This window comes from Benincasa hispida, chromosome 11, assembly GCF_027475165.1.
Source record: "Benincasa hispida cultivar pf3 chromosome 11, pf3_genome.v1.1, whole genome shotgun sequence".
Lineage (NCBI taxonomy): Eukaryota > Viridiplantae > Streptophyta > Magnoliopsida > Cucurbitales > Cucurbitaceae > Benincasa > Benincasa hispida.
In genome coordinates, this window is record NC_143488.1 from 49,458,209 (window position 1) to 49,519,156 (window position 60,948).

General features: G+C 33.0%; 2 protein-coding genes and 1 long non-coding RNA gene across 4 annotated transcripts; 2 read left to right on the forward strand and 1 right to left on the reverse strand.

Annotated features, from left to right (window-relative positions):
* Nucleotides 1-29,848: 29,848 nt before the first annotated feature.
* Nucleotides 29,849-33,969, forward strand: MGT2 (magnesium transporter 2). 2 transcript variants are annotated; one of them, XM_039047942.2, is made up of 6 exons: nucleotides 29,849-30,347; nucleotides 30,701-31,315; nucleotides 32,596-32,724; nucleotides 32,822-33,154; nucleotides 33,247-33,294; nucleotides 33,589-33,969. In XM_039047942.2, the coding sequence occupies exons 2-6, from the start codon at nucleotides 30,713-30,715 to the stop codon at nucleotides 33,817-33,819; spliced, it is 1,344 nt and encodes a 447-aa protein (XP_038903870.1). In that variant the 5' UTR covers nucleotides 29,849-30,347; nucleotides 30,701-30,712; the 3' UTR covers nucleotides 33,820-33,969. The 2 variants fall into 2 exon arrangements, with proteins under 2 accessions (XP_038903870.1, XP_038903872.1); XM_039047944.2 differs by having other exon boundaries at nucleotides 29,910-30,347; nucleotides 33,575-33,969.
* A 1,112-nt stretch (nucleotides 33,970-35,081) lies between these two features.
* LOC120090348 (early nodulin-like protein 19) lies at nucleotides 35,082-37,142 on the reverse strand. The gene is made up of 2 exons (XM_039047945.2): nucleotides 36,705-37,142; nucleotides 35,082-35,697 (listed from the first exon to the last, which is right to left on the reverse strand). Exons 1-2 carry the CDS (start codon nucleotides 36,877-36,879, stop codon nucleotides 35,354-35,356), a joined length of 519 nt encoding a protein of 172 aa, XP_038903873.1. The 5' UTR covers nucleotides 36,880-37,142; the 3' UTR covers nucleotides 35,082-35,353.
* Nucleotides 36,886-37,366, forward strand: LOC120090349 (uncharacterized). The gene is made up of 2 exons (XR_005485523.2): nucleotides 36,886-37,023; nucleotides 37,137-37,366. It is a non-coding gene; the product is annotated as an uncharacterized LOC120090349 (long non-coding RNA).
* Nucleotides 37,367-60,948: the final 23,582 nt, after the last annotated feature.

Genomic DNA, 60,948 nt, shown 5'->3' on the forward strand with positions numbered 1-60,948 from the left:
CCTAGTAACATTATTGGCTGTGGCTCACTTTGTAGTTGTTACAAGAAGTTGTAAAGTACTACGAATGATGTAATCCAAATATCATTCATGTTGAAACATGTGAGTGGGGGCATCCTATGCAATGAGTTTGCATATAGACTAGACCACAAAAATAATTACTTTTCTCTATAATTATAGTTTACTATTAAAACTGAATATTTTATTATTAAGTAACCTAAGTTAACTCGATCTTAATCCTGAGTTAGCCATGAACTTCTGTTTGTTCGAGATTATCCTTTGATCTGCATAGGTGAGAGTAGTCCAACGACACTACTCAATAAGCCTTCCATTTTGGGGATAAGTCCGGTTGAATAGCTAGAGACATAGTCCTGCAAGATGGAATTCACTCCTACCTGATTTAGGGTTAACATATAGGTTGCTCTCTTAAGTACTGATTCCAGGTCTTGAATAATCGGGGCTTGCCTTCTGATGATAGAGAAATGACTTGATTCATAGGTATTATGAATAAAAATTGTTCATTAGAGGGTTAGTGGGAACTTAAGAAACAAGACGTATTCACAGGGGTAAAATGATTATCTTGACCCAGCTGTGATTACGAACAACCTGTGAAGGATTGACTTACTGATTATGGTTATATCAAGTGGACATAAGATATCTACAGTGAGAGGAGTTCAACTATGGGCTATAGTGGAGTGACCCATTAGTTAACGAATGAGGATTAATTTGGTATAGTGAGTTTAGCTGATTAGTTTTATATCATTGGAACCATGATCTGTAGGTCTGCGAGGTCCCCCTACTAGCTCGTAAATGGATAAGCTTTAGAGTAGCTTGATAAATTAATTTGAAACGTTCAAATTAGAATTAAACGGAATAAGAGAATTTATATTTAAATATATGAAGGTGGATTTGTGTAAAAATTATATTAAAGTAATTAGAATTATTTAAATGATTATTTAAATAATTATTTATTAATTTTATTAAAAAATTAATTTGTGAAATTAATTTTATAAAATTAATAATATTTTCAGTTTTAAAATCAAATTTGATTTATTGGAATCATTTGATGAAAATAGAAAAGTTGGGAAACTGCAAAAAATGGAGAAATTGGTTTTTCCATTACCATCTTCAACTTGCTCACACAAAAATCACTTATCTCGTCTTCAATTACTCCAAGCATGAGCTGCATCTCATGCAACTATCTTCTTTACATGTTCACCTGCAATAAGTAAAGAAGATTGGAGTGGAATTGAGGTATGCATTCAAAGAGATTTTAGAGAAAATTTCGTGTTGAATAAAGTGTTCTTCAAACAAACTGGTGCAATGACTTCTCCTTAGTTTTCCGTTGGTTCAAGTTGTTCTTGAGTCCCGCAACTCATTCTAAAGCTCCAAGAGGATAGTAGGGAAGATCTTGAGGTGGTTCACGGTGAGTTTTGGAGAAGACAACTGCTGAGGATCAAGATCTTGAAGAGTTCTACAAAGGTATGACTTTAAACCCTCTTATATTAGACGAGCATGCTTTAGTTTCTACCAAAATTAATGAATTAGAATGCTTATTGATCCTTGTTGCTTCCGCTGCATGTTGATATACTCTGGCATTTTAATAGACATTATACAAAGTGTCTTCAATACCACTAAGTATATAATTACTACATAGGAGATCTGAATGCATCCATACTTACTTTGCAGCTTCCGTTTCAGGAGTTACAATTTTTGGTGGAGTAATTGGGTAATCTTCCTTCAAAATATGAGCAAAATTCAATGCGGTGAGGTATAAGATCATCTTCTATTGACATATCTTGAATTTATCTCCTTTGGACTTCTCTGGTTCTTCAGCATGGGGTTTGACAATGGGTGATCCCATCATGGCAAAAATGGAAACATTGGTGGAAGAGTTTACAGCCATTAGTTTAGATAATACTAATTGTCTTCAGATTGTTGGAGAAATGATATGTATGAACTGAATACACTAGCAACCTGATTACAACTCAACTAGAAATAGTATACTTAATGTATAGTATTCAAACTCAAACTTAATCCAGATGACGTAACAAGGGTTAGATATGGAAATAATCAAAGATTTGAAAGAACCTTAAAACCTTTGGAGACTCAAAAGGTAGTCGAGACACAATTCTGAGAAGCATTGTTCTGAAGACAATTATTCGCTCTGCAAGGGTTGCAAGTAAACTATAGCGATCGTTTCAACAAGATACAACGATTAACTACGATAGAATTACAACCTCGACCTACTCGAATCTGGCAGAACTCTTGGATACTTCCTCTCAACTCAACCCAAGAAAAAAGGAAAGAAAGAAAGAAACAAGAAATCTCTTCAATTTAGAATGGGATACTATGAGGAAACAAGTTGCTATTTATATGCTAGCAACTTAGTAACTCTCCAAAATATAAAATAAATCAAATAAAAGGGGATTTTCAAAAATAGAAAAATGAGAAAAAAAAATATTTACACAAAATAGAAAAATTTTAGTCTTATTTAATAGAGGCTGATAGAAGACTATCAATATCTATCAGTGATAGAAACTGATAGAAGCCTATCATCGATAGCCACTGATAAAAGTCTATTAGGAGGTGTTTGTTTCAAGGATTAGACTTGGGATGGGTTAGGCATCCTAAGCCCAACCCTTGTTTGGAACAAAGGCTTAGAAAGCCAAGCTTCCTACCCTCTTCCCATAGGTTTGAATAGTAAACACTATTCAAACCCATGGGTTACACTTTTTTTTTTTTTTTTTCTAATTTAATAAGTTTGTTGCCCAACTTCCAGAAACCACCTTCGACAGCCGCTATAGGCCAACACCGACCACCACCTCTGACGACCATCGCCAGCCACCTTCAGTCACCACTTTCGGTGACCCTGCTAGCGGACTTCCAACAACCCTGTCGATGGACTTCCGGTCGTTAACTCTAGCCAAACTTTGGCCGCCATCAACCAACTTTGACCACCACCTCTGATGATCGCTGTTGGCCAACTTCGACGTCCACCGTCGGAGACCCCTACTGGAAAACTTTCGACCACTAATTCTGGCCAAACTTTGGCTACCATCGATCAACTTTTGAAAACATTAATAAAAATATTTTTAGTATATAACAAACTAAACAAACTTGTATATAAAAATACTTCTAAGAAAGAGTTGTCAAACACATGTTTTTTTATTTTAAATCAAAGAGTGTTTAAATAAAAAAATTTCTAATTCATTCCAAACAGACCCTTAGTTTAATGATAATAATATTTTTTAAATAAACTCTTTTTCTTCTATTTTTTCTTTTTAATTATTATTATTTATTAGATAATCTTTTTTTAATTCACTTTCTTCCCTTTGTTTATATGTTTTTTTTTTTTATTTCAGGAAATTTCCTTTACTTTATTTTTCTATTTCTCCTAGCTGTAAATCGATCACTACAAGAAGCATCCCTTATATGTTTTTCTTCTTTTTTTTCTTCTTATTATTATATACACATTTTTAATAAAAAAATTGAATAGTAAGGAGGGGTAAAAAGTAAGTTGAACTAGATTTTTGGGTAATTAAGTATATTTATTTAAATATATGTGTAGAAAACCCAAATTTAAATTAGTAAAAGAGACAAATGTATGTATAATATTTTATTTTAAAACCTAATAAAATCAAAATATCAAATTATAAAATAATAAATTAAATAAAATTATATTTTAGTCAAATCTATATTTCAAAATTGAAAAAGAAAAAATCTTCTAAGTTTTTTAGATTATTTTAAACTTAACTATTAAAATAATTAAGATGACAAGTTTGAACTAATCTAAAATGTAACCACGGATTAAATAGAAGAAAATGTTTCACAAGCTCAAAATTTATAGATCTGCACTTCATTCCTAGACTTTCTAAGCCTGCACTCCAAACACAGGTTTTTTAAACCCAGACTTCCAAAACCTACATTCCAAACACAATTTTCTTAAACCCAGACTACCTAAACCTCCCAGCCTAATCCACAGACTTAACATTCCCAGGCTTAGCATTCCAAACATGTGCACCAAATGTCCCATTAGTGTCTATCAATATTTTTTTTTTGCTATTTGTGTAAATAGTTTGACATTTTTTCTATCTGTGAAAATTTTCTTCAAATAAATATAAAAATTGATACAATTTTGAAATTTAACTCAATTGAGTTGTTACTTGACAAGAAATCATACAGAACTCATTCAAATTGAATAAACTACAAATTTAACTTCCATACATGTTAAATTTGTACATGAAATTTCATCTTAATTTGATGTTTCGCAATCCAATTTGAAAGTTTCTAACTTTGAATTTAGTCTACATAATTAAATTCATTTGTTTATATTTCACTTTTGATTAGTCGAGTTGTATAACTTACACTTGCTACAATTTCTTTGGAGAATGAATTGAGAATCTAGACAATAACGATGCTATTACAAATCCTCAAAGAATTGTTCAAATGGTCTTCAGGACATGAGAGACTTCCATCGATAAAGACAAGTTTATTCTTAACTTTGAGATAAAAAAATCAGTGGGTGATGCCAAGAAGTATAAATGGATTCAGCAAGTAATTCAAAAATGAGGACAAGATTTGTACTATTAGAATGATGGAGATAGTCACAACAATGAAATATAACAATCATAGCTTTTTGTTATGGCTTTTTTTTAAAAAAAAAAGTTGTGGAAAAAACAGTACTGGATTGAAATTTTTATTTCCCTCTCACTAAAAAATTTAAAATTCACTTTTTCTCGATTAAGTGTGCATCCACAATTCTCTCCCTCCCTAAATTACCACCAAACTCCTCCTTGTTGGAAGAAACATTTTGATGTGTTTGTGTTTTTTTTTTCCATTATTTTTTGGTACTCGTATACAGCATTGGACATTCTTATGTTGGCTTATGAATGATATTTTTTATGCTAGGGTTACTTTGTCTTTTTTTTTTTTTTTTTTGTTGGATGGAGTTTGAATGAGATGAATAGTAACTCACATGAAGATTGTGCATTGGTGTGTAAACAATAGGTGGATTAGCTTGTGAATGAAATTGATGCCGACTTACTTGAAGTGTGCAGTCATGCTCTTGAAAATTTGGTCATTTCGTAGTTTTTTTTTTTTTGAAGGTTTGGTTTTGCCTCGAAAGAGTTATGTATCTATGTGTCATTTGGGTACTTTTTAGGAACTTTTTATAAAGTTTTCATGGTCAAAATGACGCTCTATGTCACTTTTTAAGAATATTTTAGATGGTCTTATTCATGGCTTTCTTTCATTGTTTATACAGTAATTAAATGTACATATATAATTTGTGTCTAAAGGTGAGCGAGAAATAGAGTGATAAATGCCTTGGGTGCTAATGCATTTTATGGAGGTCAAACTCAGAAATAAAGATGCAATTGATAGTACAATTTCATGACCTAAGAAAGTTGTAATCCAATGTATATTTATTTATTATTTTATTTTTTTATTTCAATAATTTTAATTAACTTTTATTAGTTGATGACTTTTTGTAGGTTGATGAAGGATACATAATGCTTGTAACATCTAGATCACAAACACAACTAAGTTGGAGTTAGGATTTTTTATATCAACATATTTTGTAATTTATAATCCTGTATGAATGCTTGTTTAAATATATACATTTTGATAATGTGGATTATAAATACTTTTTATTTGACTTTGAATGTGTATCAAGGTATAAAACAGCAATAATATTATATATATATATACACATATTAGATAAGCTATAAATGCATTCATTAAAGCTATAAAAAGTTGTTTATTGCTTTTATTAAATAAATACTTATAGCTATAAATAAATGCTATAATAAACAAATAGCCACATATTTTGGCTATAAAAATATTTTACAATTTTTTTAAAATGTTATCTTTCATTTAAAAAAAAATAAAAAAGGTTGAGAATTTCATAGCATTTACCACGTACTATAAAAGAAGAATTTTTTATAGCATGTAACTAAATATTATAAAATAAAAGTTTACTTTTCATAGTATTTTAAAAACACACAAACTTTTTATAGCATAGACTGTCACGACTTTGCATAATATGCTATAAAAGATTTATTATAGTGTTTTTTTTAAGATATTGTAGGTTTTTTTCCTATAATGGGTAAGGATTGACATAGTTATCAACCAGAGATTGATTCGTAGGCCGATTCGTCAAGGAAGAAGATAAATTCGAAGGATCGTCAGACTAGGGCTGTGAACTTGGCCAGCCATTGGGAAGCTCTCGAATGAACGTTAATTTTCATCTAATACCATATTAAGATCAAGAATAAATAAATCGCGTGTGTTATTAACGAAGACAATGAATCTTTGTTTAGAAAATAGAATACATATGATAAGAATATGAATAATTAACATCTTCATAACAGACTAACACACTGTTCTTTAATACATTATGTAATTTTATTGATATATTTGAAATTCTATTATAAATCTAACATAAAATTAATATGTAGGACACTATTGTTTAGATCCCATTTAGTGACCATTTAGTTTTTAAAAAATCGAATCTATAAATACTTCTCTTCTAATTTTTTTTATTTTGTTATCTATTTTTTACCAATATTTTTAAAAATCAAGCCAAAATTTTTAAAACTAAAAAAAGAAACAAATTTCAAAATCTTGTTTTTGAAATTTGGACTAAACCTCCTTATTGAACTAAAAAAAGCACAAAAAACAAAAATGTAAACGATTAAGGTGTTTAAAGTAGTTTGTTTTTCTATTTCAAAAAATAAAAATATTTCTTTAAACAAGAACGTCTTTTAATTTAATATATGAACCGTATTACAATAATTTTAGCTTTAGATGTTAGTTTTGAACTGACATCATATATGTCTAAAGAAATATTACAAACGACATTGTATCGTGTCATTGTAGGGTACATGACAAATTATCTTCAATGGCAATTTGGAACTGCTATCAAATCTTCTATTATCATAAATTTGCGATAACGATTTTTTACGATGGTGATTCCTAATTGATATTATATCCTATGTCATCATAGATATACAATGACGGTTGTTTAGGATGTCAGTTAGGAACTCACATCGTACCCATACCATCGTACATATACGATATCAGTTTGTAACCGATATTATATGGATAATGGACGATAGTTGTGAACTGACATTGATTCCAATCCAAGCTACTTTGTTAGATGGTGTTTAATACATATTATTGTTGTATATTACAATGTCAGTTTAGAACTAACATCATATCTACTATAACGTGCAAAGCATTTATTAGTAAAATATGGAACTCAAATCCTCTATAAAACGATTTTTACAATAATAATATTTTTGAGCCCCTGGCTTAACGTATATACTAAAAGTATTTAACACAGTAATTTTGTTGTTATAAAATATGAGTATTTTGTGTACCTCAAGTACAAAAGTTACATGTACAAAATTGTAAAATATGTATGGAGTTTTTAAGTTGGTAGATCTGTGTTGAAAACTTAGGAAAATAATATATGTGTATAATTTAATGGTTGTACAAAAGTTGAGTAAATAAAAATAGTCATTAGAAAATCAAAGTTCTTTAAAGTACAAAAAAAACTTCACAGATATCTTTGATCCAACTCAACTCAACTCTACAACCCAAATACAAATTTATTAATTCCACATATAATTTAACTCTACAGACATTACCTAATTAGCTCAATTCAGCTCTACGTGTCAAACATTCCTTTAGAGCATCAAAATTGGAAAGAATATTATTTTCAACTCAACATTAATTTTTTGTTACAATTCATTAGAAATGAAAAGGGTATTACATGAAACATTTTTTAGTACATGTAAGATCATTTACCATGTCAATTTTAATAGATAAGTTGTCATATCAATTTACATTATGTCAGGAATGATATCACATATGCATTTCAATATTCACACATTAATTATCATCTCAATATTTAATTATCATTGTAACAATTACAACAACGACGGCGACGACAATAATAATAACTCCTCAAGATATATATTTTTTAATTCAAGTATTAAAATGAAGCCTTTTCGTTTTAAATATTTAAGTAACGTGATTAATATACTATAGAGTTGAAAGGTGTTTTTGTATAATTCATTCAAAAAGAAAAACTATAGAACACTCCTATTGAGGCAAAATAAAGGGGAGAATATGGAATCAGTATAACACATTTGACAATTGTTCAATGAAATTTGATCTACCCTTCTTAAAACTTAAGTTATGACCATATGCCCAAGTGAAATTACAAAATCACTCGCGCACATCGATAGTGCTCTTGATTATCACTATTCGTTGTTCGCTCTCGTTACTCATTGAATTTTTTTATTCAATTATATATATATATAGAGAGCTGTCATTCATCTCAACATATGGAATAGTGAGTAATGAGAATCAAATAGTGAGTATTTCAATTTTTTTCAAAAAAAGAGAAATGAGAATTACATAAATGAATCAAAAAGAGAGGAAAAAAAACAGAAGCAAGTTGCAAGAATCAAAATAAGAATTGAGTATATTAGCATGCGAAAGGTTATAAAAGTTACATAACGGGGTTGATTTTGTAAATTGTGCTTCTTGATGACACAAGCAAAAAGATTATAAAACTCAGGTCTATAAAAAGTAGGTTGAATTTAATACCAACAATAAGTCTATACTATGGGAGCTTAGGCAGGGAAACTTTTGATTTCCTTATTTGCCCATTTTAATTGATTATTAGGATGTATTAGGTAATATGATTAATAAAGCTTAAAAAAATGTTAAAGATTGGTGGTTGGCAATATTTGTTTAAACGTCTCAGATGTAATGAGATGTGTCTTTGCATCGGTGGTTTAAGGAAAAGGAATGTCTACGGCAATGTTGATCCTGCAAAATACTTTCCTTATTGGTGGTTTCCTTTACTGTCTTATTCTACCGATATTTTTTCTTCTTTAGTTTGCGATTGCTATTAAAGTTAGGGTTGCTTGTTGTGTTTCCATTGTACATAGTTAAAAGGTTGTTAGCCTTTTGGAATGATGATAGGCATATTATTTTATGTGAAGCTCATATCTAAAAAATCAACTTAATGTGTATCTGGTCAGTAGTGTAGTGTATTGACAAAGTTGTGTTTCGTGAAGACGCATTTCGTGTTCCTCACATCGAGGGTAAAAAGATTCTTTTGAGAAGGGATTCTCAAGCTTAGGTGGAACCTAAGACATTCGAACAAAAGGGACTTTGTTCTTAGAAGGAAAGATACAATTCGAGTGAAAAGGAGCCTCACGATTTGAAAGGAGCTCAAGTCTTATAGAGAGGGAGTCTTAATCTTAAGAAGAGCCTAAGATTTGCTTCATTGATAATTCAACTTATGGGGAGCCTAAGATACCGTTAGAAGGAGTTTCATACCTAGGGGAAGCCTAGGTTATTAATCGAGCGATAAAGCCGTACAAGAGTTATTGTAATTGTATGTCCATTACTGATAAGTACTACATTGTAATTGTTTATCATTGATATTAGGGAAGTTATCTTTCCTAGGCACACTGCCCCCCAGACGTAGGTAATTTACACTAAACTAGGTTACCAATCTTTGATATTATTTTATCCATCCTGCATATTTGATTAGTGTCTTGTGGAATGCTATAACATTGATCATAATATTGTTAACGTACAGTAGATACCTTCTTATTGTTTTCTCAATTGGTATCAGAGCAGGTCACCATTATCTCTGGTATTGTGATCCTTTCTTACTCTCATGGAAGGAGCAAAAGAATGAGGCTCTACCTCTCGTCCACATATACTGAATGAAACCAATTATGCATATTGGAAAACGATGATGACTACCTTCCTGAAGTCTTTAGACAGTAAATCCTGGAAGTCTATTATCGTCAGATGGTCACATCCTCAAGTTTCCAATGAGAATGGTGAACTGAAGCTCAAGCCTGGAGTTGAGTGAATTGAGGAGGAAGATGAAGCTTCCCTTGGAAACTCTAAGTCCTTAAATGCCATATTCAATGGTGTTAACATAAACATCTTTTGCTTGATCAATAATTGTGTGTCTACAAAAGAAACCTGAAATATTCTTACTGTTGCTCATGAAGGAACATCCAAAGTTAAAATGTCTAGGTTGCAGCTGCTGGCTAAAAAATTCGAATATCTGAAAATGGAAGATGATGAGATTATTGCAGAGTTCAATTTAGATTACTTGACATTGCAAATAAATCATTTGCTCTGCGAGAGAAGATTCTTGAAGAAAAGCTTGTACGAAAAATTCTCAAATCTCTGCCAAAGAGTTTTAACATGAAGGTCACTGCTATAAAAGAAGTGTAGGATATTTCCATTATGAAAGTTGATGACCTTTTTGAATCATTACTCACCTTTGAAATGTCTCTTAGTGACAAGCTTGAGAAGAGGGATAAAGGAATTGCTTTGCAATCTTCAATTGACAAACATTCTCTTGAATCAGTAGAGGAATCTTAAGAAAATCTTGCTGATGCAATCTCCTTATTATCAAAACAATCCTCTCGTGTGTTGAAGAAAATTTAGAAGCAGTTTGGCTTCTATTCTCCAAGAATAGCTAAAAATGGTAATAGTTCGGGGTCAACTATTAAAAAATCTCAACGTTTTAAGAAGGACTCTGACAAACTAGGGGAGACGATACAAATAAAGATAAGATGTTTTAATGTAAAGAATGTGAAGGATTTGGTCATTATCAGTCAGAATGCCAAATATTTCTGAAGAGATAAAACAAGAGTTATGTTATGACCTTGTCAGATTAAGAGTCTGACGACAGTAATGATCCAGAAGAAGATGCTAAGGCCTTTTTCAATTGCATCTCATCTGATAGTTCTAAAGATAAATAGCTTATAGATGAGTTCATTACAATAGGTGGAGATGATGAAACTCAAGATTCATCAATTGCATCTGCCTATCATGATCTTTACACGAGGATGCTAAGGCTCTCGATGTTCAGAAGTGAGGATGCTAACACTCGCCTTATGTCTGCTATCTCTAACTTAAAACGTGAACTCAATAAAGTTAAAGTTGAGAAAGGGTCAATATGTAAATCTGTAAGGATGTTAAATTCAGGAACTGATCACCTTGAACAAATCCTCTCTAAAAGTAAACCGTTTAGGGATGTTCGTGGCATTAGGTTCACTGGTTCCTACTCTTCAAAAGGAAGACCGTATACAGATAGAAAGAAACAAAAAACTGTTTTTGTTATAGAGTAAGAGCCTTGAAAAACCACGTAACCTGAATGTCTTACCCAAGTCAATTTCGAAACAAGAATTATCTGAATAGAATGCAGTGGATCTATCATTTTTATGGAAAAAGAGGTCATATAAAACCTATTACTACAAGTTACATGGGTATCATAATCGTGAGATTCGTTCAAGACTTCTTGAGTTTTTCTACAATAAAATATCAAATTCTGTAACGACCAGATCCTTACATATTATGGTCCGACCGCTACAATATGCATACTTAGACTTTTCTATCATGAGATGAGTTTTGGTAAAAATTTCAAAAGAACATATCTAAAATTTTATTAATTAGGTAGAAAACTGTATAAAAAGTTTATTTTATAAAACACCAGGATCCATAAAACATTAGCGTAGTGATACAAAATGCATATATGCCCATAATAGTGAGTTTGATATTTGGCCCTTTTAGCGACGTCCAATTCTGCCACCTACGTTGTGTCCTTACCTACAAAGTCTGTAAAATAGGATGAGTATATAATATACCCAGTAAGTAGTTCTCACATAAAGTAGTGACCAAATGCACAATCACATGCAACATGTCATGAAAACATATGATTGGGATCGAAAACATATAATAACATGTGGTGGTCGGTTATGCTTCCAACGTAAATTTCTTTGCCCTAGTAGGAAGATGAGGACTTAAGCGGAAACTAACCCATCTGATGATTAGCGGGTCATGCAGTCAGTAGGGCCAGAGTCGCATCCAACATCAACCATTAGCATAAACGTAAGATTAGACTAGAGGGGTGTAACCATACATACCCTGTTAGTCCCTAGCATAAACTTGACATAGAATTGAGTCTAGAGGGGTGCAACCATACATGCCCTACTAGCTCTAGAAGCATAACCTTTATCTAATTAAATTTTAATCTTATTTTTATCATCGTGAACAAACATAATGCATAGGGTCCCTTGTCGAGAAACACGTTTTAAACATGTAATGCAACATAACAATGACATAATTATGCAACATAATAAAGGTACACTACCATAAAACACTTAAAGAGAGGGTGAGATAAACTACTTACCTTAACTGCGATCTTAGTTATTACTTATTATTCCTAATGGTTTGATCCTATAAAATTTGTAAAGCACTTATAATTATAACTAATTTTAGGACTATTATGTTAAAGAACTTGATGAATGTAGCTTATTTATCTTGAGAATTATAATCATTAGGTCTTGAGAGTATTAATGTAATTATGCTTAATTCAACTAATACCGATGATGATGATAATAATAGTAGTAGTATAATAATAGTAGTAGTATTAATAGTTGTAAACTAATAATAATAATAGCAATAATCATATTATTATTAATAATATTAGTATTAGTAATAATAATAGTACCAGAATAATAATAATAATAACAAAAATAATAGAAATAATAAGAATAATAATAATAACAACAATAATAGTAATAATTACAGTAATAGTAAAATGATAATAACAATAATAGTAGTAGTCGTAGTAGTAGTAGTAATAACAATCATAATAATAATAAGAATAAGAATAAGAAGAAGAAGAAGAGACTGGTGGAGAATAATTAAAAAATAATAATATTTAACATTGTATTAGTAGTAATAGGAGGTGTAGTAAAAGGAATAGTAGTAATAATAGCAATATCGTAGTATATAATAGTAGTAATAAAACTCCAAACTTTTGTAAAAAGGAATAATATTAAGTACGCACGTTATAAATCAAAAGATTGTTTATCATTAAATTTTAAATTTTAATTTAGCTTACAAATAATAATGTACTACAACTTACGAAACTTGTATGCATATATTACTACCATCACACTATTTATTATTTTTATTTTTATTAATTTTTTTAATTCTTTAATCTTCCACCAATTTATTCAAGTTGCCGACATAATGAATTTCATTTATTATTATGATTTTTATTATTTTTACTCTAGTTGACTTGTATATATATATTGTATTGTTTTTCTTTTTGTTTAATTAAGTTACTTAATATTTTTATTTCTCCATCTTTAGGTTTTTCTTCTTTAAAATATATTATTTTATTTCTTAAATAACTTCTTGCTTAGATATTTATTTCTTTGCTTAGTTAATATTTTGTTTGCTACTTATTTAATAGCCAATAAGATTTATGAAACAATGTAACTTTAGTATCTTCACTCAATATCTAGTACTTGGAACATGTTAATATAGAATCCTAATATATAATTTCCTAAAACATTTTCATACAAACTTAGGATGTTACATTCTCTCCCCCTTAAGAGCTTTCGTCCTCGAAAGTTTCTTGGTTCCTAAATAGATAAGGGTATTTGGCTCTCATTTCTTCTTCTCTTTCCTATGTAGCTTCTTCTACTTGCTGATTTCTCCAGAGAACTTTCATTAAACTTATTTTTCGATTACGAAGTAACTTCTTCTCTCTTGCTAGGATGCAAACTGGAGTCTCTTCATATTCCAAGTTTTCACTTATGTGTAGAGGTTCATAATTTACTACATGTGATGGATCAAACATGTATTTTCGAAGCATCGATACATGAAAGACATTATGTATTGTAGAAAGGATGAGTGGTAATGCCAATCGATAAGCTACTTGGCCAACACGTTCTAATATTTCAAAAGGTCCAATAAAGCGGGGGCTAAGTTTGCCTTTTCGTCCGAAACGCATAATGCCTTTCATTGGTGCTACCTTTAGAAATACATGATCTCCTACTTTGAATTCCAATCTTTTCGACGGTTATCAGCATAACTCTTTTGTCTGCTTTGAGTTGTTCGCATTCTTTTCCGAATTAGCTTAATTGACTCCGATGTTTGCTACACCAATTCAGGCCCTAGTAGTGTTCGCTCCCCGACTTCATCCCAGTGTACAAGGGATCAACATTTCTTTCCGTATAAGGCTTTGAAGGGAGCCATACCAATTGTCGCCTGATAACTATTATTATAAGCAAATTCTATAAGGTGTATTTGCGAATCCCATACTCCAGTAAAATCCAAAGAACATGTCCTCAACATGTCTTCTAGGATCTGATTAACTCGTTCTGTTTGGCCATCAGTTTGTGGATGGAAAGCTGTGCTGAAATTTAGTTGTGTGCCCATTGCTTTCTGCAAAATTTTCCAGAACTTGGAGACGAAACGAGGGTCTCGATCTGAAACAATTGATACTGGGACTCTATGTAACTGGATGATCTCTTTTGAGTACATTTGAGCTAGTGCTTCCGTAGTGTGAGTAGTCTTGCAGGGTAAGAAGTGAGTCGACTTAGTGAGTCGATCCACAATCACCCAAATCATGTTGTGGCCTTTAATAATTCTCAGGAGTCCTGAGATGAAGTCCATGGAAATATGCTCCCATTTCCATTCTGGAACATTTAGAGGCTGGAGGAGTCCTTGTGGTCGTTGCCATAGAGCTTTCACCTTTTGACAAACCAAACATTTACTTACATAGTCGGCTATATCTTTTTTCATGTTACTTCACCAATAATGTGCTTTTAAGTCTTGATATATTTTGGTACTCCCAGGTGTATTGAAAAGTATGATTCGTTAGCTTCCTTTAGTAGTTATTTCTTGATTTCTTTATCATCTGGTACACATAGACGTCCACGGTAGAGGAATGCAGAGTCTGAGGCTGTAGAGAATTCACTGGTTTCTCCATTCTTTGACTGCAGTTGTTTGTTTAGGTATTTATCTGTTTGTTGCGCATCAATTATCCTTTGCCTTAATGCAGGACTTGCAATTAACTGTGCTATTCGAGTTGTGAAGGTTTCTGATATTAGTGAGATCTCAGCTCTTTCAAGGTCATTCATTATGTGTTTGGAGATGGTACCTAGAGTTGTTGTGTGAGTTGACTTTCTGTTAAGAGCATCAGCCACAATGTTAGCCTTTCCTAGATGATAGAGGATCTCGCAGTCGTAGTCTTTGACCAATTCTAACCATCTTCGCTGCCTCGTATTTAATTCTTTTTGGGTAAAGAAGTACTTAAGGCTTTTATGATCTGTATAGATTTGGATCTTTTCCCCATATAAGTAATGTTTCCATATCTTTAAAGCAAAAACTATGGCAGCTAACTCATAGTCATGAATAGGATAGTTTTGTTCATAAGGTTTTAGTTGTCTTGAAGCATACGCTATTACTTTTCAGTGTTGCATCAATACACAACCAAGCCCCTTCTTCGATGCATCACTGTACACAGTTAAACCCCCTGATCCATCAGGTATAGTGAGAATAGGGGTTGTGGTCAATTTTTCTTTTCGTTTCTAGAAGCTTTACTCACATGCTTGGTTCCAAACAAAAAGATTATTCTTCTGGGTGAGGTTAGTTAAGGGTAATGCTATACTTGAGAAATTCTTCACAAATCGTCTATAATATCCTGCTAATCCAATAAAGCTTCGCACCTCGCTGACAGTTGTTAGGCGAGGCCACTTGCTAACTGTATCAGTCTTAGCAGGGTCCACTGAGATTCCTTCTTGTTTTACAATATGCCCTAGGTAGGCAACTTGTCGCGCCCAAAACTCGCACTTGGAGAATTTGGCATACAACTTTTTATTTCTTAATATGGAAATGACGTCCCTAAAATGTTTTTCATGTTCTGCCTCAGACTTGAAATAGACCAGAATATCATCTATAAATATGATCACGAAGTTATCAAGATAGTCCTTAAAAATTCTATTTAGCAAGTCATGAAGGCTGCTGGGGCATTAGTTAATCCAAAGGGTATCACAACGAATTCATAATAACCATATCTTGTTCGAAAAACAATCTTGGGTATATCAGACTCCTTGATTTGTAGTTGATGATATCCAGATCATAAGTCTATTTTGGAGAATACTGAGGCTCCTTGTAATTGGTCAAATAGGTCATCAATGCGTGGGAGTGGGTACTTATTCTTTATTGTCAACTTATTCAACTCTCGATAATCTATACGTAAACGCATTGATCCATCATTTTTCTTAACAAATAAGCCAGGTGGTCTCCATGGAGACACGCTAGGGCGTATAAATTCCCTGTCTAACAATTCTTGTAATTGGATTTTGAGTTCTTTTAACTTCGTAGGTGCCATTCTATATGGTGCTTTAGATATTGGTTCAGCTCCGGGAATTCGATCTATACAGAATTCTATTTCTCGACTTGGTGGTAAACCTGGTAACTCTTCTGGGAATACATCTTCAAACTCTCTTATTACAAAAATGGCCTTAATTTCATCCTTTTGGTTTCGTAAATCCACCACGCTTGCTAAATATGCCCAAGCCCCATGGTTGAGCAAATGTTTAGTTTTTAAGGCTGAAATTATTCTTGGGGCTGATTGTATATAAGAACTCTTAAATTTAAACTTGGTTCCTGTTGGAAAGGTGAATATGACCTCTTTATTATGGCAATCTATGCTTGCATAGTTTGCTGCTAACTAGTCCATACCGAGTATTATGTCAAAATCACTTATGTCTAGGATGATAAGAGCTACCTGTTCTTGATAATGTGATGTTGATAGACAGCCTGACAGCAAACCTTATTAGCATAAGTCAATTTTGTGATCAGTGGTTGAATGTGAACTTTACCCAAGATAGTTGTGTTGTCATAGATAATGCTAAGTCTCTTGTTATGATAGGAAAGTGCTCATCAGACAACTATTATTTGTGGACTCCTATTGATTCAAAGTAAAGGTGTCTTGTCTCTAAACTGGATGAATTTTCCTTGTGGCACAAGCGTCTTAGACATGTTAATATTAAAACTATACAAAAGACCATGATGAGAAATGTTGTAATTGGCCTTCCAAACATCAGTAGCTATAAAGAAGTTATATGTGGAGAATGCCAAGCTGGAAAAAAATGAGAGTGCCTCATAAATGGGTACCCGTAATCTTACTAACTGAATTTTTGAGCTAATTCATGTTGATCTCATGGGGCCCATGCAAGTAGAAAGCCTGGGTGAGGAAAGATATGTCATGGTCTATATTGATGATTTTTCTAGATACTCGTGGATTAAATTCATAAAAGAGAAGTTTAAGTCGTTCCAGGTGCTTAAGACACTGTGCCTTCAACTCCAAAGAGAGAAAGTGTTGAAGATCATTCGCATTTGCACTGATCGTGGTAGGGAGTTTGAAACCAGTCAAGTTTCTGAATTTGGTCACTTTGAAGGTATACACCATTTATTCTCTATGCTCATCACACCTCAGCAAAATCGAGTTGTTGAACGAAAAAACCGCACTCTATAGGAGATGGCTTGTGTTATGCTTCATGCTTATGACCTTCCTTATAATTTTTGGGCAGAAGCACTAAGTATTGTTTGCTATATACATAATCGAATTGTGATTCATCCTAGCACTGACTGCAAAAATCATAAAATTTGGAAGGGGAGGAAGCCCAATGTCAAATATATTCATATCTTTGGTCGCACATGTTATATATTAGCTTATCGAGATCCAAAGAAAAAATGGGATTCTTGATAACTTGTAGAAATACAAGTTATTGTCTCTTAAAAGTTGGAACAATTAGGATCTTTATTGATAAAAATGCATTCATACTAAGGAAAAATGCATAAAATTCCTTGCACACTGTTAACTTATTCAAAAATATTATTTTAGTTAAAATCTGCTTCATTAATGCATCTCAACGCAGGAATTGAAGAAATTTCACTAAGTGTTGCAGACTAGGCTGACATAAGGGCTATGTGTCCAAGGATGCTTGATGTAGAAAGGATATATTGGCTCGTGTTTTTTCTATCAAATCACCACTTGCAAGTATGGACATCTAACTGGCAGTGTCTGAATGTCTCAGAGGTGGCAAACAGCTGACTCAGGGTATGAAATTTAATACAAGTTCTGTCAACAAGTTGCTTGGAGTTGCTTATAAAAGGGGAGGTCAGCTGCTGAAGAAGAAGTTAGCCAGTTACATAAATAGATACTTAGACATTTTAGAGAGCAATTATTACTTTAGCTCAATTTTGCTATCTGCAAGAAGGGGATAGGAGGAAAGATCCATCTTCACCATTGATCAAAAGGAGTTGTTGGAGATAAAGCTCGAGAAAGGAGTCTTCATCATATTCTTCACCAAGTTGGTTGAACAAGCTTTAAAATCGAGCAAAAGAGAACAAGAAATTGGACTCTGTGGCTTGACTCCTTCGTTTTACATCTCATTTCAATCTCTCATTTTATTTTGTCAAGCTGAAATTATTGTACAAACATTTGTTATCTTTAATTCAATCATTGATCATTCACCACTTATCCATTTGTTTACATTCAAATTTGCTCATGTTTGCTAGTTTTTTGACTTAATGAATGTTTGAATTCCATGTGTTTATCATCCTGATCAGTCGATTGAAGTTACCAAGTAGTTAAACCACTCGAGAGAGGCATTTAACTATAGAATGCATTAAGTCAGAACGCATAGTGGGTTTAGAGATAAAGTTACTTGCGTCTGTATTCTGTTCTCTGTAATCAACGTATACACCCTAGAGATAGGAATACATGTGGTATTTGCATTGAGAGATGTTGGATTAAATCTGAACTAAGGAACAGAAACACCAACGCATAACACAAACAATTAGTATGTAAACCAACATCCGTACCATCGTCATCTCACTTTCACCGTACTCACGAGCTCGTTACTCCCACTTGAAATCAATGCATATCATTAGTACTTAGAACCATTCATCCATAATTTTCTCTTTTTCCCTCTGAACTCCTACTTCTCCTTGTATGCGTGCATTTAGGTTAGCATACATAATCCACACTTAAGAAAATTTAGGAACCCTCTGCATTAGATTGAAAACAGAATTTGCGTTAGACTACTCTAGAATCCCTGCATTCAACCTTGGACTTACCAGGAAACCTAAATTAGATTTATACTTGGATCTGATTTAGGAAAGCTTGTACCCATTTCACAAGGTGTGCTTACATCCACTCCAATGCATCGCCTACTTTTCTTACTTAGAGAGAAGTTAAGCCATCATCCATCTTCACTCATCTTATCTACTCATTAATATTTTTCATCTTCACTCATAGCACTATTAGACTCAAATCACAAGGCGAACAAATCCAAAAGTGATGAAGGAATCTTTTTAAGATACTCAGCAAACAACAAAGCCTACAGGGTTTATAACAAGCGTACAAAGTGTCGGGAATGTCCTAAAACTCGTAGTTTATAAACATTAAACATATTCTATTCACAATAAAGTTATTATTGAAATTTTCTATCAATAAAGGTATTATTGAATTGCATTCTTTTATAAATCTAATAAACTAACCCATGGCTATAATATGAATACTTAAACTTTATGTAGAGACATAAAGGAGGATCATATTTTAGTATAAAGTCAAAAAGGTTTATAAGTATATGGATAGGGTTGGGTACCTTATCCTTGGGACACTATAGATGTGACCTTCTTTGTATATTGATACAAACGATATGATCCTAAAATCGTTCAGCGAGTGGCATCCTATGCAAAAAAATGTTTGCTTAAAATTGGAACATGAAATAGTCACTTTTCTTTATAACAACTGTTACTGTTAAAAATTGACTATTTCAAATTCGATGACCTAAGATAACTCGATCTTAATCCTGAGCTAACTATGAACTCTCGTCTATTTAGGATTATCCTTTAATCTGCACAGGTGAGAGTGGTTCAACATCATCATTCAATAAGCCTCCCATTTTAGGGATAAGACCGGATAGATAGTTGGAGATGTAGTTTTGCAAGACAAAATTCACTCCTACCCAATTAAGGGTCAGTAGATAGGTTGTTCGTTTAAGTACTGACTTCTAGTCTTGAACAAAGGGGTCCCGCACGCTTGGACTATAAACCAATTGTTCAATAGAGGTTCAGTGGAGTCTTAAGGAACAGGATGTATTATAGGGGTAAAATGGTAATTTTGACATAGCTGTAAATACAAACGACTTGTGAAGGATTGACTTACTAATTATGGTTAAATCAAGTAGACAGAAATATATTCTCATTGAGAAGAGTGCAACTACTCAGCTATAGTGGTATGTCTCGATAGTTAACGAATATTGATTGATTCAGTCTAAAGAGTTTAATAAATTAATCTCAAATCATTGGAGCTCATGATCTATAAGTCCATTAGATCCCTCTATTAGCTCATAAAAGGATTAAACCTTAGAATAATGTGTTGAGAGGATTTGAAATGTTCAAATTCGGTTTAAGGTTTGGACAATTACATTCGATATAATTAATGTTTGATTAACGAATTAAACGAATTTGGAGAATTGAAAATATTTAAATTTGATTTAAATATCATGTACATGAATAGTGATTCATATATAGATTAGGTGTTTTATTAATTTAATATTTGATATTAAATTAATTAATTAAATTTGTTTAATTACTTATTTATTTAAAATAAAGTATTTTAAATAAATTTGAAATTCAAAATTCAAAATTCAAAATTTAATTTTATTTATTTTTTATTTATTTTTATTTGAAAATTAAATTAAATTTGAAAAAGGAAAGTGGGTTTTTACCATTTTTTCATTTTTCTAACACCTAATCCATTTAATTAGTAGATATTTGAGTGTCAAGCTTTCCACTTCATTAAATTTACATGACTAAGTTGAATAAATACCTGGTTATTTGATGAAACTTGGGCATGCAATATTGAAATAAAAGGTGAAAATTCTAAAAAAAATTATACTCTCCACCTCTCAAAACCCACACAAATTCTCTCTCAATTTGAGTTCCACAACTCAATCTAAGGTCTAAGGATAGTAGAGAAGACTTTGGTGGTGGTCTACTACTGAGTATGAAGAAGAAATCGGAAAGGAATTAAGAAATTTGGTGGATTCTACAAAGGTTGTATTCCACAAACCTTTTTTTTTTATTGAACATGTATGCTTTTCCTTCTAAATCGATGTAGTAGAGTGTTTAGATCCTTAATAGCTTCCATATGTTGATTGTCAACTCCGTCACAAAAACTGTTATGGAATCTATCAATATTGTCATAAATGATGGAAATGAAGGAAAAGGTGTTGTTGAGGCAAATGAAGATGGTGATGAATCTATTGTGACAGATGTGTGTAAATCAAAACCTCCCACTCAATTGGTTATTAGAGAAAAAGAGACAATTATCCAATAATTAATATTATTATAAATATATATGATAACCAACTTACCATATTATATTTATAACCTATAGTTTTAATACTTCATCTCATGAAATATATAAAATCATAGTTCTTTTTCTATTTGATGGTACTTAATGTAAATCTCATTTACATTAATCCTCCACTTGATGTATCTAATACACCATATCGATCATATCATATATAATTGAATTACCTCTTGTCAATTTGAACATTTCAAATCAACACCAAGAACTAATTCTTAACTTGAATCCATTGAGCTACCAAGGGGACCGTATGGACCTGTAGCTCGAAGCTCCAACGATACGTGAATAACTTACCAAACTCTTTATTCATGGGATCCACCATCCGTTAACTGCCATGCACTCTACTAAAGACCGACAACTGAACTCTTCTTACTACAGATATATTATGTGTCCATATCAACCAATCAACGGTGCAATAACCCTTCACAGATCGCTCGTAAGTACAGCTAGGCCAATAACCGTTATGCCCCTATAGTTACATCTAACTCTTTAAGTATCACTGATCCCTCTAATGAACATAAGTCATAGTCTTACTACGACTGAGTCCTCTCTTCCAAAGATAAGTCCCCAAAAAGGTAGGCATGTTGAGTTGGCAATCTGGTCACTCTCAACCATACTAATCAAATAACTATCCTCAAAGGCAAGAGTTTCCAAAACACTCAGGATTGAGGTCATGTCACCTATGGTCGTTTAGGTGAGATGTAAGTCTCTAGTATCAACGACATTATATATAGAGACTAGTCTTCTCATGGTCTGGCCTTATACAAACTCTTTGTATAGGATACTCCCGCTCGCGTGTCTCCACATGAATGGTCAGGATCTACCATCTGTAGTAGTTCACAACACTTGCAAACCTCTACAAAACGGGCCATATCCATAGTGTCATCAGGATCAGGTATCTCATCTTAATCCTTATACTACAAACTTATTTAGATTATCACTTAAGGCATGATCTACTTGTATATCTCATATACATGCTTAAGTTTTCATACAATAACCATGGAGCTTTGTTTATTGGATATGAGTAAATGCTAGATAAAACAACTCTTATTTTATTCATAACAATGTGTATATATTACAAATTACGAGACTCTGGGAGAATTAGGACATCAATCCCAACAGTAAAAAAATGGTAAGTAAACAAAGAAGAACTCATACTTCTGAACAAAAAAATGGTGCACTATAAAGAAAAGGCAAACAAAAAAAAGATCGTTGAATCTTCTTATGAAGTTTTTTTGTCGAACGTTGTGGAAGCTGGTTACACTTCAAACCCTGATGTCGAGACTGAGATTCAAGTCGATAGTGTGCTCTCCTTTAATGTGAAACGGAAAAGAATAACTCGGGCCATGAAAGCAAAAGGGAAGAAAAAGAAAGGAAAAACCTCTCTCAAACTTACCATGGAGGATCTAATTGGTCTTGGTATTGAGGTGGATGCATCTCATTTTTCGTCTGACTCTCAGAACCCTTCAGGTAATGTTCTCTTGCATGTCTCCCCTGAAGATAAGAATATTGTTGAAATTGCCAAAGTCATACATAATGATGAGAAAGGTCAATCTTTGAATGCTGAAATTATAGAAAAAAAAGTCTAGGGTTTATGAAATTATTGAACCGTTAAGGGATAGTTTGTCTGATAACAGTCTACATGTGGGTGGTGTTGATTAAACACTGCTATTCTTACTCTAAATACTGATAATATTGAGAATGAAGCGCTAAATATGTTTTTCATTACATCTGGGTGTTGAATGATGTTGAATATGCTAAGAATGAAAATGATCCTAGAGATACTAACATTCAGATTGACAAAAGGAACTCAAGTAAGTCAAGTTCAGAAACTGAATTTGATAATAATGAATCTGATAAGGTTGAAGAGAGTGGAAGTTATTCTAAGGAGAGTGATCAAGGCTCTGAGGATAAGAAATCAAATGAGAGTCCAACCAACCATGTTGATAACTCTTCAGATGACAATGTACCAATCAGTTAGTTGAATCTAAAGAAAAATGGCAAAGGTATTAGTAAAGATGCTGGTACTCAGAAAACAAACTCTCAAAATACTGATGTCTCTAACATTGTCTGGGTTAATGTAGAAGAGCATACTTCTATAGAAGATTCTCAGGGTGTGCAGATTTAGGACACTAAAAAATTTAACATCAAAAGGAGAATGAAAAAGATATCCCTTTCGTGGCTCTAGATGGTATATCCTTCCACACTGAAGACGGTGCTAAGATGTGGAAGTTTATTGTGAACATGAGGATTGTTGTTGAAAGAGACCTTTCAGAACAAGCACAAGATTGTCTAGAAATTATGAGTTTACTTGTGAAGGCTAATATTGTTTACTCTCTGTTGAACCTTGGGTCGTACTAGCCTCATTTGGTTCATGAATTTTATGTAAGTCTCCCCCATCATTTTAATAATGTAGGAAACTTGGACTACAGAAAGGTTCATATGAGAGGTCACTCCTTTGTGTTTTCTGCATCTGTCATTAATAAATTTCTGAATTGCCAAGTCCATAAAGATATTACTGAGCAGCGACCGTCTATGTTTGATTGAGTCTTTAAACTTATAGGGGGTGTCAAACGTGCTTAGGCCATGAAAGGTCAAATGTCTTATTCTGATCTTAGTGTGAAGTATGTGATACTCCTTAAGATAGGAATCAAGAAATAGTGCCCATCTTCTCACAAATCTGGTCTCTCTACTACGTTGGTCAGTCTTTTGTATCAGATTGGCACTGGGGCAAAATTCAAGTATGGTGTCTTTATTCTTACTCAGATTAAACGTCACATTGGTTCTCAAGACACCAAAGTCCTCTTTTGTTTTCCCAGATTTATTTGGAGATTCTACTCACTCAAAAACCCGATCTTCTTAAGAACTCGGATGTTCTTTGACCTCTTCCTTTTACTTTGTCCTTTAGCTACAGATTGTATCAGGGAAAATATATTCCTTACCTGGTTCACACTGACGTCCCTGTGACTGCAAGTGGTCCAATTAGAACGTTTCTTCTGACTCCATGTGGGAAAAAGGTAATGCATGTGCTGACAAATGAATCAAGAGATCTTGGTGTTTTGGCTCAAAATATCTCTACTCGTAAAACTAAGGTGGATGATTTGTTGAATTTATTTTGTAGTGCTTTGGATAGTCCTGATCAGGATGGAACCTATGGTGAACAGGATGACGATATGGATGTTTGATGATGTCTACCTTGATCAAATCTTCTCCTATTTTTTTTAAGCATGACAAAAAAAGGGGGGGGAGAAGTTGTTGTGGTGGTTTTCTGTTTCTTTTCTCTGTTCTATTCCTGTCATTATTATGAATGGTGTGGTTTGCGTTTTTCAGACTATTGATGTTATGTTCTGTTTCTCTGTTATGATTTGTTTCAATGACATTATGCTTCAGTTTGTTTTACTATAATTGATTAATTCTGTTTTTGTTTATGCTTAAAAAATATTGCCAAAAGGGGAGTCTGTTAAAGTTTGTGTAGTTTGCAATATTTGTTTAAGCGTCTCAAATATTATGAGATGTGCTTTTGCACTGGTCGTTTCAGGAAAAGGAATGTCCATGGCAATGTTGATCCTACAAAATACTTTCCTTATTGATGGTTTCCTTTATCATCCTATTTTGTCGATATCATTTCTTTTTTAGCTCGAGATTGCAAATGGAAGTTAGGGTTGCCTGTTGTGTTTTTGCTGTACATATTTAAAGGGTTGTTAGCCTTTTGGAATGATGATGCCCGTATTATTTTATGTGAACCTCATATCTAAAAAATCAACTTAGTGTGTATCTGGTCAACAGTGCATTATATTGACAGAGTTATGTTTCGTGAAAATGAATTTCGTGTTCCTCACATTGAGGGTAAGAAGATTCTTTTGAGAATGGATTCTCAAGCGTAGGGGAAGCCTAACCCATTAAAACAAAGGGGATTTGTTCTTAGGAGGAAAGATACAATTCGAGTGGGAAAGAGTCTCACGATTTGAGGGGAGATCAAGTCTTATAGAGAGGGAGTCTCGATCTTAGGGGGAGCCTAAGATTTGCTTCACTGATAATACAACTTAGGAGGAGTCTAGGATATCATGAGAAGAAGTCTCACATCTAAGGAGGCCTAAGTTATTAGTTGAGTGATAAAGTTGTACGAGAATCATTGTAATTGTGCATCCATTACAGATTAGTATTGCATTGTAATTGCTTATCATTGATATTAGTGAAGTTATCTTTCCTAGGCACACTGCTCCCCAAATGTAGGTGATTTACACCGAACTAGGTTACCAATCTCTAGTGTTATTTTATCTATCATGCATATCTAATTATTGTCTTGTAGAATGCTATAATATTCATCATAGCATTGTTAACATGCAGTAAATACCTCCTTATCATTCTTTAAAAAATTATTTAAACCATTTATTTATTTCAAAAATATCATCATTGGATTTTTAGTATTCTTTTTAACCTCCCCTAATTCTTTTAGCATCATAATATTAATATAATTTAATTAAAAACAAATCAAATTATGAATTGAAATCTAAATATAATTTGATTCAAAATAAAATCAAATTAGGATTTGAAATCAAAATATTTTATAAATAATTAAATCAAACCTCTGATTTTATCATGCTCCTCTCCTTTTTCTTCTTATTATTTATTTATTTTTATTTTTTTTATTTTGCTAACCCGTTCCTTCCAATTTTTTTGCTTTCATTTTGTTTTTTGCAAAAAATTGAAGCATTGATTTTTTTATTTTTTTTTAATATTGTTAATAGCAACGTTGTGTGGTTTTTATTCCTTTTTCTTTAAGCTTAAAGTTTTTTTCCCCTAGCTTTAGAAGTAGACATCACCTTCAATTTTCTACTTCAGGCATCTCTTCTTTCTTAATGTTAATTTTTTTTCCCTATATTCCTTTTTTTTTTAAGGTGTAGAAGGAGCTTTCACATCTCTCTCTCTTTTTAAGGTGTGTCATTTTTTTTTTCAATTTTGTAAAAAGACATGAATGTATAGAGTGATTTAATATAATTTATTTTTTTATATGCTTTTGTAGTTCTTTTTCTATACATATGGATTCACCTGCTAATCCTTATATATTGTGGAAGATGGAGAACAAGACACTCGTTTTTTAGATTCAAGTAATTTTGAGGTTGACAAAGTAATAGAGAAGAGAGTGATTGACTACTTTTATATTTTTCTAGTTTTTTTACTTTTTAATTTTTATAAATGCACATTAATGAGTTTAGGGGTTTATAACAATTTATTATGTTTACATGCTTTTGTACTTCTTAAGTTTTTAAGATTTCTAAAGAAATATTTTGACTTAACTAAAATTTGAAAAAAAAAATGAAATAAGGAGGATAATCGTAATACTTTACTTTAAATTAAAGTTTGATATTGGAAGGACAATCACATCATCTAAATCAAAATTAAAAAGATTTTCTTTAACATGCTTATCACGAAATTAAAGAATAAAAAAGGGTCTTTTTAAATATAAAAATATGTTTAAAAAAATTTATATTTTATAGCAAAAAGTTCCAAAAATGCTTGTACTTTTAGAACATTTTGCTATATAGTGTAAATATTTTTTGAATTTATCTATTTATAATAATTTGCCATAATAATAATACTTTGGATTATCACATAATTTTTTAAAAAAATAGAAAAAATATTTTGGTTTAATTTAAAGTTTAAAATTTAGAATGTAATCAAATTATCCAAATCAAATTTTTTTAAAAAAAATGTTTTTCTTTTAAAAAATAAGAGTGGATGATCACATTTAAAAAAAAATAGGCAATCAAATCATCAAAATAAAAATAAATAATCAAGAGACAATTATCACTAAGAGCCTGTTTAGTAACAATTTTGTTTTTTGTTTTTGTTTTTGAAAATTAAGCCTATAGACACTATCTATACCTCCAAAAATTCACTAATGGTTTTAAAAACTAAGTCAAATTTTGAAAACTAAAAAAAGTAGCTTTTAAAAGTTATTTTTATTTTTTGAATTTTGGTTAAGAATTCAACGAATGAAAATTATTGTAAGAAATGTAGATGAAATAGATTTAATTTTCAAAAACAACAACAAAAAAAATCAAATGGTTACCGAATAGGACCTTAATTATTTACATTTAGTTATATTTAGTTAGTTCTAAATTAAATCATGCACTGACAATTGATTTTCTTTCATATATACTATCTAAATGTTTGCTCTTTAGTGATTGGTTAGGATTATATAAGGTAATTTTACATTAAAATCATTAAATAAAAAAATCTCTATTTAATCTTCACGTTGTTGTTTTTTTTTTTTTTTTAATGATATCAACCATCGAATTAATCAATTCAAATTATTTAATTTAAAATAAATTATGTATCTTTGATTTTAAGATTTTTATTTTTATTATTTTCATTTTAAATGATCCTTTTTATGTCTATATAAGCGCACCCTTTTTCAATATATCAATTCTCAAATCTTCCTCTCGAACATCCTTGAGGTTATGAGGTCTACAAGTAAAGTGATCTGATGTTTCTCTCTTTTCATAATCATTGTAATATGGATTAGGCTACTCATCCTCACATTTGAAAATGGTGGAGAAAAGACCTCTATTGATTATCACTTAATAAAAAAGGTGGAGCAGAAGACTATTGCTCTCGAGGTTCAAGCAATTTAGTGGTTTTATAGGATTTTTTTCCTTTTTTTTTCTTTTCAATTTTGTAATACAAATGCACATCAATCAATTTAGTTGAGTGATTGTACTTCTTTTTATTTTGTTTTTTCTCAATTTTGTTGTAAATACACACGATTGATTCAAAAAATTAGAAAGTTCACAAATTTTTTAAGAAAATAGAAAAAATTGTTTTGATTTAAATTAAAGATTCAATTAAGAAAAATAATAAAATCAAAACAATCTTTTTTCCCTCAATTTTATTTTCTTAATTTGATGTATTTCAAATTTTTAATTTAGATTTAGTTTTGATTATCATATTAGAGTTTTATTATTTGTTGTTTTTAATCTCATCGGTTCTATTTAAAGATTTTCCTACAAACTCACACATTAAATTAAATAAAATTTTTAAAAAATTACGTTATAGATTTTTAAAAAAATCACATTTATTCTCTAGTTTAGGTTAAATAAAAGGAGAAAATTTTGAAAATCAAAATTTGTCACTATTCCATGTTATCTAAAATCTATCTTAAATTCACACGAAAAGAAAATACGTTTTTAACAAAAAAAAAAAAAATCATGTTATCTAAAAACCTGTCATTAAAAAAAAAAAAAAAAAAAACATTTAATTTAGAATTCACGTTAAAAGAATTTTTTTTTTTTAAAAAAAAACACATTCTATCTAAAATTTAGATTAAAAGGAAAAAGTTTTTAAAAAATAAAATCTCATTTTATCTAATATTTTAAAATAATCTTATTACATTCAAATTAAATGCATAATGATTTTTTAAAAAAAGAATGATCCACGTTAAATACAAAATATTTTTTTTGAAAAAAAAAACTCGTTATATCTAATAATTTTGAGATTTGATTTAATGTTCTCCATAAATAAACAAAACTGCTAATAATTTTCTCACTATCTGCTTTTCTTTTCTTTTCTTTTCTTCTCTTTATTGTTTTTATATTTCGTTGTTATTCTTTTTTTCCTTATGTAGCTTCATGTCATTTTTATTCCGTTTGAATATTTACACCAATCCAATCCCATATAACTTTTTTTTCTTTAATATTTCATTAACTATTTTGTTTTCTTCTTTTTCTACTTCTATAGTTAGACCATTTCTCCATTTTTTTTATATTTATGATACATCATCCCCTATATATGTTAGTTTTAACATTTTTTTTGTCATCTTATTAAACTAATTTTTTTCTTATCGTTGAATAAATTTTTTTATCTTATATATTTTTCTTTTCTTTTAACAACTAGCCATAAACTAGTTAAGGAAAAAAGATTTAGATTGAATAGTCTTTTACTTTTTATTAAAAAAATGTAAAATCGAATAGTAGTTATAGTTACAATAGACCATATATTTATTTTAAAGATTTCTTATTATAAATGTAAATAGTATTAGTTTGTTCATATGTTTTAAGGAAGTTCGTTTCTTCTCTTAATATCAAACATTTAAACGGATAAAAAAATTATTTAACACGTACAACACACATGGTTTACAACGCAGTTGGTAGTTTTATTGAATTTTTTCCTCATTAAATATTTAAGTTTACTCTATTACATTTTATATCTATAACACTCTTTATTTCAACTTATACATATATTTAACACGTACAACACACATGGTTCCAACTAGTGGTTCCAACTAGTAGTTTTAAATAACTTTAATATTTATCCATGATTTTATCTAATTGGTTGTCATCTATAAATCAAATAAATTATAATTTGTAAACTTTAATAATATCCTATCGAAAACCTAAAATTGAAATTCAATTTTTTTAAAAAAGGTAAAATTCTAATGGCACAGTAAATTTCAATGATTCTAGAATAAACATTTATATTAAATTAGATTATTCAAATATTTATTTTATTTAACTTTAATAACATACATGCATGTTTGGAATTGGAATTCAACTTTGAAGTGTGTGTATATATATATATATATATATATTTTGGTAAGGACTTTAAGTATATATTTATAAGTAGGAAATAGTATTCAACTAAAAGAACGAAGGAAAAGCTTCTATAAAATTTTATCCTTGAAATTAATTGTTTTTTGGAATAATTGAGAAGTGATGAGTGATAATTGAGAGTTAATTTTGTGTGAAACTATATGGTCAGCATCACTTGAAGGCTGAGATTCCTGAACCTGCTTGGCTTCTTTTCTTGATTCTTCTTCGTCAATCACATCATCGTTCCCAATTTCAATCAATCTCCGATCATCTTTCACGTAACCCAATCGGAATTCTCACCCTTATCGCCTCTGAAATCTAGGTTTTCATTCTTCTTTTCTCGTCCAATCCTTGATTTAATCGTTTTTCGCCAGTGAAATCGGATAAGTTGTTGTATATTTTCATCGCCTGTACGCTCTCTGAGGGACCGCCGCCTTACTTCTCCTTTGGAGGTGATTCTCTTTTTCTTTTGCGTTTTCTATTTTTTTATTACATGATTTGATACCTGCGGTTGCCATTTACATCTACAGAGATAGAGTTATTCCGGTGAGAATTTGATTTGGTTGAGAATTTTTGGTGAGTTACTAATACTTGTAGACTGCACGAACCTTGCGCATGGGTTATTTAATCACTGTTGCATTTTATGTTAGGAAAAATATTTGATTTCATGTTGCTGATTATTGTTTGTTCGAGCTAGAAGTGCGTGATTGGTAGAATCAAAACGGGCGTTTATATATCAACTAATATATGTGGGGTTGATTGGGAATGTGCTTGTTTCCTAATTGTTTTAAGTTGTTCCATTTAGATATCTCTGTAAATGGCGGATCTCAAAGAGCGGTTGCTTCCACCAAAACCTGCTTCTGCTATTAATCTTAGGGAGGCAATTAATAATCGACCATCAGCCTCTGGCAGGGTGCCTTTTCAAGGTGTGGATGTTCTAGGACTGAAGAAGCGAGGACAGGGACTTAGATCTTGGATCCGGGTAGATTCCTCTGGGAACTCCCAGATTATTGAGGTTGATAAGTTCACCATGATGCGTCGTTGTGATCTACCTGCGCGTGATTTGCGGTTGCTTGATCCTTTGTTTGTTTACCCTTCAACAATTCTTGGTAGAGAGAAGGCTATTGTAGTCAATCTAGAGCAGATTCGTTGTATTATAACAGCTGATGAAGTTTTGCTGTTAAATTCCCTTGATAGTTATGTACTGCAGTATGTGGTAGAGCTACAAAGGCGATTGAAAGCTACTGGGGTTGATGAGGTCTGGCAGAATGATGCAAATCATGGTGCTGACTTAAACCGAAGAAGGGGAAGTAGGAATTTTGATAATGTATTTGGAAACACCTCTCCTGATTATTTGCCCTTTGAGTTTAGAGCTTTAGAAGTTGCTTTGGAAGCAGCTTGTACATTTCTTGATTCCCAGGTAAGTAGAAATAGAAGTTTGAGCTGTTTCTTTTAATTTGTTTATCGCATGTTAATTGTATATGTTTTATTTATTTATTTTTTAATTGTATGTGTTTTAATTAAGTAGTGCTTTTTCTTAAAAAAGTAATAATAATATTAATAATTAATTAGAGAGAGAGAGAGAGAGAGAGAGAGGCAATAGAAGTTTAAGTAATGCTTTTCCATAACTGCCATTTGAAATATATTAACAGATAAAGCAAATAAGATTTTGAAGGATCATTCATCTTCTACATTTAAGGTCGTAAGGTTTCTAGTGAGACTAAACATTACTTTTCCCATTTTGATTATCATGCAATTTCATATATTATTGTTTATTACTCCTCTCAAATTCATCACGCTGAAGATATGAGAGTTTAAAGATGATCCTGCTTGTATTGTTTATCACTGTGAACCTCTGCTCAAGTTATACCATTGTGCAGTTCTACTTCTTGAGGACTTTTCTATAGGATGGAAGGTGGAAGATATTTAGATTTCGTTCTATTTGGCGGAAAATGTTGTCTATTTATCTTGTCGGAGAGACTATATATGTACTTCATCTTGTGTTAAACATTCAAATTTTTATTATCCTCATTTTTTTTCATAATGATTCTTTCAGGCAATGTGGTTTATGTGGGTAAAATTCTTTACTCGTTTTCAATTTAGTACTAGCATGTTAATTAACATCTAGATTGTTTATGAAGAATCTCAGCCTGAATGATCCTTCTTCCTCTATGTAAATTATGTATAACAGATGGTTTATGCCTCTGTGAAACCTTGGCTGTATGTTTCATGGATATTGTTATTATTCTTACTCATTTGATGCAGTACCCTAACTACACACCATATGGATCACGATGTCTATAAATGTCAATATTTAATTTTTTAGATGCATATGAATATGATGTATTGCTTTCTGGCTTGGTTCTTAGTTTAGCAAACTGAGGATGAAGAAAAGGATCTTTCTTATAAGGGCCTTGTTGGCTTCTGTACTTGAGACCTTGAAAAGTTAAGGCCCCCTGGACAGTAAATAATATAATTGAAAAAGGATAAAAAAAAAAAAGAAAAAGAAAAAGGAAACACTTACCTATAAATACCTATAAATAAAACCATCTTTGATTTATTTCATCATATTTTTACTAGCTAGTAATTGGTTCTTCTACTGTGATAATACCTATATTTGCTTTATTTCATCATATTTTTATTAGCTAGTAATTGGTTCTTCTACTGTGATAATACCTATATTTGCTATTTTCCCTAAAGGCTGCAGAATTAGAAATCGAAGCATACCCATTGCTGGATGAACTTACGTCTAAAATCAGTACATTAAATTTGGAGCGGGTCCGTCGCTTGAAAAGCAGACTTGTTGCCCTGACTCGAAGGGTTCAGAAGGTATTCCACATTTACTATAGTGATCTTGATTTACGCAAATGAATGTTATCTATGCCATTTCGACTCTTTGTTCTCTATTTGAACTGCATCTTTTTAGGTTAGGGATGAAATAGAGCAGCTCATGGATGATGATGGAGATATGGCAGAAATGTATCTCACCGAGAAGAAAATGAGAATGGAGTCATTTGTTTATGGTGATCAGTCTGTGACTGGATACAGATCAATTGATGGAGCGTCTATTTCTGCTCCTGTTTCTCCTGTATCTTCACCACCCGAAACTCGCAGGCTTGAGAAGAGCCTGAGCATTGCCAGGAGCCGGCATGAGAGCATGAGAAGTTCAGAAAGTACCACTGAAAATATAGAGGAGCTCGAGATGCTTCTTGAAGCATATTTTGTTGTCATTGATAGCACCCTGAATAAGTTGACATCGGTATGCTCTACACATCAGTCTTAATTAGTTTCTTCTCTCCTTTTCCTCTGTGGGATGAAGTTAACGTTCTTATTTCATTTCTCCCACTTTAGTTGAAGGAATACATCGATGACACAGAAGATTTCATCAACATTCAACTGGTATGCTCGTGTTCTCTCTTCTTTCGATTGTCCGTCCATACTCATTCACTCTCTGAACGGTTGGGTTTTTAATTATAATATAATACATTTTAGAGTATGATCAATATCCTCTCTGTTTTCTAAGAATGGCAATCTCCTGAAATTGTAAAAATCCTTTCAGAACCTGCCATTTAAGCATACTGAAAAGATAAAAACATGTAAATTATTGAGAAAAATGCTTATTTAAAATTCAAAACTTACCATGCCGATCTTAATATATTTTTCTTGAATTACTCGGAAGGTTTTCATGTGCAGGATAATGTACGTAATCAGTTGATCCAGTTTGAGCTACTGCTAACTACTGCGACATTTGTTGTTGCCATTTTTGGGGTGGTAGCTGGAATTTTTGGCATGAATTTTGAAATACCAATGTTTGGGGATCCTGATGCATTCAAGTGGGTTCTTCTAATTACTGGAGCAAGTGGAATTGTCATATTTGCTGCATTTGTTTGGTTTTTCCGATACAAAAGACTGATGCCACTTTAAATTTATGGGTGGTTGAAGGTAACAAAATGGAATCCCATTGATTGTATTATTTCTGTTTTCCCCCCTCTTAGATTAATGTTAACATGAAATGTAAGTAGATGTAGGAAAAACTTGGCTCATCTCTAGTAATTCATTCAACTTAATTTTGAAGCCTTTGTTCATCTTTCCTGGATTTCAAATTTCTCACTAATTGTAATTTAGGGTGTGTTTAGAATAGATTTTCAAGTGTTTAATTTCAAAAAATAAGTCATTTTGGAAGAAATTAAAATGTTTGGCAACCGTTCAAAATGGCTTTTTAAGTGTATTTTAATTAGTTTTTATCAAAAGTGTTTAAATAAAAATGAGTTTTTTGAAAAACAATTTTTGCTCAAGTCAATCTAAACGGTCCTTAATTTGTTGGAATGATCTTATGTTATATTTGTCTGTTAAAATTCATTCAAAACTAGATTTAGATTAAGAAAATGTCTGCATTGTCATTTTTAACAAATTTTTTTGACAATATCTGTTAAAGGGAGTGTTAGGCTAGTTAAATCTGTATTACTAGAAGTTGGAATGATACTGAATTTGTGTGGTATAGATTAGATTTTTTTTTTTTTTTTTTTTTTTTTTTTTTTTTAAATTTATGAACCTTGTGTAGATTATACATAAACTCATATTTCTGAACTCATTCTTTTGTTCAACTCAAATTCAGGTGATATAAAATAAAGTTGTTTACTTTAACCTCAACTTTAATCTTACTGAACTGAATTAAATAATAATGATAATCTCAACTTTAATGAACCTGGGCTTAAAATTGTCTACTGATCAATTACCTCTATGAATACAGGGAAGTGTTAAATTGACACGAACTAAAATAAGAATTTGATAATCAACCAGACTTTGTGCATTGTTGATTAAATAAAAAAGTTATACTTGAAAGTCATATTTGTCCAACTACATGAGTATTTTATTATCGACAGTTCTCTAACAAAATTACAAGTCAATTAATGGAAAACATATACTTAACTCGGTGGAATGAAAATTTTAGAGTGTGTTTGGTTAGTAATTAGAAAACATGAATACAAGGTATTCAAAATGTATTTGGTAATTGGTTTTGTTCAAGATGTGTATGGTGATGAATTAACTATAATTTATACGTCAAACAAACCATTAAATACATAAAAAAAAATGACATTGTGTGTGTATATATATAAAACGAATATAAATGGTTTTAGCATCTCATGTTTTGTTGAATAGTATGACAAATGCAGATTCTCCCACGATTTTGGGGGCCAACTGGTAGGAATTTAAACAACCTGGATGTGATTGTCATAATGTCATTACAAATTAGAACAAACCAAACAATCAAAACCAGCCCACAAATTTGAAAACCATCAAACAATGTCACCTCACAAGTTTGGGAATTGGGATTCACAATTCTGCCACCCAAACTGTTACCAAATCTAGAGATCTCAAAAAAGGAAACAACAATTCCAACACTAAAACTAGTTTGATTTACCAACAAAGACCTCTGCATGGCCCAGCCATGGCTCAACTAAATCCAGTCAGATCCGAACCAAATCAAAGCCAGAGAGATGAGCAGAGCACGAATCCGCCATTGTTGAGAACCCTCTGGGGCTGTGGCAGACGAGGGCGATGAATGCTCGGTGCCAAGTGGGGAAGATGGAGGAGGAGGAAGAGGATGAACAAGAACGGTCACCTTCATGCCATTAAAACACTGTCCATTGCCACAAATGAAGTAGTACCTTTGAGCCTTCTGGAGAGGGATGAAGTCCTTGCCACTGCTCCAATTCCCAAGCGCCCCCTCTGTGGTGCAGTTGTCATATCCTGATTGGTTCACCTCAAACACATTGTATTGGTTCTTCTGATACCTAAATGCTGCCAAATATGTGGTTTGTAAGTAAAGTGTTAGCACTTGGGACAATGTAACAGTAACTATACTTCAATATCAAAAAGGACATTACACTATAACAGTAGTTTAGTGGAGAGGTGTCTTTCTAGTTACTACCATAAATCCACTATGGACTAACTTCCAAAAATTATACCCAACTTCTATCTCTTTTAACTCACCCTATCAATAACCATTTGCCATGTAACAAAACTACCAATAAAGTAATATGGTAAGTATCTGAGTCAACTTGTCATCTTGAAAGACAACAATCTGACTCCACTACCTTTGATTTTATTTAGGTAATTCATAGTCAATAGTCCACACCATTACTACCTAAACATTAAAGGTTGTTTGAGCCCCAACTTGAAGTTGGTGGAGTAGTTACTCCATGTTTGGGACTCCAAATATAATAGTGGTGTTTATAACTATTTATCACTTACCATTAATTACTGTGGTACTATTTGAAATCCCTTTTTGTTACAGTGTTTATTATTTTCTACTCATCCTCTCTCTCCCTCTTTGTTACGGTGTTATTTTATTCCTGGACTAAAATAATTTGTACTCAAACATAAATTACTATAATCAAACTAAAATAGTCTACGCTCTAAACTATTTAGACTACTATAGTCCACAAACTATAATAACCACCAATTATAATAACTAATTCAGCATCCCAAAGGCCTCATAAACAAGTGACCACAAGACTTAAAAGTTCTTTCTAAGTCATTTATTATTTACATTTTAACTTACAAAGGTAGGGCAGAGAAGGAAGGAGTGGCTAATTGCTCACTGGGCTACTCCTTTATCTTCTAATAATACAACAATGTAACTATGGATGAGAATTAGAACGTTTGATCTCTCAAAATGGGAACAACACGTGAATCATGTTTTTTATTGAATTCGAAAGATTATAAAACAAGTAAAAGGCTTCTAGAACTTCAGGTCTATACAAAATCTTAAAGGGAAAGAGAGAGAGAGAGGATTTATAACTTACAAATGAGGTCGCCAACGTAGAAGGTGTGGTTGTTAGCCCAGAGAGTGTAGTTGATGCCGGGGTTCCAGCCGCGGTTGGCGCCGACGATGTGGTCGGTGGCGGAAACGGGGAAGACGGAGACGGCGGCGCAGAGGAGGAGGAAGAAGGCAAGGAGGTGCGGCGAGGCGGCCGGCATTGTGAGAGGGAGGTTCGAATTCAGCCCTAGAATTGAGTGGAAGAAGGAGGGGAAGATTTGGTTGATGATATCCAATGAGTGTTGGAGAGAGACATGATGTTGAAGGGCCCAGTGGGACAAACTCCATTATTTATCAATAAATGGGTGAGATCTGTTTGAGTACAACTTGATGGAGCTTTTGTGGGGTTTGAAATTTTTTTAAGCTTTGTTTTTGGCGCAATTCTGTGTTGTTTTATTGTTTAAAAATTTGCTTGCAGGTGCAACCATGTGAATGCTGGTGGGGAATGTTGGTAGTAAGTGATGGAATGTTGGGGCATATTTTATACCTGGTTGAATAATATTTGAGATGTACCTATTTTTGTGTATCTCATATTTATCGTATATCTAAAAATAATAATAAAATATTTGAGGAAAAAAATTAATTTATCATATGATAAATTATGATTTAAAATTTTAATGAAATACATAAAGATGGGTATGTTTGAGATGCACCTAGTATTTTTCTAATTTTATTTTGTAATGATGTGACTATGGATTGAAATCTTGAGAAAATTAAGATCCTTACCTTCTCTCCAATCCTAAGCACATCTAGAATATTTGTTTATTGCGTTATTCATAAGATATATAATATATTGTCTTATATTATTAATATAGAGAGAAGGCTTAATTCCATTACTTCCTATGTGTTTATTAAATTTAATATTATAATATAATAACTTCTATATTAAATTTTAGAATAAATATGTTAAAATGTTTCTTAAATTAGTTATCCAAATAAATAAAACAATAATAATAACTTGTAACAATTTTAATGCAAATATCAAATTTTAATTAAAAAGAATTATAAAAAACGAGAATTTTTTCTTAAGAAACCAATCCACAAATGGAGATTTCCCAACTCTGACCCCGATTCCTTGAGAATGGTGTTAGATTCTACTCTTTCTTGTTTCTCTTTATCTAACAATGAGGAAAGAGAGTATAGCTCAATCAATATCTATATCTTTTAGTGGCTACAAAGTCTGTGGTCTGATTCCGTAGCCTCTATTATACTAAAAAAACATCAAAGAAAATTGGCAGTTGCTAGAAAAATGATAATGACCTTGTACAAAATCTCGTTTATCTTTAGATTTGCTGAAATTTTAAAGGTAATTTGTCACACATAATACATATGTTAAATAAGATGCCCTATAATCACAAAGACAACAAATAAATAACAACAACATATCAAGACAAGAACACTCAGAGTTTGGTAACCTAGTTTGGTGATATACCACCTACATCTAGAGGGCAGTGTATTCAGGAAAGATAATTTACAAATATGAGAAAATCGAGCATTTACAATGTTGTACTTATCTGTAAAAAAACGACGATTACAGTGACACATGTAGAACCCAACTTATTTGATCACCTAGACTTCCCTTAGATGTGAGACTCATTCTCAATAGAACTCAGGATCCCCAAAGTATGTGTATACTAGTGAAGACACACTTAGGGTCCCCTAAGAGTGTGAGACTCTCTTACCATGAAGTTATCTTTCCTCCTTCTTGTGAACTCTCCTTCATTTGAAGAACCTAGGCTCCCCCTAAGTTTGAGAATTCCCTTATCTAGGAATGTTATATTAGGATCCCCTTAAAGATGAGCATCCCTTCTCAATCAATACTGCCTTAGGCTCCCTCTAAGGATGAAGAACACTTCTCAAGAATGAATCAACCACTACAAGTGGACTATGGAACTAGCCGGTAAGAACCAAGAGTATTTCTTGCTTTACGAACAGTGAACTCTATAGAGAGTTTTTATTCTTCTGTCAAAGCACAGAAGTCGTTCTCACATAAAGACATGTGCGAAAAACCTAACAAAGATACTTCTTGAACTTAAATTGCACAGCGGAAAGATGGAAAATATCTCCAAATAAATTCGGCAAATCATGAACAAGGAAAGCAACCCCAAGAAAATAAAGCACAAAACATTTCAAATAAGGAAATAAATATTCTGTAGCAATAACATCGTGTGAAATATACTCTGAGACATATTATAAGACATCACAGAAACAACCCAAGAAACAAATTATAGAATCCTTCGACAAATATGTAGCCAATTACAAATCTAATCGACCAAATGTATAAGCAACAAAAATGTTATAGATAAGTAAGGTCTAAGTGCAAACATACACTATCAATGAAGTAATAAACTCGAAGTATTCCAAGTATCGAATCCCATAAGCCTAGATTGATTTCTAAGTTAATTATGATTATGAATCAATGAAACTGAGGTACCAAGATAAATTTGTATTGTGATGAATGAGAAAAAGCTTTAGAAACAGTAAACAATGATATCGAAAAAAAGGCTAACAATACTTCAACCTTTTGGGTTCTATGTCATAAGTGATGCGGCCGCATCACACTAGGACAGTGAAATATGCATTAATAGAATATTACTCCTATTCAGTCTTGTGTCAAGTTCCTTTAGGAGATTTAAGCAGCTAATGCCTAATGTTTCCATGGTTAGCTGAATCTTAAATTAGTTAACTTTAAATTCTTTATCCTACAGTGTCCCATATTTCTAAGGCGGCGGACCCTTCTATTTCTAGGCTCCTAGTACTATATCCCTTTGTGACACCCGCTTATTTCCTGACATTCTCAGTATTAGAACTCCACTAAATTGTTAAATTAAGCGTCCAATTTAATTTATCAATGATATCTTTAAATTCAACAAAGAGAATGCATAAATCAAGTTGGTATGAGGTGTAACATTACTTAAGCTATAAATATCTTAGGCATCCACATTGTCGAACCCCTAGAGAAATTTAGCTCATGACTTTTGATGACATAATAAAAAAAATTTTAAATCAAGAACCATAGTTATAATATAGAGTTTGATTGGAAAAAAACAAAATAAAATAATATAGAGTTTGATTGGAAAAAAACAAAATAAAATAATATAGAGTTTGATTGGAAAAAAACAAAATAAAATAACTACACAAATTAAATGGAAAGAAATGCTGGAAAATTACAACTCAATAGAACTTAAGATGAATCCTCAAGTTCCAAGTTTTTCCTTAGGTTGATTCCCTCTATTTCAAGGTGAGATAGCCCCTCAACACACATTTTCGTGAGATGAGATAACCTAGAGTCGCTATGGGTCAGAGGAACTTTCGTTCTTAAGACTACTGACTTGAAATGCTGAGAAAAGATCCAAGGGGTTCCTGTAAAATGATAGAGATGGTGAAGAATGGTGATGGAATCGGCAATAGACAGTTGTTGCTTGAAATGGGAGTTTTTTCTTCTTTATATAGTCTACAAATCGATTGAGAAAGGTCGAAGTTTATGTTCTAAGGGTTTACCAGGTGAAATTGAGGCCGCCCAACTGATTAAAATATGAAAATCACAACCTCTTTTGAATGGTTCAAAATCTAGATAATTAGGCTTACTAATGCGGTCGCAGCAGATGTCTTCCTTAAAACCGTTACCGATTCTTGAACAGAAAGTGGTATGCTTGCGAAGACCATTTCTGGTCGAGACGTGTTAATGAAATCCATCCCGCGAAATAAGGTCTCGTTCATTCTTGGGGTGAATAAATAGAGATTACTGCTATACGGTCTCGAATGTAACTTTGGGATCAACTTCAATGAATTATGGCGTAACGGGCTTGGTATAGATCCGTAGCCTGACGCGGCGGTATTAGACAAAAATCAGCAATCAGGTCTCAATCTCCTTCAAAAGTTCACAAAAACAACTTTAAACCATCAAATAACCCCTTTTAAGCACAATCAAACCCTCACAAGCTCATTTGAACTAATTAAGACTGAATTTAGGGGAAAACACATGCAAAAGTCCATTTGTCTTAGTAAAAGTACACAAATAAAAGCCCAAAACATGCATTTCTTAGCATGTATCACACCCCCAAACTTAAATCTTTTCTTATCCCCAAGAAAACATCATAAAAAATAGTTTCCATAGTTCAAAACATGCATGCTTAATTCGATGAATGCAAATAAGAGCAACTTTTAGAAGGGGTCTCCAATCTAAGTACCTTACATAGTTACAAACTCCCAAAGATTCTGCATAAGAGTTTCATTTGACCAAAGGCTTGACATCCTTCAATAGTCTGCCTGAACATACCCACAAACCTAACTACTAATCATTGAACCTAGTGAGATCCTTAACACACTATAACTTTGCCATTCACCAAATCTCGTGAATTATAGAATTTTCACCCACCCCAAATTTATACTTTTTGTAGGCCTTTATTTCAATGCTATATTTTTCTTTCCTTTTTCCTGCCTAGGACAAACCCATCATATCATCCCTATCTTCATTCCAGCTTGCACACATGGGTATTATGCCGAGCATATGACTACGAGCAAGGCTTACACTTTAGGCGCCACTCACTTTCCTTACTAACCATTTTGCTACAAAAGAAAGCACAAGTGTCATGCTCGCCCCTGGCTATTTTGGTTAGTTTGGAAAGGAGGAGTGTCATCCTAGCTTTATCTCTTTTTCTTCTTTTTTCTCAACCTAGCACACATACATACACACATTTCCATTGTAAATGCTTACTTTGATTTTCAAAATGAAAAAGTTCTCCCCCTCCCCCCCAAACTTAAAATAAGCAAGGTCCTCATTGCTTGAGAAAGAGAAACTACAAAAGGGGGATAAAAACAAGAAGATGACTTTATGGCTTAGGTGCAACATGCAAGGCTAGGTTCTCCTAGTGTGCTAAACTAGTGGACATGCAAGAGACTAGCCTAGAGAGGTTTTGCACAAATAAAAAAAAGTAAGACTCTTGGTTTTGCATCCTTTTTTTTGGGGTTGAATGCAAGATACATAAAAAGGCGATATGCCCTAAGTATCATCATGAATTGCATAATAAACGAAACAATACACTGCAAACTATTCACACATAAAGCTAGCCATACAAAAATAAATTCCAGTAGAACAAAAAGAAAACTAACCTAAAAAACTAACTAAATTACTATTAAAAGAATCTAAAAGTAAAGTAAAAATAAATTGAGTTATGATATTATAAAGGAAAGAACAAGAGAAGGAACATGATACTCCCCTAAGGAGATGAAGCATCATCATCAACTTCTAGATCTTACTCTTCATCAACAAGGTCGCGAAGGATATGATTTGGGAATGTAGAAACAATAGGGTAATAACCAGGACGGACAAAATTGAGGAAGCATCGGAATGCATCGTCTCGCTCCTTAGCATACCTCCAATATGCATGAGACTGCTCCATGGACTTCTCCCAACAATCAGTAATATAACCCACCATAGTTGTGCCATGAACAGATGGAGCATTGATATCATATAGTTGTTAAGAAGGTACTGCGGGGGCATCAGTTGGTGTGGTAGCAACAGAGGTAGGGACAGAAGCTGAAGCAGTAGTAGTAATAGGATGCACTTGACTGGCTGAGGGAGGAACTGAGTTCTAAGTTTACTGTACTAAAGGAGGAGTCTGAAAATCTGCTTATGATAATGAGAGAGAAGCATCATCAAAGGGGATTTCCTAAACTGTTCAGCTTCATTAACTCGTAACAACCCATTCTATCTCTTCTTCAATTCCTTTAGGAACTGTTTCCTAAACTTTTCCAAGCACTAGATCCTACACATTAATAAATATAAAATCAATATCTATAACAAATGAACATTCATCCATATCACCAGGAAATCTCAATGCATTTAACATATTAAACGTGACTTTTTTTTATCATTGACTTGCATAGTCAATTCTCCTTTTTGCACATCGATCAGAGTTCTCCCTGTTGCTAGGAATGATCATCCCAGAACTATTGGTACTTCTTCATCAGCTTCACAATCCAAGATTATATAATCTGCAGGGAACACAAACTTATCTACTTCCACCAATACGTCTTCCATCTTTTCTATTGGTTTAGTAGTTGATCTCTCAGCTAACTGAACGGTCATAGTGGCCGATTTTACTCCCCCAATTTCTAATTGAGAAAAAAACTAAATAAGGCATCAAGTTAATGCTCGCTCCTAGATCACACGATGTTCAGCCTAAACTTTGCCCTCCAATAGAACACAAGATGGTAAAGCTTCCCGAGTCTCTCAGTATTTGTGGGATTTTGCTAGTAACCAAGCATTGCAACACTCTTCGGCAGTTTTCGCTTCTTGGATAGGACATCCTTTAGAAATTTCTCGAAGTTGGGAATTTCTTCTAATGCTTCAACTAGTGGAATGTTGATATGCAACTACTTCAAAGTGTTCAAGAACTTAAATTGCATATCTGGTTCGCCTTTTGCAATCTCTGGGGTTGAAAGGTATTGGATGTATACCAACACTATATTCCTTTCTTTTGTAACTACCGATGTCTCACCTTCGTCTTTCTTTTTTTCTTTTTCATATATCTTCTTCTTTTCTGCAATTAGAGGGGTCATTTTCTCCTTGGACTTGACACTTGTTGATCCTTTATCTCGACTTTATTCTTGTTCAAAGGCATCTTTGGTCCTTCATATTCAAGTCCCTCCTAAATGTGCCAACCTTGCAATGCTCCTTTCCATTTGATTTCGGAGCCTCTGTGCTACTAGGAAAAGTGTCTGGAGGTCTACTAGGGATCTCTTTGGCCAATTGTCTGGCTTACATCTCCAAGTTACGCAGAGCAACATCATTCCTTGCAATATGTTCTTTCAGTAAGTCTACCATTGTAGGGTTCTTCTTTGAGGGAGTTGCTGGTGGTTGTACTGGCAGCTGTTGTCATGGTGCTTGCAGGAATTCTAGTGGAGCTATTCTTACCTGTTGTTGAGATGTACTTGCACTGCAGTTAGACTTCGCCCATGCAAATTTTGGGTGTGATCTCCATCTTGTGTTGTAAGTATTGGAATATAGATCCCATGCGCTTACACCATCGGGTAACCTACATAGCACACCGAATGAAGGTTATACATACATTCACTAGATAATTGGTTCGCAGTACAACATTTACAATTTTGAGTCTGAGGTTCAGCTTGGATAATTACCACTTTTTGTGATCCTATCATAAAATTTTGAATCATATTTCCAATAGCTATCAACTATTGGTTCATGGACACAAATGTATCCATTTCTTATATGTTAACTATAGTTTATGTGATGGAAGTATTTTATGCATCTTCCCAATTTTGGTTATTGTTCGCAATCATATCCATAATTTCTTGAGTTCATTTATGGACTTTTTGAACAAAGATCCTCCCGCGGATGCATTCACCATTATTTTTTAAGCTTGATTCAACCTATTATAAAATTGTTCCATCAAGATGCATGTTGGAAGTCCGTGATGTGGGCATTTTATCACCAACTTTTGGAATCTGATCCATGCTCTATCAACATATTCATATGGAGATTTCCTGAACGCAATGACGTCTCCTTTATATTTGACATTTTTGTTAGGCAGGAAATATTTTCTTAGAAACTTATTCACAAGGTCATCCCATGTGGTAATGGAGTTGGGAGGTAACAAGTCGAGCCATACTTTTGCATCTCCTTACAACGAATAGGGAAAATAACTTAAGTCTCAATGCATCTTCAGAAATGCCATTAATTTTCAAAGAACAACAGATTCTCATAAAAAGTTTTAGATGTTTATGGGGAACTTCATTAGGTAGCTCGACGAATTGACCAAAGGAGTTTAACATTTGGAACATAAAAGGTTTCATTTCAAATGCGGGCGCATCGATTGTTTGATCTAGAATGTCAGTATCTAAGGTTTGAAATGCAGACGCTACATAATCTTTAATGGCTCTGTCTCTATATTTTACTATGAAGATAGATTTTGGGGGTTAAGTTTTTGTGGTGGACACTGGTTGCCATTCTATTGAACCCCGTTCATGGGAGGAATAGGATGATCGTCTCTAAGAAAGGAGTCCATTTGAATTTGTCGCATGAATGCGAATTCAGTAAGACTCTCTTATGCGCTCAAGTCCTTCTGCTCCCGACGCTTTTGCCTTTAATCTTCTCTCCGACGGTGAAAGGTCCTTTGTATTTTATGATCTAGTTGAAAAAGGCAGGGCCTTCTTCTCATGCACCGGCTTCTCCTCGCAAAACAAACAACAACAAAAACGAGTTAGATTTTCCCTAAAACAAAGTTAATATGATCATATTGATCTATCACAGTCAACAATAAACTAAAAATTTTACTAGTCCCTAGCAACGACGTCAAAAACTTGATCGACCGAATGTATGAGCAACAAAATGTTATGGATAAGTAAGGTCTAAGTGTAAGCATACACTATCGATGAAGTAATAAACTCAGAGTATTCCAACTGTTGAATCCCACAGGACTAGATTGATTTTTAAGTTAATTATGACTATGAATCAATGAAACCGAGGCACCAAGAAGAGTTTGTATTGTGATGAATAGGAAAAAGCTTTAGAAACAATAAACAATGATATTAAACAGGAGCTAACAATGCTTCAACCTTTCAGGTTCTATGCCATAAGTGTTGCGGCCGCATCACAACAAGACAGGGAAATATGCATGAACAGAATACTACTCCTATGTGGTCTTATGTCAAGTTCCTTTAGGAGATCTAAATAGCTAATGCCTAATGTTTCCATGGTTAGCTGAATTTTAGATTAGTTAAGTTTAGATTTTTTTATCGTACGGTGTCTTTTATTTCTAAGGCATCTGACTCTCCTATTTCTAGGCTCCTAATCCTATATACCTATGTGACATCTGCTTATACCCTAAACTTTTCAATATTGGAGCTCTGCTAAGTGTTAAATTAAGTGGTCAATTTAATTCACCAATGCTATCTTTAAACTCAACAAAAAGAATGCATAAATCAATTGGTATGAGGTGCAACATTACCTAAGACATAAAAACCCTAGGTCATCCACATTGTCGAACCCCTAGAGAAATTTAGCTATGACTTCTGATTAAATAAGAAATTTTATTAAATCAATAACCATAACTACAATATAGAGTTCAACTGAGAAAAAGAAAATAAAATAACTACAAAAATTAAATGGAATGAAATGCTGAAAGATTACAAATGAGTAGAATTTGGGATAAATCCCAAGTTCCAAGTCTTTTCCTAGGTTGATTCTCCCTTTTTCAAGGTGAGATCACCCTTCAACACACACTTTTGTGGTATGAGATAACTTAGAGCCGCTACGCCCTAGAGGAACTTTCGTTCTTTAGGCTATTGACTTGAAATACTGAGAAAAGACCCAAGGGGTTGTTGTAAAATGACAGAAATCGTGAAGAATGGTGATGGAATCGATAATGGAGAGTTGTTGCTTAAAATAGGAGTCTTCCCTTCTTTATATAGACTTCAAGTAGGTTGAGAAGGGCCAAAGTTTACATTCTAAGGGTTGCGAAATCGTGGCTGCCCAACTGATTAAAACGTGAAAATTTGCACGTTTTCAAAAAGTTATAATATTGTTTTTAGATATTTTTTTAAACGATTCAAAACTATTCTTATAATATAGATATTAAAACAGTAGAGTAGTGGTCTGATATAGAAATTTGACCTTGAATAGCATCACATTGATTTAGTTGTTGCAATTTTTAGGAGTTTTTTTTTAGTTGTTTATTAAGCCTAGATTTTATGACTGGAAAACACCTAGGTCTCATTTGGTAACTATTTTGTTTTTTGTTTTTTAGTTTTCCAAAAAATAAACTTATAAATACTTATTCTACCTATAAATTTCTTGCTTATTATCTATATTTTACCAATATTAAAAAAAAAAAGTCAATTTCTAAAAACTAAAAAAGTAATTTGGTTTATTTATTTATTTTTAATTTGACTAAAAATTCAACTCTTTTACTTAGAAAAAATGAAATCATGTTAAGAAATTAAGAGAAAATAGACTTCATTTTCAAAAACGAAAAACTAAAAACCAAATAACTTAACAAACAAGTCTTAAAAATATATATGTTTTTGTACATCATGTTTTTATAATGTTTGAGCCCTTCTTTGCGTGTGTTCTAACATTAAAAATTTCACCATAGCTCAGTATGTCTTTTAGCTTCATCAATCATGGACGTTTTTAGAAATGAGCATAAAAGTTTAGGTTTATTGGGTTGTAGTTCTTCAAAGTAACAAAAAAAAAAAAAAAAAGATAATTGTAATGGGTGGTAAGATCGATTGTCATATTTACAAGTTTGTAACACAAATAAATAATTTGCGAATAAGACAAAGTTCTGAGTAGGGATGGAAACGGTTCGGTTCGGTTTGGTTTAGTGGTCAAATAGAACCAAACCGCATATATGCGGTTCGGTTCGTTTTCAAATTCGGTTTAAACATTTTTAAAAAATCTGTATTATATTCTTTTTTTAATTAAAAACAGTTCGGTTCGGTTTTAAATTCAATTTTGTTCTTTAAATTAAAAGCGGTTCGGTTTTACTCTTTTTTAAATATATATATATATAAGACCTGCATTCCCCTTTGAAAGAAGTAAAAAAAAAAGAGCGATAATATATATATATTAATTAAAGACGGTTCGGTTCGGTTTCAAATTCGGTTTTCGAAAGTGAAATCGAACCAAACCAAATTTTTCGGTTTCACTGAGTTTTCGGTTCGATTTTTGCGGTTTGAATGACCACCCCTAGAGTTTTTTAGTTTATCACTGATATACAATTTAGTAATACACCAGTGATAATTTTAATAATCCATTGTTGATAGATGATAGATTGAAAACATGTTATTTAAAAAAGAAAATCTTTGAAATAAAAGCTTTGAGTAGAATGCAAGTGTGTATTCTAACGATCGTGTCCCAAAGGAATATATCTAACCAGATCCCCTATCAGAGTAAAGATTCTTTTTTAAGAGAACAATTAAAGTAACCGATTTTAAAATAATTTTGAAGGGATGTGATTTGAACTAAAAAAGATAATATAATGATAAAAAGAAGGATTAACATGTTTATGCCTATTGGATGGAAATCAATATAGTCTTTTATACAATTGTACCTTTAACTTAAACCAAAACATGGTGAACCGGATTCAATACTTATCCAATCTTTTATGAAGTATCTTTAAGAATTTAAGTCACTAAATCTATATGTCTATAACTAATGTAAACTTAGATAAATAAATACAACTCTATTTTCATTGAATCTCTTGTTTTCAAATTTCCTACCAAATAGACCCTAAAATTTCTCGACATTAATCAACATTTTTTTTTTTGACATCTCTACCTTTCCTTGCCATCTTGGAAAATAAATTTTTACCCTTTAAGTTCATATGAAACCCTTCAAAATCTTAAAATATAAAGAGAAACTTCGAGATGTCGCTCATTTAAATGTTGATATATATTGATAGATGTTAGGATTGTTTCATATTTACAAATATTTTTAGACTGGATTTCATGTTCTATCAAATAGTTCTGAAATTCCAAGTCCATATATTCACCACCTCGATCTGATTGAAGTATTTTAAGGTTTTTACCTAATTGGTTCTCAACCTCAGCCTTATATTCTTTGAACTTTTCAAATGTTTTAGACTTTTGATACATTAGGTAAATATGCCCATACCGTGAATAGTCATCAACGAAGCTGATGAAATATTCATACCCTCCTCTAGCTATAACATTCATAAGACCACAAAGGTCTGAATGTACCAACTCTAAGGGTTCTTTGGTTCTAAGACCTTTTCCAGAAAAAGATCTTTTAGTCATTTTACCCGCAAGATAAGATTCACATGACGGTAATGAACTGTCTACTAACTTATTTAGATAACCGTTCTTAACTAATCTCTCAATCATGTTGAGATTTATGTGACCCAGTCTCAAATGCCAAAGATAGGCATTTGGAGAGACTTTCCTTTTCTTATTACGAGTTTCAACTGTTTTAAACATCTTTATGTTCAAAACGGCCTTTACCTCAGGCGGTTTTAACAAATACAAGTTATTTTCTAATTTTGTAGAACAAATTTTGATATTCTTCGAAGTAATGAACACTTCATCATTTTCAAAAGAAACTTTATAGTTTTGTTCCAACAAACAAGAGATAGATATTAGATTCCTTTCCATAGAAGGAATGTAATAAACATTTTTAAGTAAAATGTATTTATCTCCTATCTCCCATTACTTTAGCTGAAACAACCTCCCTGGACCCTACCTTAAAGATTGCTTCGCCTTCTGTCAACTGTCTCCAAGAACTTGTGTCTTGTGAGAAAGTACATATATGATTAGCGACATCTGAATCTATTATCCAAATTTTATCGCCACTAAACACGCTTTGATAACAAGTAAATCATACTTATCTTGTTGTTCGAATGTTATTTCCTTATCTATTAAGTTCAAAACTTTAGATGAATACGGAGACTGAGGACAATCCTCTATATTTACCGTTAACTAATTCGGAAGCGAGTATTCTAGAAGAATTCGACATGCTGAGATCTTCAACAAATTCTAATTTAGTACAATTGCATCTAAAATCCAAAATCACGTTTTAGTAAAACAAGTAATAATGTACCCATAACCATTATTTATTTGCAATGATATTATAGTGAATCAGAATAAGTGCTACCGAGGGGCAGTCAAATACTCATTCACTAAAGAAAAATCATTTTGACCAAATACTATCTCCAGAATAACTCTTATTCTTATAGTTGTTTAGTTACCGTTTTCAGTCAAAAATTACTAACACTTTAGTAATTCTGTAAGTGTAACCCTCCATTTTTCAGACCTCAGATGTCGGTCCCAACGATGCTACTGAAATGGAGAGTGAAGGTTGCGAATGGACCTAAGAAATTCTATCCATTTCTGGAGTTTGATTTGTTTCGAATCCTATGTTACAACCCTCCAAGGGGATAGCCGTCGCTAAACGACTAGCAAGGGCTGCCTAAAGCAAACCAGCAGGCGCAACATAGGGATCTCACGGTCCAAACTAACGAAAGAGACCGAAGGACATGTTGACACATATCCTTCATCCACTTATTATGAGCTACTTCCCCTATTCACCTTGCTCTTGACTTATACAAACACTTTCCGAATGGAGGTCACTCCTAGGGTGACACGAAGCGTCATATGAATCTAACGGTGTACACTTTGTGGGGATGTGAAAATTGAAATCAAATATATCATATACTTGATTTTTATTTGAATGACTTCCTCTTATTCACCCGAATCTTGATTTATGCAAATACTTTCCAAATGGAGGTCACTCTTAGGGTGACACAAAGTACCGCTTAAATCTTGATTGTGAACTCTTATGGACGTGTGGGCTAAAAATAACATATCATATATGTTATTAATCTCCCACTGAAGTGTTCTAATAACTTTATCATATAAGTTATTAAACTTCCACTAAAGTATTCTACTATTAATTTGAGTATATTTATACTTAGATTCAATTCGACTAATTAAACAACCCTAAGTCTATGTAATTTATCCAAGTATAATGCTTATAAATGGATTTTAAACCTATGATGTCTAGGTGATAAACCATTTTATTACCTCACATCGCTCACGTACGCTTATAAAATCGGTTAACAACGCTCAATTATTCAGCTATAGTCTCCAAGTAGAAGGTGTTCCATAGACCGTCAACTTAAGTACCTCCAGCCTTAGACAGGGTTATATATCGGTTGAGTTCGTAACCAAGTTATACAAGATGTCGACCTATTTTAACTTATTAAAATAGGTGGTTAACCTACGTGAGCATGCAACTTATCTTTATGGATTTTAATGTCTAATTCAATTTTTAAAAAATTTATAAAAATTAGACATGCTTTTCCATCCACAACATACATCAAAAGGCATTCCAATTTAATATAACAGTTATATTAAATAACAGAAACCTTAAACATGCATTCTATACATTATAATTATAACATATATTTAATGCATATAATGTTGGGAATATCCTAGAACTCGCAGTTCGTGTTAAACATTCTATTTATCAATAATAATGGCTTGTTGATTTTGCATCTTATTATGAAAATCTAATAAACATATCTATGACTATAGTCTGAATACTGTAACTTTATGTAGTAACATAAACAAGATCAAGTTAACAATATATAGCTTAAATGGTCTAATAAGTATACGAATGAAATTGGATATCTCATCCTGGTAACACTATTGGATACGACCCACTCTATAGTTGTTACAAGAAGTTGTAAAGTGCTACAAACGATGTGATCCACAAATCGTTCATGTTGAGACATGTGAGTGGGGGCATCCTATGCAATGAGTTTGCATATAGATTAGACCACGAAAATAGTCACTTTTCTTTATAACGACCGTTTACTGTTAAAATTGACTATTTCATTTATCAAATAACCTAGATTAACTCGATCTTAATCCTGAGCTAGCTATGAACTCCTGTTTGTTTGGGATTATCCTTTGATCTGCAAATGGTGAGGGTAGTTCAACAGCACTGCTCAATAAGCTTCCCATTTTGGGGATAAGACCGGATGAATAGCTGGGACATAACGTTGCAAGATGGAATTCACTCCTATCCGATTTAGGGTTAGAAGATAAGTTGTTCTCTTAAGTATTGATTCCAGATCTTGAACAATTGAGGCCCTGCCTTCTCATGATATTGAAAGGATTTGATTCATAAGGATTATGAATCATAATTATTCATTAGAGGGTCAGTGGGAACTTAGGGAACAAGATGTATTCACAGGGGTAAAACGGTTATTTTGACCCAGCTGTGATTATGAATAACATGTGAAGGATCGACTTACTGGTTATGGTTATTAAGTGGACATAATATATCTACGGTGAGAAGAGTGAAACTATGGGCTATAGTGGAATGTCCCATTAGTTAACGAATGGGGGTTAGATCGGACTAATGAGTTTAGTCGATTAATCTCGAATCGTTGAAGCCTATGATCTATAGGTCCGTGAGGTCCTCCTACTAGCTCGTAAATGGTTAAGCTTTAGAGTAGTTTGAGAGATTAATTTGAAACGTTCAAATTAAAATTAAACGGAATAGGAGAATATATATTTAAATATGATTTAAATATATGAAGATAGTTTTGTGCAAAAAAATAATTTAATATTTGATATTAAATTAATTAATACTTTTTAAATTAATTTATGAAATTAATTTTAGAAAATTAAATTTTTCAGCTTTAATATCAAAATTATTTTAAAATCATGATTTTGGTTTTAAAGATAAAATTGGAAAATCGGATAACATGCACAAAATGGAAATGTGAGATTTCCTATTATCATCTTCTTCATGCTCACACAAAGCCCACTTCCTCTTCTTCATTAAACTCCAAGCATGAGCTTATATGTGTTAGCAAGAGTCTATAATTTATTTGGAATCATTAGAGTTGGAATTAAGATGTAATTGAAGAAACAAGTGAATGAGGCCAAGCTGCTATTTCAGTTTTTCAACTTCTGCTCAAAATCGTTGTTGAGGTTCAGTTGTTAAGCGATTGTCTAGTTCCATGCATTACACGTTGTGAAGAAAAGCTAGAAGATCGTATAGCAATGGGCACTGGTCGTTGTGATGTTAGACGATAAACGATTGTGTACCTGCGAGAGCTAAGTGATGCGTTGAAATGCTATGCGATAGCACTGCGATCGTTTAGCTTTTGCATGGGAACGAAATGATACGTTGGAGGTACTATACGATGGCATTACACGATCGTGTAACTGCGGCGCGCACTAAGCGATGCGATGAAGTGCTATGCGATAGCGCTAAGCGATCGTCTAGATGCAGTGCTAAGTGATCGTCTACCCGAGTGCTAAGCAATGCGTTGAAGTTTCTATGTGATAGAACTAAATTATCATTTAGCTACGACGTTGAACAAAGCGATGATGTTCTATGCGATGGAACTAAGCAATTGTTTAGCTGCGGCAAACCCTAAACGATGGCATGAAGCGTTAGGCGATGGTGTTAAGTGATCGTGTAATTCTACTTGAGAGCTAAGCGATTGCACTACGCAATAGACAAAACACACTAAGCGATCGTGTATCTCTTCTCAACACAAGGCGATGGTGTTAGACGATTGCCTTCAGTACTACATGATTGGCCTTAGCAAGACTTTGAGGTTGGACCGAGAGCAGCCGGTTCGATCGGTTTTCTCAAGGTCCAATCCAGTTCAGCCTCAAAGGTTTTTGGCTGGTCCGATTCAGACTTTGTTTGTCCGGTTCAGACTCATCTAGTCCGATTCAAGATGCTTAGGTTTGGTTTGGAGCGGTTCGTGCAGTTCAAAGACGATTTTGAAGCTGTTTGTAATAGTTAGGCATCTATTTGCTTGTTTATGCCAAAACTAAAAACCATATTAAGTAGTCTTTAATTGTTTATGCATGTGATGTATGTAATAATTAAATAATTCATGTATATGCATACAATATGCCATGTAGATTTAAAACCCCACTGTAGGAAGTATGTTACATGCATTGAAAGTGTGTTATAATTGTTATAATATATAGCATGCATGTTAAGGTTATGTTTAATATAATGGTTATATTAGATGCCTTTGTTTGAATGTTGTGGATGTTTAGCATGTCTAAAATTTTGTAAGTTGTTATAAAATTGGTTAAACGTTTAAAATCCATACAAAGAATAATTGCGTACTCACTTAGGTTAACAACTAGTTTTAATTGTTAAAATAGATTGTTACCTTATAAAATACAATTACAAACTCATATCGATTCATAAACCTATCTAAGGTTGGGGGTACTTAAGTTGACAGTTTACGAAACACCTCCTACCTAAGAATTATGACCAACTATTAAGAGTTGTTAACTGATTTTATGAGCTTGCGTGAGCGATGTGAGGTAATAAAATGGTTTATCACCTAAACATTGTAGGTTAAATCCAATTATAAGCATTATACTTTGATAAACCACTTAGGCTTAGGTTGTATGAAATTAGTCGTCATACCTAAGTAAAATACCCAAATTAGAACACTTCAGTGGGAGATTAACAATATATTTGATATATAGTTATTAGCACTCACGTCCTCTAGAGTTCACACCGTGAGATCCATGGTCAGCTTCATGTCGATTTTACCTCGATTGCTCTATTCAAAAATTATTTGCATGGGTCAATAACAAGTTGAATGAGGGAGGTAGTTCATAGTAAGTGGGTGAAGGAAATGTGTCAACATTGTCCTACGGTCTCCTCCATTAGTTTGAATCGTGAGATTCTTATGTTGCGCCTGATGTCGTTTTTATGCAACACTGGCTAGTCGTTAACCACAACGATCCCCACAGAGGGTTATAACAGAGGATTCAGAACAACCGAGGCTTCAGTAAAATGAATAGGGTCTTATAATTCTGTCTTGGATATTGTCTTCTATTTTGGAGGCATATTCATACCGTCCTATAAGATCTGAAAATGGTGGGTGGGTCACGCTTATAAAAATTACTAATTGTTAGTAAAGATCTTGATCGAAAGCAATAACCAAAAGAACTATTGGAATATGAGTTATTCTGGAAATAGTATTTGGTCAAGAACTGTCTTGCTTCTATGAAAGAATTCTTGATTGCCCCTCGGTAGCAATTGTTCTAAATCACTTAAGTATCGTTGTAAATAAATAAAGATTTATTGGGCACTTTATTAAGTTTTGCTAAAAATGGATTTAGATGCATATTTAATAGAGTTTGTTTAAAATGTTTCAGCAATGTAGAACTCAATCATGCAATTGTTTACTTCTGATAAATTTAATGGAGAGGGCTATTCGAACTGGAAGTCAAACATCAATATGATTTAGTACTAGACGATCTGAGGTTTGTGTTGACGGAGGAGTGTCCTCCAGTTCCCAGTTCAACAACTACCCGAATTGTTGGGGATGTCTATGATAGGTGGGTGAGAGCGAACGAGAAAGCCCAGACCTATATCTTGGTGAGTATATGTGATGTATTCAACAAGAAGCATGAGGTCATGTCCACCGCCCCTGAGATTGTGGCATCATTATAGGAGATGTTCGGGCAACAGTCATCATCTATTAGACATGAAGCCATTAAGTATGTCTATGTACGCACATGAAAGATGGAACCAATGCAAGAGAACACATTCTCGATATGATGGTTCATTTCATTATTGCGGAGGCTCACGGGGCGATGATAGACGAGACGAGTCAAATGAGTTTGATACTAGAATCTCTCCTGGAGAGTTATCTATCGTTTAGGACAAATGTTGTCATGAAAAAAATCACTTACAACTTGACAACGCTGTCGAATGAGTTACAGACTTATCAATCAATAATGAAACTGAAGAAAAAAAAAATAAACATTATTTTGAAACCTAAGAAGTTTTATAAGGGGTTTATGTCAGGAACGAAAGCCAGTGATGATAAGAAGTCCGGTCCTTCTTCTTCTAAGGATAAAACTGTACAAATGAAGAAGAAAGGAAAAGGAAAAAAAAGCCACTACAAAGAAAAATAAAAACAAAACTCTCAAAGGAAAATGTTTCCATTGCGGAGAAGTTGGGCACTAGAAACGAAACTGTCCACAGGTTTTGGATGAAAAGAAAGGAGAAAAGGCAAAACAAGGTAAATCTGATTTACTAGTTGTTGAAACATGTTTAGTGGAGAATTCTCCCCTTACCTGGATATTGGATTCAGGCGCCGCTAATGATGTTTGCACTTTTTTACAGGAAACTAATTCCTGGAGAAGAATTTCTAAATATGAGATGACTTTCAAGGTGGGAACGGGTGAAGTCATTTCAACTGAAGTAGTGAGAGATGTAAAGTTGTTTTTTGGAGATTCTTTTATCTTACTTAAGAATGTGTTCTATGTACCTAAGATGAAAAGAAATCTGATCTCCATTTCTTGTCTATTAGAAAATATGTACAATATATCTTTTGAATATAATGAAGTGTTTGTTTATTCAAGAGGTGTACATATTTGTTCTGCAACACTTGATAACAACTTGTACATATTAAAACCAACCGAAGCAAGAGCCATTCTAAATATAGAGATGTTTAAAACGGTTGAGACTCATAATAAGAAGCGGAAAATTTCTCCTAACGCCTATCTTGACACCTCAGGCTTTGTCACATTAATCTCAATAGGATTGAGAGATTGATAAAAAACGGTCATCTAAATCAGTTAAAAGATAGTTCCTTACCTCCATGAGAATCATGTCTTAAGGGAAAAATGACTAAAAGATCTTTTTCTGACAAAGTTCTTCGTGTCGAAGAATCTTTCGAACTTATACATTCAGGTCTATGTGGCCCGATGAGTGTTAAAGCTCTAGGAGGATATCAGTACTTCGTCAGTTTTATTGACGATTACTCAAGTCTAAAACTTTTGAAAAGTTCAAAGAATTTAAGGCTGAGACTAATTTGTTAAGTAAAATAATTAAAACACTTCGATCAGATCGAGGTGGTGAGTATATGGATTTGCAATTCCATAACTATCTAGTGGATCATAGAATTCAATCCCAACTCACAGCACCTGGAACACACAAAAAAATGGTGTTGCAGAAAGAAAATTGAACCTTGTTGGACATGGTTCAGTCTATGATGAGTTATGCTAAGTTACCTCAATCCTTTTGGGGGTAGTACAGACTGCAGTTTATATTTTGAACGTTGTTCTATCCAAAACTGTTTCAGAAACACCATATGAATTGTGGAAAGGACGCAAAGCGAGTTTACATCATTTCCGTATCTGGGGTTGTCCAATGCATGTGTTGGTACAGAATCCTAAAAAATTGGAAACACGATCGAAATTATGCCTATTTGTAAGATACCCCAAAGAAACGAAAGGAGGATACTTTTATGATCACCAAGAAGATAAAGTATTTGTATCGACAAATGATACATTCTTGGAAGAGGATCATATTAAAAATCATCTACATCGCGATAAAATAATATTGCAAGGACTGACTAAAGATACTACAGAAAGATCAATAAGAGTTGTTGATCATGTTGGTCCATCAACAACGGTTGTTGTCCCATCACGTCCATCCCAAGAGTTGGGGATGCCTCGACGTAGTGGAAGGGTTATTCAATAACCTGAACGCTACATTGGTTTAACAGAAACTCAAAACATCATACAAGATGATAGTTTAAAGGATCCATTAACCTTTCAAAAGGCAATGGATGATGTTGACAGAGAACAATGGATAAAAGTTACGAACGATGAAATGGAGTCTATGTACTTCAACTCTGTCTGGGAACTTGTGGATCAATCACATAGGGTTACACCTATAGGTTGTAAATGGGTCTACAAAAGAAAACGAGACCAAATTGGCAAGATACAGCCCTACAAAGCCAGACTCGTGGTAAAGGGTTTTACCGAAAGAGAAGGAGTTGATTATGAAGAAATTTTTTCTCCTGTTATCATGATCAAATCAATAAGAATATTTCTTGCCATTGCCACATATTATGACTATGAGATATGACAAATGGATGTCGAGACAGCTTTTCTGAATGGCTATCTTGATGAAAGTATTTTTATGTCTCAACCAAAAGGGTTCATCGAAAAAGGACAGGAACAGAAAGTCTGTAAGCTTAATCGATCCATTTATGGATTGAAACAAGCATCCAGATCCTAGAATATAAGATTTAACACTGCGATCAACTCTTATAGTTTTGAACAGAATGTTGACAAACCTTGTGTGTACAAGAAGATAGTTAACAAAACTATAGCATTCTTAGTTCTTTATGTTGAAGATATCTTGCTCATTGGGAATGAGACAAGTTTTCTTGCTGACGTAAAGAGATGGTTAGCAACACAGTTCCAAATGAAAGATTTGGGTGATGCTCAGTAAGTTTTAGGAATACAGATCTTTCGGAACCGAAAGAATAGAATATTGGCACTGTCTCAGGCATCTTATATTGACAAGATGTTGTCAAGGTATAATATGCAAAATTCCAAGAAATGTTTATTACCTTTTAGGCATGGAATTCATTTTCCAAAGGAACAGTATCCTAAGACACCTCAAGCAGTTAAGAAGATTAACATAATTCCATACGCAACTGCAGTTGGGAGTTTGATGTATGCTATGTTGTGTACACGCTCTAACATATGCTTTACAGTTGGAATTGTCAGCAGGTTCTAATTCAATCTAAAACACGGTCATTGGGCTGCTGTTAAAATCATTCTCAAGTATTTAAGGAGAAAAAGGGACTATATGCTTGTGTATGGACCTAAGGATTTGATCCTTACAGGGTATGCTGATTCTAATTTTTAGACTGACGTAGATTCCAGGAAATCTACCTTAGGATCAGTTTTCACTCTTAACGGAGGAGCTATAGTTTGGAGAAGCATTAAGCAAAGTTGTATCACTGATTCCACAATGGAAGTAGAATACGTGGCTGCATGCGAAACTGCTAAAGAAGCAGTATGGCTATGCAAATTCTTGGCTGATTTGGAAGTCGTTCCAGATATGCACCTGCCTATGACACTGTATTATGACAATAGTGGCGTTGTTGCCAACTCAAAGGAACCAAGGAGTCACAAACGTGGAAAACACATTGAAAGAAAGTACCATCTCATATGAGAGATAGTGCATAGAGGAGCACAAAGATTGCCTCTGAAGACAACCTTGCTGATCCATTCACAAAAGCCCTCTCGGCTAAAGTATTCGAGGGCCACCTAGTTGGACTAGGTCTCCGAGTAGTATAATCTAGGGCAAGTGGAAGAATGTCTATGGTATTAGAGATGCTTTAGTTTATTGTATTTTTCCCATTATGTTTCTCAACATTATATTTTATATATTTGTTCTCACTGGAGTTTTAGTCCAAGTGGGAGATTGTTGGGAATGTCCTAGTACTCGCAGTTCGTGTTAAACATTATATTTATCAATAATAATGACTTGTTGATTTTGCATCTTATTATGAAAATCCGATAAACATATCTATGGCTATAGTTTGAATATTGTAACTTTATTTAATGACATAAACAGGATCAAGATAATAGTATATAGCTTAAATGGTCTAATAAGTATATGGATGAAATTGGGTATCTCATCCTAGTAACACTATTGAATACGACCCACTCTGTAGTTGTTACAAGAAGTTGTAAAGTACTACAAACGATGTGATCCACAAATCGTTCATGTTGAGACATGTGAGTAGAGGCATCCTATGCAATGAGTTTGCATATAGACTGAACCACGAAAATAGTCACTTTTCTTTATAACAACCGTTTACTATTAAAACTGACTATTTCATTTATAAAATAACCTAGGTTAACTCGATCTTAATCCTGAGCTAGCTATGAACTCTTGTTTGTTCGGGATTACTCTTTGATCTACAAATGGTGAGAGTAGTCCAACAGCACTGCTCAATAAGCTTCCCATTTTGGGGATAAGACCGGATGAATAGCTGGGGACATAGTCTTACAAGATGGAATGCACTCCTACCAGATTTAGGGTTAGCAGATCGGTTGTTTTCTTAAGTACTGATTCCAAGTTTTGAACAATCAAGGCCCTGCCTTCTCATGATAGAGAAAGATTTGATTCATAAGGATTATGTATCAGAATTGTTCATTAGAGGGTCAACGAGAACTTAAGGAACAAGATGTATTCATAGGGGAAAACAATTATTTTGACCCAGCTATGATTACGAATAACCTGTGAAGGATCGGCTTACTGATTATGGTTATAAAGTGGACATAATATATCTACAGTGAGGAGAATGCAACTATGGGCTATAGTGGAGTGTCCCATTAATTAACGAATGGGGGTTAGACCGGACCAATGAGTTTAGTCGATTAATCTCAAATCGTTGGAGCCATGATCTGTAGGTCCACGAGGTCCTCTTACTAGCTCGTAAATGGTTAAGCTGTAGAGTAGCTTGAGAGATTAATTTGAAACGTTCAAATTAAAATTAAACGAAATAGGAGAATAAATATTAAAATATGAATTAAATATATGAAGATAGTTTTGTGCAAAAATTTATTTAATATTTGATATTAAATTAATTAATATACTTTTAAATTAATTTTAGAAAATTAATTTTTCAGTTTTAATATCAAAATGATTTTAAAATCAAGATTTTGGTTTTAAAGATAAAATTGGAAATTCGGATTACATGCACAAAATGGAAATGTGAGATTTTCCATTATCATCTTCTTCATGCTCACAGAAAACTCACATCCTCTTCTTCATTAAACTCCAAGCATGAGCTGCAAGTCATGCACATTCCTTCTTTTGTATGTTCATCTGCAATAAATAAATAACAATGGAGTGATTTGAGGGGATGCATGATATATAAATTTTGAGAGAAAATTTTGACTGAAGAAGAGTTCTTCAAAAACTCGGTGTTGTGAGCTTTTCCTTCGGATTTACATTGCTTCAAGTTGTTCTTGAGTCCCACAACTCGGTCTAAAGCTCTAAGAGGATAGTGGGGAAGATTTTGAGGTGGTTCACGGTGATCTTTGGTGAAAACTACTACTGTTTGATCAAGATCTTGAAGAGTTCTATAAAGGTATGATCTAAAACCCTCTTATTTAGATGAGCATGCTTTTGTTTTTACCAAAATTAGTGAATTTGAATGTTTATTGATCCTTGTTACTTCCGCTGCTTGTTATCTTACTCTAACATGTAACATGCTTCCTAGTGGGATTTTAAATCTAAATGGTATACTATATGCACAAACATGTTTAAATTTAAATACAACATACATCACATGCATAATTATTTAAATAATACTGATATGGTTCAACTTTGGCATCTTAAGCAAGCAGAAATAACTAGTTTATTACAAAACAGGTCAAAAAACAGCTTTAATTTGGTTAAAATCGCCCGAACTGACCCAAACTAGACCTAAACCTCTCGAACCAGCCTCCAAAGCATCAAAATGGGTTCAACAGATCCAAGAATGGTTGAACCTGACCGAATTGGGGCTGAACCGGTTGAACCAGAATCTTTCTCGTATGAATCAGAACGAACCGTGTGTTGCTCAGTTGGGATGAGCAACGTTTCGATGCTCATCCCAACGTTGCAACGTTGCGAGTTGTGTCAAGTATAGCGTTGCAATGCTTCCTGGGCAGAAGGCTGTCCTCCAGAAGTTACTCCATGACCTTGCTTGCAGCAATCTTCAAATTACACCCTAATTTAGACTCTAATGACTCCAAATAAATAAAAGATTCTTGAGCACACATATAAGCTCATCAATCAAGTACCAATTATAAATTTAACTTGGAAATTAAAGAGGAATCTAATGCCAAAGCTGAAAAATATCCATATCAGTCCA

What these genes read in the sequence shown, in the direction of transcription:
- MGT2 (XM_039047942.2), top strand. Translation starts at nt 30,713, where the DNA reads ATGGCGGATCTCAAAGAGCGGTTGCTTCCACCAAAACCTGCTTCTGCT. An exon ending in TGACTCGAAGGGTTCAGAAG is followed by an intron (nt 32,725 to 32,821) that starts GTATTCCACATT and finishes GCATCTTTTTAG; the next exon opens with GTTAGGGATGAAATAGAGCA. An exon ending in ATTTCATCAACATTCAACTG is followed by an intron (nt 33,295 to 33,588) that starts GTATGCTCGTGT and finishes TTTCATGTGCAG; the next exon opens with GATAATGTACGTAATCAGTT.
- LOC120090348 (XM_039047945.2), bottom strand. Translation starts at nt 36,879, where the DNA reads ATGCCGGCCGCCTCGCCGCACCTCCTTGCCTTCTTCCTCCTCCTCTGC. An exon ending in CTACGTTGGCGACCTCATTT is followed by an intron (nt 35,698 to 36,704) that starts GTAAGTTATAAA and finishes CATATTTGGCAG; the next exon opens with CATTTAGGTATCAGAAGAAC.